At 37.6% G+C, this 72,089-nt stretch overlaps 2 protein-coding genes across 4 annotated transcripts in view; one reads left to right on the top strand and one right to left on the bottom strand.

The window, feature by feature from the left end:
• The first annotated feature begins 249 nt into the window (after positions 1–249).
• On the top strand, positions 250–44,294 carry UBE2K (ubiquitin conjugating enzyme E2 K). Of its 2 annotated transcripts, none has more exons than XM_026846704.1 (7): positions 250–323; positions 17,775–17,868; positions 23,105–23,163; positions 25,689–25,771; positions 35,162–35,261; positions 38,853–38,981; positions 39,332–44,294. In XM_026846704.1, the coding sequence occupies exons 5-7, from the start codon at positions 35,172–35,174 to the stop codon at positions 39,404–39,406; spliced, it is 294 nt and encodes a 97-aa protein (XP_026702505.1). In that variant the 5' UTR covers positions 250–323; positions 17,775–17,868; positions 23,105–23,163; positions 25,689–25,771; positions 35,162–35,171; the 3' UTR covers positions 39,407–44,294. The 2 variants fall into 2 exon arrangements, with proteins under 2 accessions (XP_026702505.1, XP_026702504.1); XM_026846703.1 differs by lacking the exon at positions 250–323 and adding an exon at positions 6,382–6,431.
• Positions 44,295–53,902: 9,608 nt separating this feature from the next.
• Positions 53,903–72,089, bottom strand: part of PDS5A (PDS5 cohesin associated factor A) — an 85,223-nt gene continuing 67,036 nt past the window's right edge. The window contains exons 24-32 of one of the 2 annotated variants that reach the window (XM_026846853.1): positions 71,988–72,089; positions 71,370–71,484; positions 68,187–68,319; positions 67,431–67,550; positions 66,247–66,309; positions 60,869–61,014; positions 59,952–60,057; positions 56,929–57,278; positions 53,903–55,105 (exon numbers count right to left, since the gene is read on the bottom strand). The exon at positions 71,988–72,089 is cut by the window's right edge and continues 103 nt beyond it. In XM_026846853.1, the coding sequence (XP_026702654.1) occupies positions 55,102–55,105; positions 56,929–57,278; positions 59,952–60,057; positions 60,869–61,014; positions 66,247–66,309; positions 67,431–67,550; positions 68,187–68,319; positions 71,370–71,484; positions 71,988–72,089 (1,139 nt within the window). In that variant the 3' untranslated portion in view covers positions 53,903–55,101. Of the gene's footprint in view, positions 55,106–55,125; positions 55,849–56,928; positions 57,279–59,951; positions 60,058–60,868; positions 61,015–66,246; positions 66,310–67,430; positions 67,551–68,186; positions 68,320–71,369; positions 71,485–71,987 lie in introns of those variants that run through there. The other variant, XM_026846854.1, reaches the window with a different exon arrangement.

A 72,089-nucleotide genomic window follows, 5' to 3' on the forward strand; every position in this document is an offset into this window, starting at 1 on the left:
GGGCCCACGCGCCGCTCTGCCGGGGAGAGGCTTGTCCGTGCGGGCCGGGGGTGATGAAGCGGATTGGGGAGGCCGGGGTGGAGGGTACGTGATCTCGCACATCCCCTTCAGCTCACCCCTCTGGCCAGCCGTGCCCGAGGCTGCAGAGTATGGTTTTAATTTATGGTTTTCGAAGCGTTGCAAGTAAATCCCTATTTATTTAGGTTACTTTAATACAGAACTTCCTTTATCCCGCTGCAGGCTTACTCACTTTCAGGTGGATGCTTATAAAGCCTTACTCATTTCAGTCATGTTCCCTCGTTACCTGAACAGTATGTTCAGAGGTATGTGGTCAAGAAGAGAGGCTGACTACTTACAGGGGGACATTAAAGTTCTGATCAGTTTGGGGAAATATATAGCAGCATTTGCATCAACACAGCTTTTGCTGTATCTGTATCTGAGTTGGTGGACGTCAGCCCACTTAGGTTTTAATAGTTGTGTCGTCATTGTCCTACTTGGGATGTTGTTGCAGGTTAGATGCTTGTGAAATGTTAATGTGAAAATGTAACTCTTAAAGCTCGTGTTTTAGAAATCTGGACATAATCACAGAGGAAAAATCGAGAGGATAATTTTTGGAAGATACTGATGACTTAAGGAAGACGTGTTTAGGTAGCTGTAGTTGAGGTACTTTGAAGTGTGTGCTAACAGCATTGTTGCTATGCAGCTTGAACTAGCCCCTAGAAAAATGTGGGGACCTTGTATTACAACTGCCTTTAGAGCCTGGGCTGATTTCACCAAGATATTGCACAGTGAATACAGAATTGCATGTAAACTAAGAGAAATTTCTAGGTGGATACCTTTATACTAAAGCTAGAAAATCTAGGCCTTGTACCCCGTATAACCAGCTGATACTATGGGAACAAAGAAGTCTTTATTTGAAAATGTTGTCTGAAGGCTTCAAGACCCTTTTCCTTTATGTAGAAAAAAAGCGCCTTAATTTACATAGGTTTTGGAGGAGATTCATGCTAGATTTTCTTACTGTAAAGGTTGGATCTAGTGAGCACATTTTTCACTATTTCTGTTTGTTTAGTCTAGGCATTGAAAGGCTCAGTACAGAATGTTGGAAAAAGTAGTTTTATGAAATAGCCTTTAAGCTGCCTAAAGCTTCCAAGAAATCAGACCACTGTTCTTAAGAAACTAAAATCATGGTATTTTAAAATTAAAATACATGAGTTTATTTCTTCCTTTTCCTGCCATTAGCAAGCTACATATGGATGTTATACTGATATAGCAGTGTGTATAAAGTTGCTGTTTACAGAATATACTAACTCCCCTGTCTTGAATACAGAATTTCAGCATTATTCAATGGATGTGTAAGTTGCAAGCAAAGTTTTTTGTCAGTGTTTGTACGTTGAAAGGCAGTCAAACTGTGGTGTCAGCACCATTGAGCATGAAAACATATGGAATGACATAGTGAATGGAGGTATAACTAAATACTACAAATTACAGAGCCAAAAAATGGGAGGTTTATGCGAGTTGTGGACTGAAATGATTATTAAACCTTGTTTCTTTAAAAAAAACACCCTCTTTTTCATGAACGGTGATGCTGAATTTGTTATTTAAAAGTTTTAAGTCCCTCTCTGAAGGTAAAGTGGCTCGCATGATCTACACTTAAATTATTCTTGATTTGATGCTTTGAGCTACACCTGAACATGAAGAGCAGCCCCCCTGTTTCCTTACAGATGCTACTGAGCAGAAATGGCTGGGGGAGGGGGCAGGCACACTTGGAACGCCTACGTAGGAAGTTTGTTCTGTTTTCTAGTACTCACTTTTTAGCTGAAATAGAGTGGTGGAACCAGAAATGTTTTTAAAAGGGATCAGCTGAATGGCAATTAATTCCTTCTGTATTTAAAGTATGTATTGGAAGGACCAAATTTAACTTCTGAATATCAGTGAAAAAAGAATTCTGAAAAGTGTGTTCATCCTTGCTATGGATAAGGATCTATGGATTCTTGGACAAGGATGCTATGGATCTTTGCTGTCCATATCACTAAATACAGTCTTTATATTAGCGCTTTCTGTTTCCTTAACTTAATGACATTTCCGTGAAATCACCAAAATGTGAATTTTAGATTGTCTTGCTCTCTGGTTTACAGATAGAGATGGAGGACTTACCATTTTATTTTATTTTTTTAAAGTTCAGTCTGGGTGGCTTATGTATTTTGAAAAAGTGTTTAAAGTATTTTAATACTTTAGCAACAGAAGCGGTTTTGCTCTGCTTGCTTTATTATTTCTAGTTTTATTATAAGTCTATACATTAACTTAAGAAGTGGGATATTGTGTATTTATGAGAGATCCTTGTATCTTTGCATCTCTTTAATATTTGTGTTAAATAGATGAATAAAATAATTTATTTGTCAGGGGTGCGCTCCAAAGTATGATTTAAATAAAACTTCTTACCTTTGTGTGAGGAAAAAGCTTTAAAATTTTAAGGTAGATGAGGTACTTCATCTTTAACAAAGATGAAGCTGTTAAGTTAGTCTAGGTAGTAACTTGACTGGTTAAGTATGTGATAAGGGTACTGTACTATGCTTGTATTAAAACTCTAAAATGAGTAAGCAGTACATGAAATCAGATCATACTCCAAATCCTAGTCAAGGCAAGGCATCAGTTGCTCAACTTTATCTTTTTTCTTGTTCTGTCATTTTCATTAATCTGTTATCTTGTTGGTTTTATGGGCTGAAATTCTAAAGTGGCAAAACATATTTTGAACAAAAGTATGACGCTGCAGCATGACAGAGAAAACAATAAATAGGTGGAGGGAGAATAGTATCTCACTTCTGATAAGTGGGAGAACGCTTTAGTAAAGGTTAGCTGGTATTATTTTGGAATAGAATTACTAGAATGCTGCTGTGGGCAGCCAGATCCTTACCTGCTCTCTGTTTATAAGCAGCTATGTTATAACAGAATCTGTCTGGCCTTTAACAATTAATAGAAACATGCTGAAAAATCTTGTGGTCGCTTAAAGACTGATGTTGAGAAGTAGTTGTAGTTCATCAGGTTTGTTAAACAATGTGTGACTTGTTTTCATATTTTAATAAAGCATCAGTGTTATGCTTTAAAGAAATTATATTATGCTAGCGTTCAAGGATTCAACATCTAATTGGCCATGCAGTTTATGTCATTATGTAGAAGTGTAAGGTGTTTTTTGGCCATCTCTTAAATCAGAGGCTAGTAGAGACCTTACAATGAAACCACTACTCTGGTACTGAAGGTAACACACTGGGAAACATAGCTTCCTCCTAGCAAGAAGAGAAGGTATCTCTATCACAAAATGTTCTTCTCTTACAAATACCAAGAAGCAGGGGCTTATCTGTTTGGAAGGTAAACTCAGATAGAGCTGAGAATAAATTAAATTTAACTGCAGTTATGGATTATGAATATCTGCATGAGCAGATATCTGAAGTAGCAGTTAAAATTTGTAACTTGCTTGAATCCAAAATTGTGTTCAGGCAGAGACAGTAGGTTAATGGCAAAATTTGAAATAGTTGATTTCCAAGAAGGAATCGGGTGTTTCTTTTGGAGTCTGTGTGTGTTTGTGATGTACAGGAGAAAGGAAAGATAATGGTAGTCTGCCATACCATGTTCGTTCTTAGGCTTTTAGAGTTCTAGTGGGTAGCTCTGTTGAGTAGCTCTGGTATTTTTATCATTGCCTGTAGTAGTCTTGTGATTTGGGTCAGTTCATAGTAAGATGCTAAGTGGCATCTCTGAAATTTTCTTGCTATTTGGAAAAGCCATAAGCATTTAATCTTCAGGCTCAGAAAAGCTTAATTGGTTTGTTTATATTTGGGCAGTGTTGGGTGCTAGAAGTTGAATTCAGCAAGATGGAAATTTCTAGTAGTAATTGTGCTTTAGTGTTACTAGAAGGGTCTGTTGGAAATTGTGGAATGCTTGTTTTTCTTCCCATTCACCATGTAGAGCCAGTGTAGATATATAAGAATGAGATGTCTTCTATTATGGCTCCTGACTAATCAGCAGATTTTTTTTAAACGGTGTCCATTTTCTGCTAATACATATGTTTAATTTTTGATTTGTAAGAATAATTTCGTTGAAGTCAGTAGAGGTTTAGTGAGTGCAGTGGGACTGTGTGTGTGAATAAAGCTAGAGCATGCCTAGTTAATTAAAAGGCATAAAATTAAAAAAGGCGTAAAGATGAGCACTTTTAAACTGATGTACTGGTACCAGTCTCTTTAAGCTTCTGAAGCCTGTCAGAAAGCTTGCATATGATAAAAAAAGTGGTGGTGGTGGGATGTCTGTGCATTGAAGTACAGGGCTGCTATGCAAAGGGGTCTTAGTAGCCTGGAGAAATGAATGGGCTGACAGGAACCTTTTGAATTTCAAGAGAGGTAGGTAGGAGTCCTACATCTGGGCGGAAGTAATGTCATACATCAGTACATACCGACTGGAAACAAAGTGGGCTGGCAGAAAAAGACCTGCATGACCTAGTGGAGAGCAAGTTGAACATGATTCAGCAGTGCTCTTGTGTCACAGAAGCCCAACCACATACTGGGTTGCATTATCAAGAATGTAGTCAGTGGGTTGTGAGAAATGATTCTTCACCCCTGTTCCATCCTTATGAGACCATACCTGGTGTACTGTGTCCAGCTTGGGCCTTTCCAACGTAGGACACAGACTGGAGTGAGCCCAGCAGAACACCATCAGTGTGGTTAAGGGGCTGGAGCACATGATCTGTGAGGAGAGGGTGAGAGAACTGATGTTGTTGAGAGAATTGTTTAAAGGGACATCTTTGTCATCCACAAGTGTCTAATGAGAGGCTCTGGAGAAGAGCCAGACTTGTCTCCGAAGTACATGGAGATAGGATGAAAGGCAACAGACACAAGCTGGAATGTGGGATATTCTGACTAGACACTGGGGAAAAAAATACTGTGATAGTAGTCAAACAGTTTGACCAGCAAGTTCGTAGAATCTCTATCCTTGGAGATGTTTAAAACTCAAGTTCTTGAGCAACCTGCTCTCATTGGACTTGCTTTGAGCAGGAGGTAGGACTAGAGGCCACCCAGGTGTCTCTTTCTGTGTAATTCTGTATTACTAGTATAAGTTTGTTTTTCAATTACTGTGCTTTTTCTGTTTGAAAGAAAACATACAGACAGAGACTTCAGCTCTGTTGCCACACCTGGTAAAACGTTCCCCTGTGAACAAATTGAAAAATTTTAAAGTAGACTTTTTAGTTCTGAAGTTCCTATTACTGTAAGACAATAATGAATCCTTGAATCCTTTTCAAATCAGAGGCCGAGTTTTTCTGGTAGATAAAATGCTGTTAGGGTTTTTACTTTGAACAAGTTCTGGGTTGGAACCCTGAACATAGAACAGATATGAGATCCATAATGCTTCTTGAAGCTGCTTCTCCAAAATGTGAAGATAATTTTCAGTTTAAAATAGTTGTTTGTGAGATCCTTTGTACGTTCCCAAAAAATAATTTTGTCTATGATGTATTTCAAGACATGCCTCTGATTTTCAGCAGGACAAGGTTTAGACCTGTTTCCTATAGTTATATAAAAAAGATAACTGAAATGCCATTACTGTGCATCTTTGGTTTTCTTAATTCTGTCTATGGTATATTTTTTAACATCTTCCAATTTGCCTTCAAATGAGTTTGTCCACAAGTCACTTTTTGGTAACTAAAAAATAGTTGGCTCAACATTTACTAGGAAGTTTTAAGAAAACTGTTTATTAATCTCACTTCTAAAGTGATCTTTCTGAATTACTAGCTTACTTACAGTTTTACGCCTGTTTATCTGAACCATGTGGCTGTTTTTCAAGTTCTACAAATATAATTACCGTTGCATTTTTAAGATCAGTATTACATAGATACTAATAAGCACTAGAATTATGAATATTACTTAAATCTGAGTTTCAAAATACTTAACATATGATGTTAGTGATGGTTTGACCAGACCTACGAGTTGGCCAAATATTTGTAGTGGGAATATTTATGCAGGGAAGGCAAGAAAGGTCTGTTGCTCATTCCTGTGTTCAGTTAGTGGTATTTTTTCATGTTAACATGTATCCAGTTGAGTCCAGATTTCTTGTGAATGGTCAGCATAGAAGTTGGCAGAATCCTAAAGATTTTGGGACTAAGTGGAAAACCAAAAAATACTTGGTCTCTGTTGAAGTCAGGCTCATTTGATTGTTTTTGGTAATCTCTTAAAAACCTGAGGAAAGAGAGCAGTCACTGGTTACAGGACTAGATCAGTTTAGGATTAGGGGTTAGGCCACAGCTACCAGATGGGACCCTTTGACCACAACTGTTGGTAGACCTAAGGGGTAGTAGGAATTAGCCAATCCTTTAACCTTCCCAGTATACCATTGATTCTTCTGTGCTTGTTTCCAGGAGTTTGGCTTTAATAGGAAGGAAGTGTACGAATCCTATGGTTAGTTCATTTTACTCAGTATGAAATGTAAATAAGTTAATGTTTTATCATAGTAAATTTGCGTAACTATAAACTGCAAGAAAGTGCTGGTTAGTAGCCCAATCCTGAGTTGTCTAATGGTTGCATTAAACTTGTTAAACTAGTGCAGGTACTTAGTGTAGTTATGTTTTTCACCTGTTAAACGATTTAATGGTTGGACTAGATGATCTTTAAGGTTTTTTCTGATCTAGATGGTTCTGTGACTTCTAGCTTGTTTCATAATCCTAGTAAGGATTGTTGTCATTACTATAGTTCATCACTTCTACACCAATAATTGCTACTGGTATGAAATTGAGAAAATGTTGAGTTTGAGTTAAACTTTGTAATTAATATGCAGACTTATCTTTTTGTCTCTGACAAACTAGGTAAAACTTTGCTGCAATTTAGATAAAGAAAATAAGCAATTTAGTTCTTCTGTGGCAAAGAGTGTGAATTTTGATAAACAGTATTCTGTAAGACACTCTAGGGATGTAGTCTGCTTTTGCACTTCTGACTTATCTTGCATTTTCCCTTCAGATTGTATCAGTGTTAATACTCGTAATATTTGAATTGGGAGCACTTAAATATGCTTGCCATGAGTCTTTCATAAAATAGTATCTGCATAATAAGTAAAGTACCTCTGTGAGCATCAAAAGTAACCTTGTTTGAGGACCAGCTCTGCATCTGTTAATCTACTGTGTTATAACAGAATTGTACTAAGGCGATGGATTGCTCCTTTCTAGTCTGAGATGTCTGCACAGGAAAGCAACGTGAATATCCCTGGCTACAGAAGAAGCTTCATTCAGCACTTTTGCTTTATTGGACACCGTAAAACTCAGTTGTGCTGTACAACTCCCAATTTGGCTATGCTCACGTCTAAGAGAGCTGAGCTCATACTGTGTATCATTCTTCTGTTGGATTGCTAATAGGGGCTATCCTGTCTACCTTTGTTGTCACAAGACGTGTAGGAAACTAATTTTGTTGATTATTTTATCATTCTATTCATTATTAGCCAGTAAGATCAACAGTTCATCACAAAAGGGAAGACTCATGATTGTGTAAGTCTAATTACTTTAGAAAGTCAAGGTTTAAGGTGATATGCCTTCAGATTCTAAAATAGGTTTCTACAGTGTTTTATGAAGGGGAAGGGAAAAACCTAATTTCACAGATGCATTAGTCCATATTTTACTTAAGTAGTTCAAGCCAAATATGTATTGTTTTTTATTTTTATCTGAAAGTGAACGATGAGAAAGTCTTTTTAAGTTTTTGCTATGTTAGGATGTTTTTAAGTACAGGAAGCTATTGTGAAATAAGGTAACATATACAAATGGAAATCATGGTAGCTGTGTTGTATTTGCTCCCTTTTTGGATACTCTTAGAGCCTTCATGGTGTTTAGGTAAACCCTTCCACTTTGGAATAACAGTGCCCATATGGAAGAACTGTCCTGAGCTATTTCCACAAGTCTTCAAACTCTGGGATTGTGAGTGAATTAGCATAATTGATTTAAAATTGTCTGAATCCTGTGATTGCTTTATATGTAGAATTACTAGCAACCCAGGTAGGATAGACTTTTGGGATTGACTACAGAATCTGCAGCAAATGGTTTTGTGTGTTTATAGAATGACTAATTGAAACTATGGCTCAAACTGATTATTAAAGTGTACGTTATCTGCAGGATTTTTCAGTTGTTTTGCATGAAGGACAGAACTGTGCATAAAAAAGTAAGGAAAAAGCATCTTGCATTCCTGTAAAATTGCTTGTTCATTTAGGCTTTCCTGAATGGGGCTATCCAGAACAGGATTCCCTTGCACTGTGACCATTCTGAGGCTGAGTATTTCAGTTAGGTTCAGGCAGCTCCTGCCCATGACATGTACCTACTTGAGCAGATTCTCCCCTTGTGCTCTGCTTTCATGAGACCCCACCTGCAGCACTGTGTCCAGCTCTGAGCCCCCCAATGTAAGAAGGACATGGACCTGCTTGAGTGGGTCCAGAGGAGGCCACAAAGATGTTGAGAGGGCTGGAGCACCTCTCTGATGAGAACAGGGTGAGAGAGTTGGGATTGTTCAGCCTGGAGAAGAGAAAGCTCTGAGGAGACCTTGTAACGGCCTTCCAGTACTTAAAGAGGGCCTACAGGAAAGACGGGGAGTGGACACTTTATCAGGGAATAAAGCGATCGGATGGGGGGTAATGGTTTTAAAGTGAAAGAGGGTAGATTTAGATGAGATATAAGGAAGAAATTCTTTACTGTGAGGGTGGTGACACACTGGCACAGGTTGCCCAGAGAATCTGTGGCTGCCCCCTCCCTGGCAGTGTTCAAGGCCAGGTTGGATGGAGCTTTGAGCAGCCTGGTCTAGTGAAAGGTGTCCCTCCTCGTGGCAGGGGGGTTGGAACTAGACAATCTTGAAGGTCCCTTCCAACCCCAGCCATTCTGTGATTAAAACTCCTCGGTACTGTAAATATCTTGTGTAGTTAAATGTAGACTATGACTGTGTAGGGGCCCTTACACCAGTAGGGATGGGAGTGTAAATAGGCTGTTATGTACACTGGTTTCATGGCATAGCTTTATCAGTTTAACCATACTATCCCTGAGCAGGACAAGCAATGATTGTGTAACTGCACTTAGGGCTTATGCCAGCACAGCTGTGTCAGTTACACCTCTGCGTGTCCATGATTGATGCAGAGATTTTGTTAGAAATAGTTTAGAAGGATGCTAGAGCTGAAGTTTCAAAATTCTTCGAAGTTGTCCTAAGGCAGTGCCAAGAAGCAGTGTCACATTCCTGCAGCCTGGTCTCCTTTTCCCACTTTTATGATCCTTCTCTTACTTGCAGTGTTTGTGTTGAATCAAATCAGGGAGTTGCGTTAAAATGGAGGAACTTTCTTACTAAGTTTTAATTAGGATGCTTCCTGCACCATTGTACAAACACTTGCACAAAATCCTGCCCCCTCTTTTACATTAGTTTTACCAGGACCGGGAGGAAAGTGGGACCTTGTCAGCTGTTAGACTGGCCTAAGCTGCTGTACAATCTCTTATGTTTTTTGGTGAAGTGATATTTTAGCAGCTGAATATTAGCAAAAATAGGTATTTAGATATTAAATAAAGTTTTACTGGAACTTGGTGATGTTCCAGGTCTAACTCCTTGTAAAATGAAGACTTTAAGATTTGAGTTGTTTTGTGTTCTGACAGGAAAAAACAAACAATCTCTTGGTATTGTTCTTGTATGTAAACATATGTAATAATGCAGAATTGTAAGGTTGGCACAGGTTTAGTCACTTCTTAAGAAATTTTATTAAAGAATCTTAAGATGCATTTAATAAGTAAAACCATGATAAATATATCAAAAATCTAGTCTGAATCTCTTACTGGCACTACAGAATTCACACAGTATTCATATCTTTAGCTTCTTGGATGTATTAAAATGCAAGTTATTTATTAGTAACATATTGATCAGTAAGTGGAAAAAATAGCATGTAAAACTCACATTTTTATGAAAACAGACATAATTAGGAAACACATGTCAATGCAGTGAGATGAAATAAAATGTGAAATGCGGAAGAACTTCAAGACTGAAATTGGTAGTAGGGTCAAAGAATGTTGGAGTGTTTTAAGAAAATGCATTTCTTTGTATTGACCTTTTCTTATCTAGGAAAACTGCTCTTCAGTGTGCTTTAGACAGACTTCTTTCTTCTTGCCCTGCCCCAAACATTTGCTTGTTTCACAGATGAGCGTTGCTCTGTGCTTTGAAGGTCAGCAAGAGCACTCTCTGAGAATGCAAATGTGATCTGCTGATCTCAACTAATAGTGCAGTGTGTGTACTTCATAGCAGTGACTGTGGTAATTATGTGACATTTCTGCTTCTCTTTTTAATAATAACAAGCTCAGACTCTGGAGATGCACTTGATTCCAGCTTTTAAGCTGGAATGAATGAAGGAATACTTCCAAAGTGTTGAACTATTTCTTCTTGCTTTGGTAGCCCTTTGTAACTGGGGGGGAAATAAAATCAACAATTTTACACACCTCAATATTTTTGAAGTTGAATTTGCCATTTTACTGCAGGACAGTGTCCTGCACGTTGCTTCTCAGTAGCGATATATCCTGCTTCTTTGCTCTTTTTCCATTTCTTACAAAAGCATGAGCTAAAGCAGGTACAATGTACTTATCCTGAACTACTCTGGGGCAGCAAAGGGTTAGGAAGGTAGAGTGTTCGTTTGAAAAGAAGTGAGGCCAGGGAGATGAGAGTAGAGGCTAGTGATTGACTACTTAAGACAGCAGCCTAAGAGGTGAGTTTTTGTTAGGATCCTCCCTTTCTAGCATACCAGGGAAGTGGAGAGAGATGAAACATTTCGACTAAGTTGAGAGAGTTAATGGTATCGTAGCAAAAGAGTGTAAGAAAATAACGTGGCAGTTATAGCAAAACAAAATTACTTTTGAATATTTATCCACGAATTTGCAAAGTGTTGGTAAATAGGATAAGAATGAACTTGCTTTTGCTTTTCAAGTTATTAATTTAAATAATTGTTTAATGATGTAAACGGCTGCTGAAAGGTTGGATTTTTCTGCTCAACAGTTATGCTGATTCAGAGTATTCATGGCCTTTTGCAAAAATAGTGTTATATAGATTTCATTATGATAGTCATTCAGATGATCTTTTCCTATAACACTCTTGAGAGATACTTTCATGCCGGATTTTGGTGTAGACTGTTGTGATAGACTGTAAAATGGGGGGGAGAGTAAGAAGGGTTTTATGAGACACCAGTAACTTTTTAATAGCATAGATTAATTTTGCTAGCATGGCTTCAGACTAGGGTGAAATATTTCTTATTTAATTTAGCTCATTAAATATTGATCCCTGTAGAGTCAGTATAAAATGTTTGGATGTTCAAAAGTACCTACTTTGCATTTCTAAATCATAGTTGTATTAAGGAAGTAACTAAATTTTGATTAAATTTTAGGTAGGTTAAAAATTGTTTATTGCCAGTTTACCTCATAGAGGCATAAAAAAATATTTTAAATTGTCTGAAAGATATATAATTTTTTTGTTGCTGTGATTGAGAAATAATTAGTGATAGAAAACATTTTGTTTTAAATGCACGCCCTCCCTTGCAAGTGAGTGGAATTTGTCCTTGGTTGAGAAAATTCCGGATAAATTTTTCAAATTTATTCCTTAGTATTTGCCAAAATCTTGACATGTACATTCTTTAACATTTTTGTCACTTCTTGGAACTTTTCCTTAATGTCTAAGTTTCTAGTCATAAAGCACTAAATGGTTACAGTGTTTTAATACTTAGCTGCTTTTATTACAACTCGATTTGTTTATTTATACACATCATTTATCACTTACGTGTGCCTTTTCAGGTTAAGGTTTTTCTGTTGTTTTTTGGGGGGAGGGTTATATACAATGTTTGTAGAGTTTTCTATGGGTTATTTTCTGTAAAAACAAAGTAAATGAACAGAAAATAGTAGTACTTTATCAGGTATAGAGTATGTTCCCTTTAAGATGGAGGAAAATCAAGCTACAGGACCTATAAAATCAGACTGCAGGTAGTGAATTGCTGTATAGAATAGTGGGATTTTGGAAGCAACCATTGTGTTTTAAATTCCAAATGTAATTCTTTCTAAAGTAGGTTGGGTTTTTTTGTTTGTGTGTTTGGTTTTTGTTTTTATAAATCCTTATTTACCATCTCAGCATTTATACCCAATGATACTTGATACGAATTTTGCACATAGTATCTGAATATGTAAGGTGAGACAGATACACTTAGAACATACAAGTAATAATTCATTTTGACACTACTTTATTATTTTTACTAATATAATGTGCTGAATTGAAGCTGTTAGTATTGCTAATAAACTTTTTTTTTTCCCTTCTTTTGTTCTAGCCTCAACAGTTTAAACGATAGTCTGTATGCTGGCAGATGTGTAGTGGAGAATTTGGCTGGTTAAGTTTCTTTAGAGTAATTTTATTATGCAGGGATCAAAGGTCTAATGTTAAGATAATGTCATGGGGTGAGTAGGTAGAGCTGGTTCATTTTAGAATAATCTCACTCAGATTTTCTTTTTTATATGCCATCATTATCTGGTATTAAGTTTAGAATGTGTTTTGTAGCCATGACTGACATGGAAGTGTGAGGGAAATATTTAAAAACGTGTTATTCCTGCAGTTATGGTTAAACCTACCAGTATCTATCCATACATTGCCAGCTCTAATAATTGGCATTTTTGTGCTGGTTACTTGAGGTTAACTTTTTTCTGATAGCCTATGTATCAAAATAACTGTAGAATTTTGAAGCTTTTTAGAAAGTATAAAAAATTCTGATGCACTTGGAATTCCTGCTTCTAAAACCCAAAAATTTAATCTACCTTGAGTCTTCAGGAAGTTGACTTATCTTAAGATCAAACTTGAAATGTTTGAGGTTTTTTTCCTAAGTAAGTAGTATTTTTTATGTGGGAAAGAAATGTTTAGAACAACAGTGCAATTTTTATCATCTTGTTTTAATGTTCTCTTGTGATACTGAGATGTTCCAGTTTTGTCTTGGCTCTCTTTGGTTTTTATCTTTTTTATCATTTTTATAATTTTAATTAATGGAGAAAAAATTTTATTTTTAAGAGTGGAGGTATGGGACTAGTGAAGAGGGTAGTAGGCCCTGAATAACACATAAATAAAAGTTTGTTTTAAAGGCAGATTGGAAAAGAGAGAAGGAGATGGCATGGAAGGCTCAGAAGAAATGGTGGATTAACTGCCTAAAGAAGGCAGGCCCTTCTGAGGGACTCCTTCTTAAGGCCTGAACACTAAGATGATTAAAAAGAACAGAAAGGCTTGTTGTGTGCTTAGAGTAATATTACAAAGTCCAGGGCTGCTCTCTACAAGGATTTTAAAGACATGTGTGATAAAGTCCTCACAGTGGCAGAACTTCCTCTTCAAAGTTTCTGCTGTAGTGGATTGTGTGTTCTATACAAGGAAGATATTCAGATATAAAACTAGACAGTATAATTCTAGTTTTTGTTGGTTTTTTTTTAAGATGAGGCAGTCAAAGACAAGTTAAAATATTACCAATCAATAGCTACTGTGATAAATGTGCTTGAGTGTTCAGTCTTTGGAAGATACTCACAGAATGACTCTTCATGTAGGATGAATTGCTTTGGGTTTCTTTTTCGAGATAAGACTTTTGTAATGGATGAAAGTGCCTTACATGAATCTTCCCCAACTTTTCTGCCTAACGCCTTTAGTTTAATCTCCATGCTTGGGTTTAATCTTCACAAGGCAAAATAAAATTGGGTAAGCATGGCTATAGCAATGCATAAAGAGTCTCAGCAGCTGGAATGGTCTCAAAAGAAATGAATCTTTTGACTAGAACCCTACTGTGAAGCAGAGGATGCGTTGAAAAAAGGTTATGCATAATCCAACTAGAATATGAAGGAAAAAAGGTGAGGGAATGGCATAATGCATAGTGTAGTATGTTGCATTAACACTCCTTTGTCTCTCTTTGGTTTTGGTCAGTGTTGATCAAAATTATTTTCAGGTGTGATGATGGGAAGTTCTGCTCATGTAGTATTGGACTTGTAGATTCCTTAGAAAAAGATTCTGATGTTGGTGGAGTGTTTTCATGTTAACAAGAAATGCTAGTGGGAACTGCATTGTTACAGAATTTAAATTCTTTGAGATTATGGAAGTAAATGCTGCTGGTGATGGCATGGCACATATTTCAGGAGTTGCTCACCCAGTAATTTAGTCACCAAACTTACTGAATCAACAGGAGGTGATGCTATTTTAGATTTGGTATAGAAGTGTAATGAGGTCTTTGCAGAAGAGCTGCTACCGGAGAATCAACTGTGTTGTGAGATCACAAGCTGATTCATAAATTCTGTGCTAAGATCATTGGTGTCAGAGGCATGCTTTTGGAGAACTCTGCTGTTGGTAACGTTTTAGAGACAGCTCAGATGATTATGGTGGAGGCCAGGGATTTATTCTGTTAAAGCTGTTAAAATTAAGTAATTTTATGTGATCCTCATTAAGGAGAAATATTGTAGGAAAACACTCCAGATTTAATTGGATGAATAATCACTTCACTATAGTTATTGCTCCAGGGTTGAAGGAAAAAGCAGGAATTGCATCTTGAAAAAGCTGTGTTGCACCATGAAAGTCTTACCAGAAGAGGATGAAAAAAATTCTTCAGCTATGTGAATTTGAAAAAGCTTTTTTTTTTTTTTTTTTTTCTTTTTTTTTTTTTTTTTTTTTGTTTTGAGGACATGGTAGAATTTAAGCATGAACCCCAAATTAAATTAATCCTCACACTGGAACAGTGTAATACAGCCAGCCATTTTTCTTCAAGGTTCTGTACAAACGAAGTAAGGGTATGGGGATAGCTACAGCTGTAGTAATAAAAGCAGTCATCTCAGGTGCGGAGCAAAGAGGACTCTTGAAAGAAACTGAGTTCAGCAATGGGGGTGAGTGTTTTACCAAATTTGTGGAGTCAGTAAGGATTTGTTGTGAATAGAGCTATTGTGGTACTAATTGAAATTGAATATCGAGGCTGCTACAACAGTGTGCAGGGCACTGGAGAAAAGTAAAATGCTAAGTAGAAAATTAAACAAGCTGCAGCATGGGTTAACCATAGATTGGATCATTGGAATTCATTCCTTTTGCTATTGTTTCAGTCCCCCACACGGAAAGTTCTGGGTTCACTTGCAAAGAACAAGAACTCCTTGCTGTCAGCTTGGGATTTACCAGTTGAAGTTGACTGAGGGAGAGCAGGAGAACCTGAGTAAACCTTAGAATGACTGCATTACCTGAGCAGGTAGTTTTGGTGATTTAACAACTGTATTGGCTATTTAAACCTATGTGGTACTTTGTGAATTAAGAAGTAATACACAGGGGCAATGTCTCTGAGAAAGCACTGTGCAGTCACTGAAGAGGACACAAACTTCCATAGGAAGCCTTGCTGGTACTCTGACATTTGATCTAAGCATCATGTCATGCTGCCACAGAAGAAGGGAAATTTCATGTTAGGTTTTACTGGTTGTAATGTATTTTCAGTGAATGCATCAGAGTGTTTGTGGCACTGATTCAGAGACTTCATCTAAATTCCTTTATGTAGGGTTGGTTAGGTGATGAAGGGATGTGGGGTGAGGAATTTTAAAAAGAATCAGTATAGTGAGATTAAAGTTTCAGCTTGTTTAAAGCAAAATTAAGCCTGAAAAAGGAAATGAGTATAAATACCCTATATTTTGCAGGGGAATAAATACTAGAGATACAAAGAAACTTGTTGAAGCTGGGAAACAATGCTGTCACAAGTGGGTGTAAATAGATTATAACTACCTAAATTGTGGTTTAGAAAGCTTTTAACAATTGTAAGGTGGTGGAATGAGCTGCCAGTTGGAATAGTGAGAGCAACAAACTTAAAAGGAGGCTTGGAAAGCTTGCCAGAGGAATGTTTTGCCTATGATTGAGTTTGGATTCAGAGAGGGAGTTTCTTACAGTGTCTGGCTGTTGGAGAGGGCTGTCTCTCTGGGACAGCAGTCTGTCCTTCTGCTGCTCAGTATTATGAAAACAAAGCTTTGAAGAAAACTGTTTCAGTTGCTCTCTGGTAGGGCAACTTATGAACAGTAGCAGGAAAGAAAATAAATCCAAATTATGTTTAAAAACATAATTTCATCAGTTCTGCTAATAACTTTTTTCTCTGATGTCTGTCTTAGGTAATGAAAGCCAATGTGAGATCTGGTGCTGATCTTAAAACAAAAATTTGATAAATATAAATTAGTAAAACAGAACCATTATATTTAGTATTTAACTGGGTTTTGAGCATGGCACATTCTTAATTCATACTGTGGTCGAATCTTTGCTTTTTGAAGTGCAGTACTTGGCCTCAACTATGCAGTTGCAGGTGTTGTCTTGTTTGTGTGGGCTGAAAGGTTCTTACCCAAGTTTTAAAGACAAATATGTGTAACTATAGATGTAAAAAGCTCGCAAATCACTATTGGATAATTTAATGGAACTTTTAATTAGGGACTTATGTAGTGAAACTTTTGCTTTGTTGTTTCTTTATATCTGTGAGCATCTCTGGTCCAAAGATCACCTTCTTTGGTGGGGGGGCTCTGAATCTATAAAACATTTACAGGAAGGAAATAGAGGTAATCTCCCAGCTGTTGTTCAGTCAATTCTGCATCTTTAACGTCATTGGTAGCTTCAGTAACCAGTTAATAGCAACCATTGGCTTTATCTGACTTAACTCTTCTGTAATGGCTGTCAGCAATCAGGTTTACTATGAGGGAGAAGAGAAGCGGAGCTGCACAGAGCTTCTTGGTGTAAACTAGTTGGAACAATTTTAAAGGATCTGGGAACATGATTTTTTTTTTTGGGGGGGGGGGGAAAAACCACAAAAAAACCAAACCAAAACCAAACGACCAAAAAAAACCCCAAAGGATTCAGGAAATCTGTACTGCAGTCAGTGAGCATGGTATACAGAAGTAGCAGAACGGATAAACCTGTAATTTATTACCTTCAAAAACTTTATGATATATTTTTCGAAAAGGAGATTCTGCCTTCCATCCCCCCTCCCCCAATTTTACTGGCTGGAAGATTTGTGTGAATTTCACTAATGCTGCTCTCTGGACTTGGAAAGCAAATTTAATGGAATGAGGAGCTCTGGCTAAACGCTTCTGAGAATCAGTTTCTGGAAAACATATGTTTTTTGCAGTGTCAAAATACAGTGTTTTTATTTTGTAGGCAAGTTGATATGGGGTGTGAAAATGTTGAGGAGGTGACAATGAAATTCAAGTGTATAAATAAATTGTACCTTATGCCTAAATATTAAAGATAAACATAATCTTAAGCAAGACTACAGTATTCTGTTTCGATCATCATATTGTTTTAAAATAGTGAGCACTTCATTTGGGGAAGTCTTTCTGTATTCCAGTGAAAGTGACAATCGTTTCTACTATTAAATTGCTCTAAAAAAGAAAAAAAACAATGTGTAACATGGTCAATTTAATTTCATAGTTTAAGATATGTAGAACTAACATCTGATTTGAAAGATCATGGTCTTTTTAAAATGTAATCAACTTAAAATTTAACTTTAGATATTATATTGCTCGGTTGTTTTGCTTATTTTAGTGATATTATAAAATTATTGGAATTTCTAATGCATCACAAATAGTTCATTTTTAATGAAAATTCCAAATGGAAAATAGCTATTCACTATATTCTAAAATTTTTATTTATATATTTTTTTACAAGCTGCTACTCTAAAAATTCAAAATACCATATCTGGGGGAAATCTGTATGTCAAATGCTTACTTATGATTCTTTGTTTCTCTGTTTATTTTTAAGACGAGCAAAAACCAAATTAAAGTAGATCTTGTAGATGAGAATTTTACAGAATTAAGAGGAGAAATAGCAGGACCTCCGGACACACCGTATGAAGGCAAGTAATGTTTTTCTATATGCAATCATTGTACACTTCAAATTATGTGTCTTGAGATGCTTTGTTTGTAAAATTAATTTAAAGCATAAAAATGTAGAACTATATGCTTTAAAATAGTCTGATTTATTAAAAAAAAAAAATACAAATTTTAAGCTTGAAAATTATTTCAGTTCAAATTGTGTTGTCTGAAGACAGATCTGTTCCACAGTAGGATAGACTATCCCATATCAAAGGTTAATTTACAGATATAAACTGTGCAGGGTAATTGGTGTAATTCTGACTTTTAGTTGTTTACAGTCTTGACAGTTTAGCCATGAAACATCAAGAAACTGAACTTCAGAATCTAATGTAACTGTACATGTTTTTGTGATCTGATGTGGTGGTCATTCAAGAACATGTTGCATTTTTCTGTCTCAAGGAGAGATGCCATTGCAGATTAAATTTGGGATTAATCTCAGGCATCTGTGGGGCCCAGTACTTAATTTATACTGGAGTGGAGGACTCTGTAATAGAACTTCATGTCTATAGCTTTCTTCAAAAATTACACCTTATTGACTTTTTTGTTTGTTAAAGCTGATATCAGTAATTATGCATCTCTTCAGTCTGGAAAAAGCGAGATAACTTATTACATACAGAAGTTTTAACAGCAGCTAATATAGTGTACTTCAGAGATACCAGATTATTCAGTAGTGCTTGTATTTATAAAGGTTCTGTTTGTATATAATATATATGGATCTAGCAGACACATTTTCTAATAAAGTTCCTTGATAAGTGGGGATTTTTGTTTCAAAATTCTATTTTAAAAAAAATTTTGGTTACTTTATAATGAAATTTTATTCAACTTTTCCATGCTAGGTATCTACTTTGATTGGAATTTGAAATTCCAGTTAAAAAGAAAGTCTCAAGGAATGTTACAGGCAAATAAATTGTTTTGTTGGAAATTAAAACAATTTTCCAAGTTTTCAGTTGCTCTAGTTGCTCCATGCCATAGGAGTTGGACTTGAGTGTTGTCCAGAGACGTGATGCATGCCATTTGTCATTATTTTGAGAAATAAATTCTCAAGTGGGGAAAATATCTGAAAATTGTTGTGTAGGTATAGGTGTATATGCGCTCAAAAGCGTTATTGGCTACTGATGAAAAATCTGGTGGTTGCAATCTTCGCTAAGGAGGACATCCATTGTGATTCCTTCTCTGGGCTAGGAGCTGCTGGTGCAGCAGCATTAGACTTGAGAGCCAGGGAGAGTCTCCCCAGTGTTGTGGGGAGGAGTGTGTGTGTGTGTGTGTGTGAGGAAACAGCTTAACAGAGATTCACATTGGAGAATATTGTACAGGGGCAGAAGGTATCAGAAGCTGAGGAGAAAGGATATGAGCCTGGAAGGGAGAGAGTAGAAAAGTAGAAGGCATCTGTAATGGTAAGGATGCCCCTCCACCCCCAACTGAGTCCCAGAGTTCCTCTGCTGTCGCCCACCCTTCCCTCCCACATGTGTCTCTATCCTCATCAGCCACTAGTGTTTAGTTGACACAAGATCGTGTCTGGGAAGAAGATAATTTCTTCTGGTTATAACATGTGCCTTTAATTTAAAAGGAGAACTATGCTGTGGACCTAAAATACATAGTTATGCTGGTGACCTATTTGGAAGTGGATCATTCTATTTAGTGTAATAGTTTTTTTGCAGATACAGTTGATCTTGTATACAGATGTTAAGACATTGCAAAATTAAGTAATTGGATACTAGGAAACATCTGAGTGGTGGGGGAAGGGTGGTGTTTTGAGGTTGGGTTTTTTTTTTGTGTTGTTTTTCCATTCAGACAGAATTAATCCTCCTAGGGTGAGTTGGTTTGTCACAGCTTGCCATTGTTTTTTCCCTCCAGGTCAGCATTACCTCAGCTTTCAAAGTGGACCTTTTTTCGAGAATGCATTGAGAGTTATTTGAAATGAAAGATGTATTCATGTGTCACAAGTTAAAAACTGCATAGCAGTTCATGAGGAGGGTAAAAAAAGATTTGAATGCCTGTCTGCAGAACCGGGTTCTGTGTGATGCTGGATAATTCAGCAAGACCAAAATTTCAAAAGCTGGGCACTGTGTATTCACATATTCAGCATAGCCTGCTAATGAAAATCAGCAATTTGTGTTGAGTGTGGAATTTGTTGATGTGAAATGCATGCATGCGTACTTCCATACATATGAATACATTTAATGATGAGGATATAGTAAATAGCGCTTTTGGGGGGCTAAAAACTATAATGTATTCTGACTGTGGCAGGGATCTCATGGAAAAGTAATGTGATCGTATGCTTACTTTAATCTAGAAGGCATATGCACCAAAGAGCAAAATGAAAGTTACCGGCAGCCCAGTTTCTGGTGTTCTCTGACGCTGGAGTAATTTACTTTGGAACGTTAATATTTGTGTAACATAGGCTTATGCATTTATTTCCTTATGTAATTATGAAGGGCTTGCCAGTGTGTATAGTTTACATTTTATGACTAGCGCAGTAATGCGTGCTGCATAATTACTGACTGATCTCCTGTCATCTGTAGTCTGAACAATGACACAGCAAGAAGTGCTTTATGAAGAAAAGCTAATTATTGCAGTAGTTCAGGTCAGACAGTTCTGTGATACAGGAGGGAATTCTAGGTCCATTGTGAAGTGAAAGAACAGTAGTATTTATTGTTGACCACAGTTGGTGAGGTATCCAAAAACAAACTGCTGCTGCACAATTCTTTTATAGGTGATGTCAGGACATTGGTTTAAGTGTGACTGAGAGGAAGAATGCCATCTATTGTTGACAAATTTTACAGCTTTTATTTTTCTGTCAGTAGTGTCAACTCACACTGATCAGTTACCAGAATACTGCAAGACACGACTTCAATTGAAACATGTTTGCATCCCCCATTAAAACATGTATGTTTGAAGAGAGGACCTTTTCAAGTGTAAATTAATGGCTGCTGGATTTTATTTGATTCAAGAGTTTTTCAAAAATAGGTTGTGTTTGGGGTTTTTTTTAAAACCCTCTGCAACTATAGTATTAATTTCAAGCCAAGTTCACGTTAGCCACAGTAATTGCAAAATTTATAATAGAGTATTTCTTCAAGTTAAAACTTGAAGACAAACTCTGAGAGACATAGACTCCCATAGGAGTATAGAAGTATTCTGCTGTTACTGTTTAATCTCAAATATTAAATAGCTGTGAAAAAGCCATACATATGCTTACTCCTTTTAAAAAATATTCTTCAGAAATATTGATGTGCAGAAGTTAGTATGTTAGTCACATTTTAAAGGTAGTATTAAGGAAATTAATACCCAGATTCATTCAGTTTAAATCTTCAAGCCTGTATTTTTAATTGTAAACTTCTGTGCACAACAGTACTGTATAAATAATATTACTAATTCATTAGTCCCTGCAGTTTTAAAATTTTTTGGACTTGTACATTCCAGGTGGAAAAAAAAGGTGGCTGAACAGCCTGTTACACAGAAGGCTGTAATAGTGTGTGTTTTAAGGGCAAGTTTTAATGGTAAACAGAAGAAATGGTAGTAACTAAGGAGAAGTTTTAATTAACTTACAAAATGGTGTGGCAGTAAAATCGTACAGGGACTGATGAATTTTTGCAGTCCAGGAACAGTGTAATTGTTCTGCTTCTTAAGAAAAATTGCTCCTGAGTTATGCTTCAATTCAGACAAAAGACAAACTTGGTTAAGGTCTGTTGTTGATGTATGTGTCTTCAACTATATTTTGCCTGTCCTGTCCTGTAAGCAGACAGGTGATCAACTTAGGTGGTATTATAATTTTGGATTTATTGACCTTTCTTATGTTGTATTTTCTGTAAATCTTCTCAATTTACTGTAGTATTAAATGAGAAAAAACAGCTGTAGAAAGTAGTGTGAAATGCCAAACTGATATTAACCTATTTCAGGTGTAGTGTATTAGACGGAATTACATTTCAAAAGTGAGGGGCGTTAGTAGCTGCTAACCTGTATTTTGGCATAGATGATAAAAAGCTGCAATAGACTATAACTCTTCAGAATATTCCTTTGACATACTGTTCTTGCATGTGAATCTTGCTGCCTATATTAAGACTACTTGAGAGCTGTTTCTGTATAGAGTGATTTGCAACAGAGCAAACAAATCACTCTTGAAATCCCAAAGGAAATAGATTGTGGATACCTCAGCTTTAATTCAAGGAAATTTATATACTGTAACAAAGTATATTGAGGGAGGGAAAAGGTTTCTCTTTGAAAGAATAGTGGTAGGATGAGGAAACAAATTGCAAGTGAGGAGAAACACTTTTGGATTCTATAAAAACTGTCTACATTGCTGTGTGTTTTGTTATACTCTGTTCTTTTTATCATTAAACTGCTGCCTGGCAAGTAGTCTTCTGTGGGAAGGCAGAGGTAGTTTGAGCTTGCTACAGAAGACATAAGTATTGATAGTAAACTTGAATGTTAACAAAACTATGGTTGGAATAGACATGGGTAATGGTAATGTAACAGGGAGAGAAAAATGAGAAATGTTTAGAAAGGGGCAGTAGAAGGTCATTGTGTCCACCAAGCTCATACTATCCTTTACTGCATTCTGTAATCCTACAAACTATATTAATAGTACTAGTGTGTCAAAGTGTTTGCAGAATTGGAATAGAAGTAATTACTTCAGACAGTAATATAGAACATAGTGGAAGTAACATTGGAGCCTCCTGTTAATTTTTTCTTTTTTCCAAAGCGTGGGAGCTTTTCTTAAATGCCTTAGTCTAATGTTCTTCAGTTCCAGAAAGCTTAAAATGAAATACAGTTAATCTCAATTGTGTAAATTGAAGAAAATTTATTGGCATTAGGTATCAGAAAAGAATCAGAATAATGTTGTATCCCATGTTCAGCCTGAAATTCCTGTGGCCTATTGTTTCATCTGTTGGGGGGATATTTGGTTCATATTTTAGTATATTTTACTAAAATAGAGCATGGGAATTGCAGCGTTGAAAATGAGAAACTACAGGAGAATGTACACATTAAATATACTTATGAAATACAGATTCTTATTTGCATAAGCAAATAACTATTACGTTGTCTTTATAGGCATTAATTTATAAAACATAAAATGTGGAAGTATCTTCTAGTAAATTGAGTAAATTTTAATTTCTTGAAAACCTGTCCATTTAGAAACATAAGCTTTATTGTCATGAAAGACTAAGCTTGAGTAATATTCTTTTGTTTTAATTTGTAACTCGTTCTTGTCTATTGCAGGTGGAAGGTATCAACTAGAGATAAAAATTCCAGAAACATATCCATTTAATCCTCCTAAGGTACTGTAAATGCTTTTTTAGATAAAATATTTTAGCTAACAAGTTGCTTTTGAGTATTCTTATTTATTTGCTTGTGTGTGTAGTCTTTTAGTAGTATGCATCTTCCTTTTTTTTTTTTTTTTTTTCTTCCTCTGAACAGGCATTGGAGCTACCATCCTTAGGTAGAAATAATGCAGAATGCATAGCTGTATCCAACCAGACACAGAATCTGATTATTCCTTAAAGTATAAACTGGCAAATTCTGGGGAGGAGCTTGTGCTTTATTATTGACCCTCATGTAATTTCTTTTTGGCAAGACAAGTATAGTTTTGAGATCGCCATACTCTCTCTGTCAAGTAAAACTACATTAATTCTTCTCCATATTATTGAAGAAATGCTGTAATGTATAATTATTGATTCTCTTAATTTCTTGGGCTCTGTAAGATAACGTTTAGTAGTCTTGGGTCTAACCTACCAAGTTTCTAGTAATAATTAAATTGTGAGGTGTACAGCTGTATTGACAGACTTGAAGAACCTATAAATATAATAGTCTTACTGCAACTCTATTGAAGGAAACATACATATGGATGGGAGACAAGAGAAATGGATGCAGTGAAGTCACATACACATTTTTTGCAACTTCTTGCCCTTTCAACTTTATCTTTCTAGCACTTTGAATTTGTGATTCCATTTCCTTCCTAAATGGATAAATCTAAAGAGTCTTCTCCCCAGCCATGTGCAGCTGCAACTATATATTCCTTTGCCCTGATTTAGTCCCTTCTTCTGTAACTTCTGATGAATCAGCAGACTTCTGAGTTCTCTGACTCAGCTTTTTGATTGGTTTTCTGTTTGTCTGAAAGATGTCTTTGAGCTAAAAATGTGTTCTAGGTCCTGATTATTTTCACGCTGGTACGTAATACTGAGAAAGAACTGGGGGAGAGGAAGAAGGGAGAGATGCCAGTAGCTCATAACTCTTTGGCTTTTGTCCTTTGAATAACTTCCTTGAGGCTGGAGTGAAAGACACAGAAAGTCCTAATGAAATGTCTGTTGGTTTCAGTTCTTTCATCTGCATGTGTTCTGGTGGGAGCTAAACTAAGGAGAGCTGAAATAGTTCAGAGAGACACTGAAAGATGGGTCTATTGACCATGGTTTAATTGCTGCTTTCGAGCTTGGTGGTTTCCATTTCCAAAGCTCACAGACAGCTGTTAGAAGCTTGGTGCACTGTAGCATAGTACTGCTTATTCTGGAGTCTGTAGTGTGGAAGAATTGGAGGCCTTTTTTGCTTGTGTCTAGCCCTGCCTTTCATGTGAAAGATTTCTTTATCTTGTTCAGCATGTGCTTTGACAGCCATTGTTAGCTGTCATGCACTGTGAGAAATTACCTAGTATTTACACAGTTTTTTACACTTTCAAAGTGATTTAGAGAGTTGAGCTAGTTAACAAGTGGCTCATCTGACATGATCTCCTTTTTTTTTTTTGTCCTGGAAAGCAGAACTGTTATGGTATTGCCTGTTTATACACTATGATAGTACTGATTTTTGTTATAGCCCTGAATGTACAGTCTTCTGCTGCGGTGCCTGACAAATAATGTGTTCTCTGCACTGTTTTGCTTGCAGATCAGGGGTAAAAGTTGAAAGATCTGTGCTATATGTAAAATGTTTGTCAGGCATTTGGGATGCGAAGGTAGAGATGAGAAACAGACAGGTCAAAGTCACTAAGGCAGTTAAAGTGCAACCTAAAATAAAGGGCTTGAAGAAGATGGAGACATTTCTAAAGGCGAGTATATATTCCTTTCAGAGAAAAACTTTGGGTTTTGAGATGTTTAAAAGAAAATTCTGCTTTTAACTTTGTCAGTGTCTTAAAAAACCCAAACAATTATTTTATTAATGCTTTGTGAGCAGGAATGCAACGGATATGATCAATGAGTGAATGCTGGGACTAAATCCTTTCAACAGCAAAGACAAATAATTGTAACCTAGTTAGGTTTTGGTTTGTTGAAGAGCTTTCTGCATGTGGGTAATGAGACTGGATGGTTGTAGAAGTAGTAGCATCTATCAGGGAAATTTTTATAACACTTCTGTAGCTATGAACAGTTTAGCTGAACAGTGAGATCCAGTACCTATGTTAAGAGTTCAGTGGCTTGTTTCACATCCTGAGTGGACTCAGTAGCTTTTACAATGCTGGTAGCTTCAAGTCAGTATTTGACCATCTGCTTGTGTTGAAATACTGGTACTATTGAAGTATATTTCTAAATGTTATGTGGGGATGTGCACACATGACAGTGTACAGGAAAGCAGTTAGGGATGAATTTGCTGTCCTCAAACAGGCGGGAGTCTGGTTTTTGAGTAAAGCAAGGCTTTGTCTAACAAATGGCCTTGCAGACTTGAAGCCTCCTGAAATAAGTGGTATTGGATGTCATGGTTCTTTAGCTTGATATTTTCTAGATTAATATTGTCTTTGTAATATTACTAGAAATTGTGCATTTTAAATGTTTATTTAATATACTGCATTTAATAACCATTTTTGTTTTTAAAAATTATCTTCTAGGTGCGGTTTATCACCAAAATATGGCATCCTAATATTAGCTCAGTCACTGGGGCCATTTGTTTGGATATTCTGAAAGACCAATGGTAAGACTCCATATGGATTTAAATGTGTAAAATCAAATATACCAGTGTCCTGGATAGGAGAAAACAACTCGTGTTGCTTTTCACTTTGCATTTGTAATTTGAGATGTCTTTAAAGCTTACATTATTTTAGTGTAGTATTTCAGGTTGATACATATGCAATGATTGGTTGGTAATTTTGGAAAGTACTAAGCAGATATTATAAGCATAGAGAGCTTTTCCAAAAAATTTTGCACTACGTTTAGGGTGACTATTTCCTTGTTGATGTTTTGAGTGTTTTTGTAGGAGTTAATTTTTTTATTAGTTCTTTCCATTAACAAATGCTATCTGTTGCCTCTTAAATTATGTCCTTTCAGCATGCTGAGGTGTAAGCAGAAGATAAATGAAGTGCTTATCTTCATTCTGATTCTTGACTTCTTTCAAATAAAAATTAGTTCTGATAGAGCTAAAACAATGTATGAAGTGAGTCTGGAATATTAAACAGGTCAGCAATAGGAAAGGAAGGAGAGACTGTGCTAACTATCTATCTCATTTAACACTGATAATATTTGATTTGCACCTTTGTAAACCATTTACCTTTTCATTGCTGACTTTTGATCACTTCATGTTACTGAAAAAGTTTTAATAGCCAAAATCTGTGGAATAGACCTGTAAGTGTCCAGACTGTAACAGCTGAACTCATTGTTCATTTGTTTTTCCCAAGTGATACATTTCATGTGGTTTGAAGATTGTACGCACCAACAGTATGATAGATATGGTATCTAACACAAATGGAATTCATCTTTGTTATTTTCCTCCATGTGTGCCCCGGAAGAATAGGACTGTAATTCTCCAGCAGATAGTACCAATATGTAATCCATAAAAGCTTCAAACACTTGTAAATTCAGCATCAAAACTGTTGGTCAAGCACACACACATCAGTTGGGTTGGAAAGAGAAACTCTAGAATGGAAAGCTTGAGTTGAGGTCTTGCGGGTGACACATCAAGTGTATTCATTGCATACAGAGTGAGAAAACTATGCAAATCATGTGGCACAAGTAAATTAGTAAAATGAAACAATAATAATAGTCACAATAATCATAACCTGTTGTCTTTTTCATTTCTGGAACTGCATGTTTTTTTCTTACAGTCTGGGAGCCTCTTTCAGGCAGTGGATTCTTTCAACATACACACCATGGTACATGGTGTAATTTTTCTATCAGTAAAGCCAGTGCACTTTTGTACTTTCATCTATTTATTCATACCACCTTACAATTATACCGGAGATTAATGACTCTAACTGTGCAAATACAGTTTCCTGAGAGATCATACTCTAAACCAGTTTAGTGAATGAGCAGGAGGTTGGATTTTTTTTTTTTTTTTTTTTTTTTTTTTTTTTTTGGGTTGTCTGGGGGTTTTCTGCAAAACAACTTTTGAGGGGTGTTTTTAACAGGGATCACTTCACTGATTTGAACTAGAGCACATAAACCTGCACTCCCAGCTAGGCTTGTTTCACTCCAGACAAGGTTTAATTAGTGAGGATATGGGAGGGCAAAAATTCTTCATTTTGAGCAGGGAAGGTGCTAAACTGCATCCCAGCATAACCTGGAAAGAATTTATCCAAAGTTTTTAAGCTCAGGGTTTGTTTTTTTCTTCCATCTTTTCGTACTTCTTTCTGCACTGTCTAGTTGCTTTACTCATAGTATCAAGGTTTGGGACTTTTAACAAGTATCTTCAAGGCTAATCTTTACATACGGAAGCCCCAAAATATGTTTCTCAGAAATGACACTTATCTAGTATTTTCCCCTAGAAATTTTGAGGAAAAATAGCCCCTAGCAGAAGTAATGCCTATTTATCACATTTTTGAATTAAAACCAAGGGAATTCAACAACTCTTTTTTTTAACATTTTCTTGATATCATCCTATTACTTTAATATATTCCCTAATTAGCATTTTCTGTGGAGAAGGGTGGATGATCTTGCATCTCTAGCAGTGTACTAGGATTCAAGAGACCACATTTTGGTTTCTAGCTCTGGAATAGTTCTTCTGTTGTCTTTCAGCATTGCCAAATGTTGTGACTTGAAACAGTCTCATAAAATTCAGTCTTATCCCAAAACTGTGGCTTTAAGAGTGAAGCAGTTAATAGCTTTGAAGTTTCTGGCCTTTCCAGTGGCTAATCAAGCTAAAAAATCTAAAATACCAGAAGGCAACAAAGACCTAAAGAAATCATGAGCTTCAACTTCTTTTTTCTTTTTTTCTTTTTTTTTTTTTTTTTAATTTTAGTCAAAACCAGTGAGATTTGGAAGAGAAGAATGGGAGATAGTTGATTTGTGTTCTTGTAATCTTTGAAAGTTAGGTCTTGCACAGATAACTTAATCTGTGTTTTAGTTCTGCCTGACAAAAAAAAAAAACCCAAAACATTAATATCTTCCTTCACCAAGATGTATATAAAATAGGAGTATTGGAACAAGAACTTGCCTTCTGTGTATTTACACTGGCTGGCACAGGGAACACCAGTATTATGCCACTTACACTGTTAAACTCTTCCTTTGAAACCCTGTCTTCATTTGGAAGCACTAAGGAAAGAATTTCACAGAACTTGGTGGTGGCAGGGGGAGGCATCCTAGATACGTAATCCCTTTTCAAATTATTGTTAATGTTGTGATCCCTTCATTTTCTAGTGGAGCTCTTTAAGTTTTGTTTGTTTTTTAAATCACAGAATAGTAAATGAAAATCGCTTGAGTATTTCTGAAATGCTTGTCAAAAGCCTTTGGTCCTTTGGAGAGAAAGAAACTGTTGTGGCTATCTCCATACTTTCTTGTTTGAAGAATTTCAGTGATGTAATAAGACTTTGAGTAGCTTCCTAAAACTTTTTAAGCCATATGAATGGTTAATACTGTTTAAATAAGTTGTTTATAGCTGTTCTGGCTGTTTAAGCAGAAAAATGCTCACATCACCATGTGTAAGTTTTCTGCATGTGTACAATGGTTTGAATAAAATGCTAGCTTCATTAGAAAGCAAACAAACAAAAAAGCCCAAGCAACACCCCCCCCCTTGATAATTTTGTATTTAATGGATTTCACCAGGTATTCAAAGGTAAATGGGACAAATGTAATTCTGAAATATTCTAAAGGCTCTGTTCCAGCAAATATATTTAGTTCCACAGTCTTTCTTGTCAAAACTTTTAGTAACAAGCTCTGTTTCTGAAGTGCCACTTCATTGACTTGTAATGTTCTTAACTGAATAATGCTGCTCTTGTTGCCGTGTTTAAATGTAAGTCTCAAATTCCAATGCATATCTGTTTTTCAGTGAGGTCAGTGGGAGTTGAAGCTTTGACAGAATTTGGACCTATGGGACTTAGTAGGGTTTCTTAAAGAGTTAATAAACTGATAAAATACTCATATATGGTGAATGCAAATACAAAAAACTTAATGTGTTTGTATAGTTTTAAAAAAGTCTCTTCCCTACTATCCCATCCCATGATAATGATTTTCTATTCTATTAAGCATAGTTGAGCTATTGTTCTGCATATTGGCAGGTGGTTTTATCAGTTTGCAAAGTAATGTCTTAAAATGACTTTTTAATGAGTTTAATGAAATTCTTTTTCCACAGTATATGTTAGATGCTGAAATTTGCAGCTGTGGATTTTCATCATGTTTTGATTTGTAAATACCTGTTATGCCAGTTTGTTTGCAAAACAGCTACTGTTTGCTGGTAGAATTAAAATAGGGATATGATTTTGTAGAAGTAATACTGTTTATGTTGATCTGATCTGACTTTTGTAATGTGGTTTCACTTACTGTAGCCTATATTTATCTTCCAGGCTAGTATTCTGTCTCAAAATTTTATTCTTAAACATAAAATGTATCTAATACTTTTCATTGAAACCTGAGAACTAAGTTCCTTGAAAGCTGTTCTGCATAAACCCCTTGAGCAGTGATTATCAAACAAATGTGTTGTGGCTATGTGTATGGCTACAAAAAACTCGGCTGTTGTGGTTTTGATAGTTGAAATAAAAATGAATAATAGTATTTTTTTCATAGTGGCTGTACTGGAGGATTCATGCTTCTTACTTGAGATGCAGAAATCATTATTGTAAGAGATAATACAATTTTAATAGATACATAAGCAAATGTCAGCTTGTAGTAATCATTTTCTTGGGCATATAAAACTGCTGGGTGTTAGAGGAGCACTGAACCTCTTCAAAGCATTGAGAAAAATGCAGAGAATATTAACCTTGTTTGAGGCAACTCTTCAGCAAGCAGGCTGTCTTTCTCCCCCTGCACTATGTCAAAGCTATTCTATTATTCTCTTTCTCTTTCCCTAATGGGTGCCCAGTCTTGTATTTCTCCTGTAAATAGTGGCTATACAACAGGCTTCCACTCAAAGGCCTTATTCATTTCTTTTCTCCTTCCAGATTCCATAAGCTCTTGGTACAAGTTCCCAGAGCTTTTGTCTTGGATTAACAAGATGTTATTTCACAAATGGAATAAATATTGCAGATTGTTTTAAAAAATAAAAATAAAATTTAAAAATTGCTCCCAGTAGCCATGTTTGGTTGACAGAGTGGAGCAGCAATCTGCTGGCCGCAGCTGTTGCAGTTGTTCTGCTTGGTTACCTCTCAGAGTAGCTAGAGAGGAATGCACAGAACATAAGTAAAAACTTCCTAAATGGAAAATTACTTATCCTTTAAAAATGAAGAAGAAAAAGAAAAACTGGTAGTGTTTCATAATCCTCTTAGGACTCTTTCAGCTCATCAAAAGGTAAAAGATTTCTTACCTCAGGCATGGTGGGCACAGCTAGCTTGCTGTGCTTTTTAGTATTGTCACTATATTCACCCAAACTAGGGGGTTGGAATTGCTCCAAGATATTATCTAAAAGCAAAAAATGTAAGTGAATAAAATATATATCGGCTTTCTTTATGCTGATTCGCTCCAGGTTTCCCTTGCTGTTTAACAGATGCGTTGCCAATAGGAAGCCATTTTTTTGGTTAGGATGTCCAAAGTGAGAGCTTTTAGTTTGAAGTTCACTGGCCTTTCCTCCCATTTTGTAGATGTCAAACTTGCAAGCCTGCACAGTGACTGAGTAGCATTTTGGGATGGGGGTGGGAATCCAGAGTTTAAAATAAACTTTAGGAGAAAAGAGCCAGTAATGCCATGTGCAAGGCGAATAGGGTGCTGGGATGTAGGAAGCTTTACCTGCAGAACTGATACATGCTGCCTGCTTTTTATTTATGATTGGTCAGGCTTCTGTTGGAGTACTGCACCCACTTTTAGCGTTGTATTCCAAGAAAGATGGGACCCATAGGAAAAATTCAGAGTAAGTTAAAGAATGATTGGCTGAACAGATACAGCCTACAATGAAAGATTGGAAAGTCATTTTAGCATGCAGAACATCAAGCACGGTGAAGCATTCAAATAAATTTTCTAAGAAACTTGTGAGGCTTCAGTTAAGAACAGATTAGACAGAAGTCTGTCAGGAGTGATACAAAATTTTGCCTTTGGCAAGGAGGAGGGAAAAAAACCTAAACCCCAAGCATGCAGATAGTTCAAGTTCCCAAAGGGAATTGTGTGAACTCAATGAGATGATGTGCATAAATCCACACCTAGAAATAAACTTCAAATATAAGAAGAGTTGGAAATATTTTTTTTTCAGGATTCTATTCTGGAGAAATAAACCCTTGAGGAACACTAGAAAATGCAGAAGACATGTATCTTTCCACTGAAAGTTCATTTTAAGGAAAATACAACTATTTTTGCAGCACATTCTTCTATAGCTTATGGGCATGTTGAGAGGGAAGAGGTGTTGGGTTTTTTTAGTTTTGTGCTGCTATCAGCAAAATAGCAGATCTGATGATAATTGTTTTTGCTCTTTGCTGATGAGGAACAGGTCCTGCCTTACTAGTAGTGTCTGTAAATGTAGTTCTGAGCAGTCATCTCCAATTTATTCTCTCAAAAGAAGGTAATAAGAAGGAAGAAGAGCTTTGGAAATGAGACTCTATATTTAGTTGTCCCTCCACTTTCTTCTGTGAATCTTAATTTATTTCTGAAAAATTAAGACTAAGCTACATGGAAAATAACAAGACTTCTTTTACTCTCTTTGAACAGGAAAGCTAATTGGCATCCTAAAGGTACATGTTACATGTGTATACAATAGTTATGTGAAATATGTCAGATTTCCTTTACTGTTAAGCACAAACTTTAGTTACCCTGTTTTAATACAAACAGCAGCTGAAGCTGTAACAGGTTTTTGTTTTATGATTTAAGGATACTTCCTCAAACATTTGTGTCCAAGGAAGATTTTCTCTTATTATGTATGAGATGTGAAAGCCATTTTGAGATATGAGACTTGAAAATAAGTTGTAAACTACATTTAAAAATCTTTTCACATATGTAGCTAAACCAGTCTTGTCTATAAACTTATTATTTTAGAGTTTGAGTTCTCAGAGCATATAGCCATCTGTATATCCAAATGGATGAGGTGTTTATTTTTATTACTCATTGTGAAACTGGAATGTCAGAACAGAAGTTCAAGTCCCAGTATGCTTTATATAAAAATCTACAAACATAACAGATGAACAGGGACTGAAAGGGCCTAGCAGTCTTGAAAGCCAGAAATGGCTGCAGCCAGCACAGAACTTTGTTCTAGGTGTCCATGGCACCTTTGGTCTTGAGTAATGCCCCCTGCTCCCCAAGGTGTATTTTCCACTCCTAGATGTGTAAATGGAAATAAATTGCATTTAAAAGTAGCACAAGTGGCTGCGACCCCTTTCATGTCATCTTCTCTGCCTTAAATAATGGCAGTATTTTCAGATGTCTCTAAAGTAGAAGGATTTCTGTAAAGCAAAGTGCAGAACAGCTTTTTATTTCATGAAAGTAACTACAGTATGAGTTACAGTTGATAGATATTTCAAGTTAAGTCTTATCTTTTAAAACTACACTAAATAGCGTAATAAAATTTCTTAACTGAGAAAAAAAGACATCAGATTTAATAGTGTATGTGGTAGGTGTGGTAGTTTGTGAAGGACTTAGCATTCTGTAACACCTGAATGCCGGAATAGTAAACGCGTCGCATGACACTCATTTAATACTATCAGATACCACTGTGAATTATGTCATCAGTGCATACATTAAACAGATTAATTTCAAGACAGTATAAACAAGTAGAGATTGCAGAGAACAGGAAATGAGAAGCTTAAAGTAGCATAGGTACATGTAAAGCAAAAATATTTCTATGTTATTTCACTGCAGGTTTTGTGTTTGTGATTTAGGTGTGGAAAAACATGATGTTTTGTACTCTTGAGCTTACTATGTTAGGCTCTCATCGTGCAGTTGAGGATATGTTTCAGTATCTAAGTGTTCTTTATCTGATTAAATATTATATTACTAGTTAATTCTCTAGCTTTGTAATTTAAAGAAACATTCTTTGTCTTGAAGCATTCAGTTTGGAACCTGAAATACTTAAATTTAACTGAAAGAGTCTGAAATTCTGAAAAAGAAATGTTTAGTTACTAAGGAATAGGTTTGGAAAAGGAGAATTATATGTTGTGAAGGTTTTGTGATTTGTTTTCAGATCTAAAAGCATGAGGGTTTTTTGTAGATGTAAGTTTGCAAAGTTCAGCTTGAGGGACTTTAAGCTGATGTGGCAGTTGGAATGAGACAATATGTGCTAATTAAATCTCTGTCACTTTGGATGTTTTTCACTTGTGTTTTGATGTAGAACACTGCACTGTGAAAGCTCAGTGATGATGTATCAAGCTAAAAAAAAAAAAAAGTAAGTTTCTAGGAAAAATCTTCTAGAATTAGAAACAATTAGGGAAGAATGCCATACTTGAATGGCTAGTGACATAGAAGGAAAGTTGTAAATGTGAGCATCTAGGAATATAATGCTTGGGCGTCAGAAATGTACTTCTGATGTTTTACCAGGATCTATTCTCTGTTCATTGGTATATTCTCTGCTAGAATGCCTCGGTACTGGAAAACACATAAATTTCTGAAATTTGAGACTGGAAATAGACTTGCAAGCTGTTTCCTTTGTATCTGGACCATCAGGTCAAACTCTTACCCCACCCACTCTAACAGACTCTCTGTATTTACTTTCAGTCTTCTGAAAAGAAGAAATGATTTTTCTGTTGATTGAAAATTGGAACAGTTTGCCTGTGAGAAACTGGATGCCTGCATTTCACAACTTTCCTCTGACATTTCATGTGCCATAACCATTTTGCTCAAATCTAAGATGTTACATTTTCCCCACTTACCTTTCTACTAGTACTTAAGCAGAGTAAGCAGTTTTGTGTATTGGCTTGAATATCTGTCTGTGCCTTTGCCAGAACAATTAAGAGTCTACTTATTCAAGTCAGCTGAAATACTGAACTTTCTTAGATTCTGTGGGGTCCTTATTTGGTTCCCAGTGTGTGCCAGCTGAAATGGTAGATCAGAGATGGCATTGATGATCAAAATCTAATTAAACTGTATATTTAAAGTGTTACAACTTTCCAGATTTAGTGTGCAACAATTTCATGCTTTTACTTTTCTGAGTGTTTATTGGCTTTTATGAACATACTTGTCTTTCCCTCACTAAATTATTGAAGTCTCTTATTCTAAATATACTTTGAGATAAAGGTAGATGAGAACATAGAACCTTAGAAGTTCCAACTCTAGAACTATGTGACCTTCAACAGGGTTCTTTCCTAGGGGCAAAAGAGTGACTTATAATAGCACTGTCATGACCACAGAATGTTTTCCTGCTTCCAACAGTCATGTTGTATGTTGAAATGAGAAGAAGCCGAGATATTTCCAACTGCACATTCTGTAATAGCCAAACCTTTTCTATTATTACAGTCATAATTCACTATGTAAATTGTTACATTTTATTGGAAAATGTAATATTAAAACTGATACAATGCAAAAGATACCTAAGGTATAAAATTCCGTGTCTGTTACAGATATTTAAAATACAGGTCACTATTTCTGTACATGCTGTTTCGCTCTGAAGAGTGCCAGCAGAGGGAGCACACATGGGCTACCAGTTCAGTACCTAGAGCTTCCACAAGGTGCTGTTAATGGTAGTAAGGAAGGACTATACAAACTTCAAACTGGCTTTTTTTTTTTTCCAGATTAAATGAATTCTCTTAAGTGGGCATGTGTAGATCAAGGACAAATGTGTAGATCAAGGACTGTGTTTTCCAAAAGCTTAAGAAAGCATTGTTAATAAGAAAGTCCACATTTAAAACCCTCTTTAAATACGTATGTCGAATGGTATTCTAATACCTATAAGCTATAGCAGTTTAAAATAATGATTCTTAGACTTACAGTCTGTACAGGTACTCATATATCTTCTATGATACTAGTACAGCAGCAAAGGTGAGTACAGGCATGGGATTTGGTAAAGTCATTTTCAAATTTTTAATTCTAGGGCAGCAGCAATGACTCTAAGAACAGTGTTGTTATCGCTGCAAGCATTGTTGGCAGCTGCAGAACCAGATGATCCACAAGATGCGGTAGTGGCAAACCAGGTAAGGTACTTGGTTGAACGAATTTGAAACAAATAATCTTTAATAACTCATATTAGGCCCTAAACCTTGGGGGAGATAAAAGATTTTAAAGAATTCATTAGAAAATTGCCTTACAGTAACTGTGAGTTACTGCAGTGTTCTGTGCTCTTTAGTCTTTGGATTCCAGACTAAAGAGCAGTTATTCTACAGTGTTGGGAGGTTTATTTTGTTAATTTGATTCCTTATTTAGCTTGTCAAAAACGTCAGGAGACAAGAGCATATTTAAAATGAATTCCAGGGTAACTTGCCTTTTAAAATCTAAGGTTTCTAGTATAAGAAAAACAATGTTGTATTAGTTTGAGTTTTAACTTGATGGTTCAGCTTGGCATGTAGCTTCTTGTCCGGATTAATACAAATATTATTGAGCATTGTATTTGCTTAAATGTCATAATGTTATTAATTGTGACTTTAGAATAATTTTCCATTTAATCCTGAGGAGCAGTTTATCTGAATGAAGCATCCTGTGTATTATACCTTTGCAAGTACTTAGGGTAACTATTTTAGTCACAGGCTTAATTGTTATCAGTAGAATTCTATAATCAACAGGGTTTGTTACTTTTCAGACAGTAGCAATAACTTATAAAAAGTAACAATAAAATGTCAGTTGGATTTTATGCCATACCAGGGCTAACATAGTTCAGTTTAAAGTGTTGATGAAAGATAGGGACAGTCATTCTGTATCTTAATAGTCTGACAATTTTCAACAAAGTCCCAGGTATGTGTGTGTTGTTTTTCCTTTTTATTCTGAAGAGAGAGGGAGAGAGAGAAGGCCTGGCTTCCCTACTGACTGCTTATAAGGGTATATTTCAGTAACAAAAGAACCAAGCAAGTAGAAGGTTCTGTCAGTGTCAGTCTCATCTGTATGTCCTGCAAGTCAGGATCCTCCAGGATAGGGTGACAAATTTTTAGCCTTCCCTCTAAAAATTTGTATAGGGTGAGAGATCCACAGTTTATCAAACCTGTCAGGATTTGGAGGGAAACCCGGAGATCACAGGTAGCCCGTTGCAGCACTGGGTGGGTTAGAGCTGTTTTGCTACTCAGTAGTAAATACAAAAAGCTTGCTTGCTTGTGGGATTCTGCAGTACTTTAAGGCTGCTGTGAACAAATGTCCCTGAAGGGTTCTGTCAGACTGGATTGCTGTACACAGGGAGAGTTGTTGCAGAGGCCAGTGAGGCCACCAGGTCTGTCTCTGCACTGGTCTGTCTTGCTGGATGCATGCCCTTGCTGTCACACTCTCTCTTCATTAAACAAAACCAATTTTTCCTTTTTAACAAAGAACAAGAATAGAGTTTCCTATTCTGGTCCTGATGGTAGAATTTTGTGTGGGAATCATAACAGTCTCGTAGAAACACTTGAGCTGGAAAGAGTGTTTTCTCAGGCAAAAAACTTCATGAAAGCTTCCTAGATTTTGAAGAGCAATGTTCCAGGCTGCCTGTCAGGTGCGTGTGGGGATGTGTCCAATGGGACTGTGGCATGGCTGATGCAGGGAGGATTCAGTTTCTTCTGTTCCCTGCAAAAACCTGCATGAAAATGGTGCTGGGTTTTGGCCTTGAGTTAGAAGCATGTGTATGTAAGTAGCAAGTTATTACCACCACATCTCTCAAAAACACTATAAACACCCAGTTCCTTCAAATGAAACACATTTATTTGGTGGTGGGATCTTTTTTTAGTTTGTTTGGGTGTTGTTTCTTTTCCAGAACAAAAATTCACAAGGAATTAGTTACCCTCCACACTCATTTTTCATTATGTTAATTTACTAAACTATGTGTTAGACTACTAAGCTGTCCAGGTAAGTGGCAATGTCCTCCAGACTCTTGAGCTGAATCCCAGTGAGAACACAGGGTGAACTCCTGTTCGAATAATGGCAGTATTTTCAGACACCAGCTGTCTGGTGTCAAAACTACTTCAACTAGTTGCTGTTTTTTTAAGTACAGCAACATTAACTGCCTGAGATTCCTGATATAGAGACATCAGTAAAAGGTGCTTTTAGGCTTTTCTCAATTCAGTGAGAAGCTAGATTATTTACGGATACCTAAATAAGGGAATTTTATTTATAGATCGCTGAAAGCTAGTTCTGAATAAAATGCAGTTCTGGCTAATCCTTTGCACTTAAGTTTAGGTGTTTTTTAGGCTTGGCAGTATTCTCAAATGTTTTTAAAAATTACTGGGGAAAGATCTCCTATGAGCAGAAGACTATAGGACTTTGGGGTACTACGGATGCTTAATTTAATCCTTTCTCTTTTCTAGTCATTACAACCAAAGAAATTTATTACAGACCACTGTATTTATAACACAGTGAGTTATTTCCAACAATAGATTGTCTCCCATGTCTATTTTAATGCCATTAATAATCAGATAGTAAATATACAAATAACTTCATGTGGAGCAGAATTAGTGGGAGGTGTACGAAGCACACAGTGCAGTGTAGTTGGTGTGTGTTGCTGTTGGAGAGGTAAAATGAAATGTACAGAAGTAAAGAGTATTAGCTTTGACAGTGCTTTATAGATATAATTATTGTTTTCATGTATGAATAAAATGCTTAGAATGAAAATCAGCAGTGTTCCTGTCCTTAAAATGAATCTAAATATTCAAATAATGTATTTCCCAGTATCTTGTCTTATTATTCAGTGCTATAACTTACTATAGATGTAAAGGTGGGAATACCTGCTTTTTTTCAAAGCATAGTAATTAAGGGAAAGAGTCTGTCTTTTTTTTTTTTTTCTCCCCCAAAATGCAGATCACTTAAACTTGATATTACATAGAAAAGTTGCCAAAATAGGAAACTCATCTTGCTTTTCTGAGTATGATTTATGACAGATGACCCAATTTCTTGGCTTTTGAGTTCTTTGTGCAGGCTGAAAACTCTCTTAAGGTCTGCTCTGTTGTTTATTAGAAAACTCATTAGTGGTGAGACTGGTGCAAAATAGTATTTACGTACCCTGCATGATTTTGGTTTTTTTTCTGGTAAATAATAGCTTTCATGAAAACAGTTGTAGCTTCCTAGCTTTTTGCTGCATACACTCACCCATTTTTATCCCTTCTTTTGTCACATACACTATCAATATCCTTGTTCTCAGGAAGAAGCCTGGTAGTAAAATGTCAGCCCTGACTGGAAAACTGCAGACCTACAGTGTATAAAATGAGGCATATTTTTAAGTGATTAGAGAAATACATTGGAGCAGTATGCAGTATGTACATTCAGGAGATATGTGCTCTGCCACACTGAACATAAATTTTCAGTAGGTGTGCTAAATATAGCTCCTTTACTTTTGATCAGTGTAATTGAGAGCGGTACCTGATTGTATACATAGAATACCTATAGTGTGTAATTTAACCTAAAGGCAAATGTATTAAATCAAATGCTTACATAGGTTTACTCTGTGTGTAATCCTCACTTCCAAATTTAACTTCAAAAATAGCAGTATGATCAGTGTGAAACACCGTTGAAGATATTGTTGAAAGAGTGATGGAGTCTGCCATATCATCTTGCTTTTTGGTTGGATTGCTGAGATAATTTAACTTTCTCCTTCTCCCCTTCTCTCTTTTGTGTAGTACAAACAAAATCCAGAAATGTTTAAACAGACAGCTCGACTTTGGGCACATGTGTATGCTGGAGCACCAGTTTCTAGTCCAGAATACACCAAAAAAATAGAAAACCTTTGTGCTATGGGCTTTGATAGGGTAAGTATATATAACTTAAATGTTTTTCAGTAGGGGCAGGGCAAGTACATGTATATAAATACAGCGAGTCATTAGTATACCAAAGTAGACTTGCTACTTGACTTCTTGTAGGTCTAATCATTCTGCTTTGCTAATTATTTTTAAGAACCAGAGTTTTAGAATACTACGTTATTAGTAAAACTTGTGACTACCCCTGCTTTCATTGAAACAATTTTTCTATAAATTATCAGTTAGGATTTAACAAATGGTAAACTAATATGTTCTGATTAATCTGTGAACTTTTCATTCTGTTTCTCAGAGCTGCAGGTTCACACACTGAAAATATGATTACTTTTGTTTTCTCATTGCAGAATGCAGTAATAGTGGCCTTGTCTTCAAAATCATGGGATGTAGAGACTGCAACAGAATTACTCCTGAGTAACTGAGCCATGTAGAGAGAGCTGCTTCAGTAGTCCAGCTTGCCCCTTCTGGAGGAGCATCACCATCTGTTATTTTTAGGATTCTATATAGATTCTCTTTTAAAACTGGCACTCTTGCCTGATGATGCTATCTAGGCACTATTGGAGACTGAAAAAAACCGCTCTGTAAATAAAGCTAATTAAACGTCTGTGTAAATTTAAAAAGGGGAAATACTTTAATTTTTTTTCTTACTAAATATTGTAAAAATTCTTTGAGCTCAGCTAAAATAATGGGGGAAAAACATGCCTACTTTAGTGTTTAGCAGTGTGACGAAGACTAGCAGGAACTTGCTTCAGGATTTTGATTTAGTATTTCAGAAAGCAACATTTTTGAGTGTTAGTCATCAAAATTGTTGGTGCCACTCATCACAGCTATCTTACTGTTTTTAACATGGATCCTATGTGCCTGTGGATTGACCTATATTTGCATGCTTGTACTTAATAGACATATTAGATAGGGTCGCTGAAGAGAGCACCATTGAAATACTCAAGTGTTCTTGTAACTTTTTCCTGAAAGACTTTCAAGAGTTATCCAAAGTTCCAAATGGTGACCTATTCAGAACCGGTTTCTTTTTAGCTTATTAATTGGGAAACCTGATTCTCTTCTCCCTTACATCATACAGCTAAAAAAACCTCACTAGATTATGTTTCATCATCTGTGGGTATTATGTGTGCCATTTACAGTAGTCTAGGCTCCCCTTTAAAAAACATATTTTGAATTATTAGTAATGATTTTCATCCATCATATTTTCTCGTAAGGAGTATGCCTTGATATAGCACAAAAAGATGGAGCTAGTTTTCTTTCCTTTTTGTTTTGTCTTAAATAGATGCAAAATGTTCTTCAGTACATTCTGGATAATAATGATTTCACTGGGTTTGAAGGAGGAAAAAGCTGATTCTCTAGTGTACTGAGAATTAGAAAGATTTTTCTTTGAGTACTTGATATGATGCAATCAGCTGTTTTTTGCAGCAGTTTTCTAGCTTTATTTTGGGCTTCAATTTAAGGATTGCTTACCAGGTACTTTAAAATTCATCCTTGCTTGCATTTTTCTCTAGTTGACACATGGAGGCTGTGTTGGTGTTTTTACTGTACATACTTCAAATGCACATAGACGTAGAAGTGTGTTCTCAATTTAGCTTTTTTTGGATTGATGTTTCTGATAAACGAGAACTGAAATCTTATCTTGGCTTGTACATACAGTCAGTCTTTTTATTCGTATTAAAATGACATTTCATCCTGAGTGCAAAAGCTTGAAAATTATTAGTTTTGCAACTTCAAACACTAGTACATCTATTTAAAGAGAGTTGTAATGTCTTTGTGAATATGGTGATAACTTTTGAGAATATAACTGACAAGTTCAGAGAAATCCTGAGACTAGAGAGTGGGGATTGTGGATAAGGGAGTACTGTATAAGTCATCTTTTCCATGACTGTTTTGTCCTAAACTGTGGATTAATGGGGTGGGGAAATATGTCTGTCTGGGGTTTTTCTGGAGCTGTGAAGTACAAGTTGAAATAGTTTCACACTTCATAGAGAGTCTGTTTATAAATCATACTAGAGGAAATCAGGAACATTATTGTATCTGTTAAATATCTGGAGTGTAGTGGTAGGGGAACAGAACCAGAAAATAGAGCTCTAGAGACATAGCTAGTTCAGGGATGTTCCCTATACTGCTCTGTCTGATGTGCCCAAACTTAAAATATTTCAGGGCACAGACAGGGAATACTTTGAACTCATATCAGTGCAATACTAAATACATTTGCTTAGTCTTTATATGTACTGCTTTTTAAGGTGTAGTCAGTGATCAGTTTTCTTGAGTTAATGTAAATCATTTGCAATGATGCCAAAGGAAATTAGTTGGTTTGTCTTTCCTTATATTTATTTATTTTTTTAACAAGAAGCTGCTACTGTTCAGCTGGTTTGTTAGGTGAAAACCAGGGACAGTAGGACACTATGGCAAAATGCCACTTGTGTTAATCTCAAGTTGCTGTCTTTTCTGTTATACAGGCTAAGAACTTCTTGATTACATGAACATCTTTTTTTTTTTACCCTGGTGGTAATTATAAATGGCTGACTACTTTCCCTTGTTCTTCGCTATTTATCAAAAGAAAGACCTTGAAAATCATTGTTGGGGACATAAAATTTTTCAGTTATGGGCTTCTGAACATGTCTTTTGATAAGATTAGTCTCCTAAGAACAGCAGGTTTTTCCAACGATATGTAAAGGGATAAATGAAGCCAGGGAAGGGGGGAGGCAGAGAAAAGAGGGAATGGTTCTTAAGTGAGTGTGGTCACCTCTGAAACAACGTCCTGTTAAGTTTGACTTCTTTCCTGAAGTTACCTCACTTTCTTTTCTACTGAAAAACACTTGTCTTCCCCTTTCCCCTTATGTACAGATGTTGGATACTGGTTTTTGCCCTCCATCCATGTGCTTGTTAGCAATGATTTCTTGATGCTAGCTCAGGTGCTGGCAGGAGGGAAACTTCTCAAGTGAGCTGGGAAGGAAACGTGACCCAGCATTAAGGAGACATCCATGGTCTGAAGTCCCTCTGAATTTTGACATGCAAGTCCTTTATAAGGAATGTTTTTGTATTCTTGGTAATTATCAGAGTTGAATATAGGGATAATATTGTACAAGGTTAGTTTAACTGCAGCTGGGGCTGAGCCCTAGGAATTTTGCTGTTAGTGTTCAGTTTATCATTGTGAGTTTGTACATACAAAATGGTAGTTCTGTTTTCTGTATGACTGAACATTGCTATATTCAGGGCCCTGTGCATTCACAGACGTGGAGTTGCCATGCAGTCCACGCCAGCTGCGGACTCAGGCTGCACATTTACCACTTTCTTACAACAAGGACATAAAACATAAGTACAGTTGCTTTCTAAAGTACAAATAAGTCCTGTGTTGTCTTCCTCCATCGTGTAAGAAGACGGCTTGAAATAGTAATTTTGATGTCTAAATGGCCGTATTTGTCTAAACAAGGTATTGGTAATGATGCTTACTGATTGCCAGAGCATCAGTCAGATTTCACTGCTGAATGTTTTAACATGCATGCAGCAAAGTGGTTTATCCCTTGTTTATTTTGGGGGGGGGGAACGACAAGAAACTCCTATCTCATTCAGTACCTTAAAGAGTAAAGTACAGCTTTGTTCAAAGGTAGAGAAATGCCCTTTCCTGTTGCCAAAAGCCTCTGTTTTCCTCTGAGTGCCAAAAGCCCTGACTGTATCCCACCTCCACTCGCCAAATTCACAGCTTCCTCCCGTTGCTTCTGCGAACAAGCTGTGTTCTCAGTGTGACAAACTGGTACATCTTGGAGACAAAAACTTAGGAACATATCCTTCTGAAAAGATGTGGCATTTAGTGCTATTTATCCTGCATATTCCAAAATTTAATATTTTTGTTTAAAAAAGCTTGTCACAGAGTACATGGGGCCTTGACTATAATTGGTTTGGTAGTATTTATCTGAGCAATTAGGTACAAATGGTGTAGGAATATGTCTTGGGGCTTTTTTAATTATCATTGTATTTAATTGTTTTCCAAGTAAATTAGTACAGGAAGACCGACATAAGGAATATAGGATCTTTTGTTGTTGTCTGAAAGGAGGAATTAAATAGCCAGAAAGAAGCTTACCTTGTAATGCCAAATCTGCATTATATGGTGTGGGTAACAGCAACATTTAAACTATGCAAATTTAAGCTTAACAGCTGTGAATCAGACTAGGCACTGCAGAGCATATGGATTGCTTATTTAATTGGGGAAGGGAGAAAGGGAGGGGGGGAAAAAAACACAGTTTCAAACAAGTTCTGGTTTACTGCATTGGTCATACACTGTGAAGGTAAAGTGTTCCCTCTTCAGTGCAGGGAGAAAACCTGTGTGCATGTCCCTCCTTTCCTTCCTCAATACCAACAGGAGCTAGCTTAGACTTGGAGGCTTGCCCAAAGGGGGAAATGTTAAATAATTTAGCAGTGAAAGTCAGTTTTACTTAATGTCTGCTGGTGAGCAGATGCAATGAAATGATGAGGTGTCCTCTCCTGCTATGTTTTGTTGGTAGAGTTGATGAGAAGCATATTGATGAGTGTGGCCACTGATTGTGATCAGGTGGTTGGTTCTGTTTGGTTTTGATGAGCAATTGGCTCAACAATAGATAGCGAAAGCACATTTCATCATACTGTCTGTTGCGTCACAGAACTAAAGCATGAAAGCAAAGATGCTCAGTGGGTGCCTAAAGCTTTTTCTGGGAAGACCATATAGATGTTTTCACTGTTACCATCCTCATTTTCCAGGCACAGCTTTCTCCTATGGCTAGGCAAAGGGGCAGTCACTTCTTTCTCAATAGTTCTCTGATCTATTCCAAACCCATCAGCAAGCCATGTAGCTTGCTCTTCCTGTCTGTGGTGTTAGTGTCACCAGCTGATTCATCACTGGACTCCCAAGACCAGCTGTCTTTAACGCATTCTGCTTCTTGCTTGGTTATTCCAGCTGCAGTGCTCCGTAGGTAGCAACTCAACTTCAGATTGGTTCTCTCTGGACAAACTCTTGTGAATCATTTGCACTGTACTGTGATGTGATGTTCCTTCTCTGCTGTTACCTGCTTTGTAGGCATCAAAATAGCAAGCCGATTGCTTATGGTGCTGAGCCATTCATCAGTAATGTAAGTTAAGATACATGACTCAACAGACGAGGAAATGTACTGTGACAATGCTGTACTTGTCCATTTTACAATTTACAGCAACTGCTGGTGCTCTGTTGTGGTGTCTGACGGAGGCTACCATCATACGAATGCTGATGTCAACTGTTGAAGAACCCTGCTTTTCACTTTTCCATCCTAAATTCTGACTTTTCTAATTAAAAAAAAATATTAAAATTTACAAATAAAAAATATTGCAGGAGGTTGGTTCCTGAGCATCAGCCTTCCTGTACAGGAGGAGTGGGTGGGCTGGAATGCAGCATCAGTGTTTTTTTGTCTTGAAAATTAAAAACTACACAAACACTTTTGTACACAAATGATTTTTTAAATAAACACACATTTTAAAAGATGTTGATTTTCACTGGGAATGCTTAACAATAAATGCATGTTTCCCTGAAAACAGTTTTCATTTTATTTCTGCTAATTCCAAGTTGTTCTGAGATTACAGGGTATACTGCCTCCGTGTCAGTAACGAGAGAGAAAGGGATGATCGTTTTCATGAGGCACATTAAAAATTTTTGAAGAAAACTGTGTAAATCTAAGCTGTGTAATGAAAGTGTGTAATTTCAACTAGGACTACCTTGTGTTGCTAGCCTAGGAAGATGTGTATGTATACAACACCTCCTGTCTCCTTTCAAAGTCTCTGTCTGAAGAAAGTCGGTAACACACAGAGGAAGGGTTTTCTTTGGATTTTCCAGTACCGCTCATGTTCATCTCATTCTTTGTGCATTTTAAACTGTGTAATTCATATAAACTATACTTGGCTCTCAGATATGGAGGTGACAACCTGTTAGGCAATAACACTGCCCTGGTTTTCAGCTGCAGAAGAATAGTAGAGATGATGACTAGGAATTTGTTTGCCACCAATACATGCTATTTACTTTTTTTTTTTTTTTGTCATTTGTCAACATTTGTTAAATATGGAGTAAAGCGGTTTGAAAGATAGTGTCTGCCTGGCTGAAGCTAGCAGTGAGTTAGTGCTGAAGGTGGTTGTAGTGCCAGCTACAACCTGTCTGCAGGTGTGTGTTTGTCCCTGGGTGGGTTGTGCAGGTTTCCAGGCAGGCTCTACCAGATGTGGTAGTGCTGCACAGTTTTATGGTGTTAAAACAGCAGTGTAAGGGGTGTTGGTGTTTTTTTTTTCTGTTTAGATTGACTGTCATCAGGAGCAATGTTGTATGGTGGTACCTCATTCATTAAGAGGGGCAGGGGGCAGGGGAGAGGGAGCACTCCCCAGCCCTTCTGCTGGGGGTGGGGGCTGCTTCTCTTAGCCTGCTCATTAATTTAGAAAAAATTAAAAAACCCGTATTCCCTTACTCTTGTAGTTTGACACTACTATGACATGACTGAGAGCTGCTTTATACTGACATACTTGCAAAGTTTTCCAACAGCCTTGTCCTTTTTTCCGGAACCCCAAAACTGGAAGTGAGTTCATGGAATGGACTTTAGTGCTTACCAGCTTGACAACTCCTGTACTTAATTTTCTGTTGCAATAGATATAACATGGCTACGTTTAGCTCTCAAGCAGGTAACTGATACTGCCAATACAGCAAATCCAGGATTTTAAATTGTTTTAAGGTCAAATCTGGGTCTGGATCTGGAGCACCCGTGTCTGGTTTAATGTCAAATAAATTACATTGCTTCACTTAGTGGCTGCTTTGTGTTGAAATATATGAAGTCTTTAGGTGGGTCTGTGACAGCCTGGTGTAAAATAAAGGGTAATTGACTAGGATGGTGAGGAAAAAATGAGTCTGGTGTTGCTGGGGGAAAGGTGGAGAGAAGCTGTTTTGTGCTGATGTTATGTGAGCCACCCGACCCTTCAGCAGGCTGAATCCTTGGTGTACAGCTGCCTTTGCTTGCAAGTGTGGCGGGGCAAGGGCTCATGGCCCCCTGCTCTCAAGGCAGGTGTGAAAAGGGACTGTGCACAGCGAGCACCTTGCCTTCCCTCTTCCCTTCCTCTGTCTTTCCCAAAATGACTCTTCTCCCAGCTGGCAGTAGTCAAGGCTCCTGCTGATCCTGTTGGAGAGGTTTGGGAAATTCCCTGCAGCTGAGCCATGTTACTAGGTTGTGGTAGCTGCCCTTGCCTGGTTCAGGGCAAAGCCAGTTGTCCCCATTTTAAACATCCACCCACTGCCTGGGTGCAGAGTTGGGTGTGAAGGTGGCTTCCTTGAAGCAGGAACATCTTGCTGGTCACAGCCCAAAAAAAGATGAGCCAGTTATACTCCAAGGTGGATTTTGGTTCAAAAAGCATGCCTCAAGTCTTGCTGGTCCCATTTCACACTGCAGTCAGGGATAGCCTGACAGATAAGCATCTTTTTTTAACAAAGTGCAAGCACTCAAAATAATGTAATTGCCACAGGTTTAAATTTCCCTGAACACAAGGCTGAAGAACAACCACCAGACACAGAGTGGGTCCCAGGTGTTCCTGGAAGTGGTGGCCAGCACATCTTCATGTTGTTGCGAGCAGCTGTGATGGGTGTGAGGTGGTTTATCACTTTAGAAGGTGGTTTAAATAATCCAAAGATGTTGGTTCAAATGGAGTGAAAACCCCTCACATTTGTGGCTTTTACTGTTAACGAGGAAACTGTTCTGAGTCCTGTGTATGAAATTCCCAGAAGCAAATGACCTGCTGGGCTGGGGGCAAGGAGTAAGGATGGTCTCCCTCTTTTGCTTGGCATGCACATTCTCCATTCTGGCATCTTCCACATTAAAGTCCTTCAATGGTCTGAACCACATCAAAAATGCCAGGAGGCTCTAGTCCATACTTGTCAGAAGAGAGACCTAGTTGGAAGTAGACATGTATGAACAAAGTAGTTACCAAAAGTTCACTGAGTCAGATGATGCCAGTGTGTGTGTGTGTGTGTGTAGTGGTGGGAAACCCAACCCAAATTGATCTTGACAACAGTGAGGAAGAGTTGTTCTATATATTCTTTATGTGCTGTTCTCCTCACCTGTGAATGGTCCTCATCTGTGAGGAATTCGGCAAGGGCAAGTGCAGAGTCCCACACCTGGAGAGGAACAACCCCAGGCACCAGCACCTGCTGGGGCAGCTGGAAAGCAGCTTGGCAGAAAAGGAGTTGGGGTGTGGGGACCTGGACCAAGTTGAACATGAGCCACCAACCTGCCCTTGTGGCAAAGGCAGCAAGTGGTATCCAGGGCTGCATTAGGCAAAGTGCTGCCAGCAGGTCCAGGCAGGTGGCCCTGCCCCTCCGCTTGGCACTGGGGCAGCCACGCACAGCCGGAGGGCTGGGTCCAGCGCCCGCGGGCTGGGGGGGAGCTTGCTGCTCACCTAGGCAGTCCTGGGATCGGAGGCACCTGTGTTTGTTGCTGTCTCTGCAATAGAGAGACAAAATAGGCATAGACACGGGCCACATCCCGTAGATGTGAAAGGACAAAGCCCTCTTGATAGCAAAAAGGTTTTAAAAAACACCCAAAACATTTTGTCTGGAAGGAAAGCAGGTGCCCTCAAAATGGTCAAACAGTATCTAATGCCCAGTGGTTACATGGGAAAGGGTTGCTTGCAGAAAGCATGTAAGGAGATGGAGCACAGCAGTAGGGACAAAGAGGTGCCACTGCATTGGTGGTAGCCATCCCCCTCCCCACAGGCATGCAAAAAGCCTCAGGGAGCAGCAGCCTACAGCCAGCCTGGGGGGTGAGGAGTCTAGTGAGCGGATGCAGCGATGTGTGTTCCTCTGTGGCCAGGTCACCTACAAGGGACGTGATCTCAGGTTGGTATTAATTGGTCAGGCATAAATTTGGCCTGGAAAGAGGAAAATTTTCCCGGGTCCCATTTCAGCCCCCTGCTCCCCCCAAAAGAGGCACCTCTGCGTTTCTGCTGCAGGTCAGGACAGGCTTGTGGCCCCCAGCACCAGGTGGAAGTTCAGGAGCAGGGTCTCAAGCAGGTGCCCCACCCTTCAGATGGCCGATGCCGAGCATGTGCTAAGAGGACCTGTGGCTCAAGGAATAAGCACCCGCCCCTTTAGCCCTTTGAAAACACAAGGAGGTGCATGGTGGGGGCTGGGTGCTTCTGTGCCCCGAGTCACTTGCAAAGGTGGCACAGGGCTCTTCCTCTGTGGAAGGTGACAAAGCAGGGCACAGCTCCCGGCCTGCCCCACATCAGGTGCTGTGTCGGGCAGTGCAGGACCAGACAAGCCCTGAGCCCCCGGCAGCCAGGACAGGGTGTGAGTGCTGCCAAGATGCAGCTGTGGGCAAGCCGAGCCTGGCACCTACGCACTAGACATCTCTGCGGTGCCGCTCCTGGCAGTCCACAGCAGAGTCCCACTATCACAGCTCTGCTACTCCCAAAAACTTCTGCCACATGTGGAATCACTTGGACGTTAAGGAAGATACTGCCAGCCTGAACTGTAATAAATATACTGTTTTAATTATTTTTTGTAAGTAGGTCAAAGTTCCCTCCATTATCCTACTGAGAAGGATTTGGTAACACCTGCTATGTCAGTACGTTGGTAGGGTCAGGGCCTGAAGGTTGCAGATTATACAAAAAAGCCCTTGCGTGTGCCATCCTTTCCGGATCCAGGCATCACCGACATGTTGAACTTGGTGTTAGGAAACCCTGCCGTGGAAAAACAAAGCCCAAGGAAGAGAAAATGAGAGGAAAAAGCTCCTGCTGCAACTTTGTATACAGAAGACCAAGCTCAAGCAATGCTTGATGGAAACGATCTATCATCATTGTTTTAGAGGACTCAGAGCCAAATAACTCAAACAAAATCAACCACCCGTTTCTCTAGAGATGTACCTCCAAGCACAACTTTAGGTGTCTTAATTGAGAAGAGCCTGGCTCCATTTGTTTATGCTCTCCCATTTGGCTATTTATACACATTGATACGCTCTCATGGATGATCTTACCAGGAAGATGTCTTTGAAACTTGGAAAGCCAGAGAGATGACCATGTCTACCTCATGGTCAACACATCAGGACTGTAAATGCTACCACAGTCTGATATGTATAGTCTGTGAGGGTTTGGTGTCTCACACACCTGTGGAAACCACAAAGGATTAAAAAGGCAGACTACTTTTGGGTGAGGGAATACTGGATCTCCTGAGATAGCTTGTAATAGTCCAGATGAAATTCCCCTAAAGCATTTAGACATTTAGCCATTCAGTGCATGCTGACAGACTCTCAGGCAGCTCCCGAGATGACTGTGTGTGGGTCACAGACCAGGTGACATTACGCTAACATACAGGTTACCAGAGTCAGAATCTGCACAATAGGTGCACTGTGAGAAACAACTCCCCGCTTGACGAAGAGAGCAAGTGCTGTATTAGGGAGGACATCTACTCAGAACATGGAGAGTTCTTGTGGGAAATGCAGGGTTTAAGATGTTACTAAAGCTGAGCCTGGTAAACTGTGAATGCACCCCCCCAGAAACATTAGAAATTAATCATGGCATGGAGTCCTTTTTCCCCAAATCCTTTTATGCTAGAGGCCAGATTCTGGCTGTTGCAACTATGCCATGCCAAGGTAAGAAATCAGATTATTGTCTATGAAGTTTCTAGAGCACACAGTGATAACTCACCCACTTTACAGCAATCAGACCCAACACCAAAACAACTCAGCCATAATCACCCGCCATCTCTTGCTTCAGAAGCTTTGGTGTATGAGGGTCAACATCAATCTCCACTTCCAGGGCAATGACAGGAGAATTCAACACCTGAGTTTAAGGAGCAAAACGTGTATTTCTTGTTCTGAAGCGTGCCCGCCCTGCAGCGTTATAAACACACAACTGAGCTCTTGTGGCTGTTGAAATAACAGTCGTCTTGTGGGAGGAGGACGCTCGGTGTACGCAAAGGTGTTTGGTCATGCTTCTTGCCTCAGCTGACATACTGCTGAGACTACACTGCTGCCAGCATGACTTCAGTGAGTGAGTTACAAATTAGGTTGGATAACCTCTGTGCTCCCACTGAAAAGCAGACATGGCTCCTGATGGCTGTCCCTCCTCATCAAGTAACACAGGACACTGCTGTGCTGCCCATCCATATTGCCCATGGATATGTCAGCTCTGACCATAGATCTAACTGCACAGCTGGTGATGAATCCACCAGGTTCAAAGTTGAATGTCTTCTTAGAATCATAGAATAATTTTTTGCCAAAGCTAAAGGGATCACCACAAGTCCTGACTCTTCCTCCTGTTGGCTCACAGCACCCAGCCATTGCGCAGTCAGACAGTTCCCCGATAAAAGCTTGTCATGAGTTTTGCTAAGCAGAAACAGAGAGAAGGTGGTCAGAAAGGCCTTTCCATCAGGTTAGCAGGACTTTTTCCAGGGCAATGGTACAATGACTGCATGCTGCCTGCTGCAGGCAGTAATTCCATTAATTCTTCAAGGGCAGTTTGTGTCAAAACACCTGTGAGTGACACCAGGGCTCCGAGGAACACGCTCACATCCTCCTTAGGCACGTGCGATGCCAGCTGAGCTCAGGTGCAGTGCTGCTCCTACCAATTACTGGAGTAAGCGTGGCTGCTGCTTCAGCTTCCATAGCCCAAGGGAGGGGGAGGTCATCTGAACAGGAACAAATCTGAACCAGCATTCTGCTGTGGTCTCACTCATTTATTTACAAGCAACTGCAAATGCCAAAAACTTGCTTGTTTCCTTTCAGACTATAAAAAATGAGGCTGGGAACTTGTCTTGAGTGACAGATGTTCCTACTCTGAATTTGAAGTATTCTAGTGAGGCAGATATATGAAAGTAGTCATCCTGTGGGTCACCACAGTGACTTGGTGCTAAGGCATCTTGGATGGGAGCCATGGCACTGGCTGCCTTCAGTTTGAAACAGAAGATCACAGAGTGAGACTGAAGGGAGAAACTGAGTCGTTCATCTCCTTTTCTCTCCGATATAGTAGAACTGCAGGAGTAAGAAGTTTTGGATCCACTCTCCTAACCCAGGCTGGGCAGCAGGGAAGGGAAAGGGTCAGCCACCATCTCCTTCTGTACCAGGACCTCAGAGTTCTGCTTCTGAGGGAGTCCAGTTGTTTGCTGCCTTCCCAGAACCAAGGCAAATAGATCCAGGGAATGAAGATGCTGTTGGTCTTTGAAGTTTAGAAGTGTTTTATCTTACTACTTGAGCTTCCCTCTGACCGTTTGAGTACCTGCAGTACTCATTGGCAGGATGATTCCCTCCTTGTCAGAAATTTAAGCAGGGCAAGGCTTCAAGGGACATATCAAGTGCTGCTGCACAGAAGGCCTTTGCTAATTGCTGTTTAACACCTTGCTATTCCCTATGCAAACCTGTTCCTGCAACCAAGACACAATTCCTTGGGCTGAGAGCTGCTCTGTGACTAATGCTTGGTTATCAGCTACGCACACCTGCAGCCTGGATGTCAAGTAGACTTCATAGTCCAGCTTTAGTTTGGGCTGTTTCCTTGGGCACTGATTTGGGACTTGATTTCTGTGCACAAACCAACCTGTTACTGCTGATAAATATAATATAGAGCACTCATGCAAGTGAACTAGGATGCATGTGGATGATTTCTTAAAGAAGCAAATTTTCTCTGTATTGCACAGAAATGGTTTGGTTATCCCAAATCTTTTTGCATCTTTAGAGAGAGATAGTTCAGCTGTGACAGCCCTATCAGTTAACATGAAACTCAAGAGCAAGTCTGATGTTGAGCTTGGCCCAACAATGTGTGCTGAGTATCTAATGGCTTGAAGTACATTTTAGATAAATATTTGTTATTTAGCAGTTCTAAAACTTAAAGGCTTGTCAGCGTGTGCAGAAAAGATTCGTAATGCATATTATTTTTCCTGTTTAAGATTGCTCTAGAAAACATTATTGTCTAAAACAACTATTCAGATTTAATTTTATTGAGTGGTAGAGGTTTAATTTAGTATGTTATGAAGTATGTTCTGAGAACAGCCTTCCTGTCTTACTGTTATGAAAGCTGTGCAGTCCAGGCATCAGAGGACACAAAGAAACAAATAAATGTATGTCCGCTAAGAAACAAAGCCACACTTTTATGAAGATGGGAACTTAAAGATGATGATAACTTTGCTCTAACTATGTAACAATGTGAAACCTCAGCACCTTTAAAGCCTACATGGGATAAAAGCCATGAAGACCGGGTTGTATCGGGCTTCCTTTTATTTTTTATCATACATTAACATCTGAAAAAAATCTGAGCATCAGTTTTCTTATTACAATGAGAGAATCCCCAATCTTATGTAAAATATTAAAACTCATATATGGCTAAGTACAAAACCCCCAACTCCTTCTTTGGAAAAATTTGCCTTCAATTCCATAGTTTTACACTGATTTCTCTTTAACAGATTTTTAAAGTATCAGAAGAAGCAATGCATAAATTATGTACGTGTAAAAATTATGCCTGTACTTCCCTGTATTTGTTATGAAGCTTGACTGTTCCAACTACTTGCTATCACAAGCAACAGTGCTGTAACGACCCCTGGCCCCTGGGGATACTGTTCTTACAGAAAGATGTCCATCTGTACCATTAGTGCTCTCAGGACTCTGCAAGGGAAGAGTGGGGGAGGACAGGCAGAGAAATTCTGTATGTAGACTTGTCTGGGGCAAGTTCTGAAGAGAAACCGGTGGGCAACCAGCAGACCTTTCCTGTAGTTTGTACACTGCTCTTTTGCTCAGCCAATTATGCCCAGCATATTTCACTGCACAACTGTACCTATTTTCTTTGACTATACTGATAATCAACATACAGAAGTAACTCAAATGTCCTCTTAAAGAAAACAGAAGAAAGAAACTACATAACTCTCTACAAAAACAACTGAAAACCCTGCTGAGCATGACACTGAACCCCCAGAAACCCCTTCTAACCTAATTTATCCTATGATGATTTCCTGAGTAACTTGATATTTGAACTGATTAAAAACTGACCAAAAAAGAGAAAACCCCCAACGATTATTCATTTCACAAAAAATCAAAACTTTTTGAAACAATTCTGAATATTTGCAGGATTTCTCAAGTCCAGATTTCAAATCATTGTTAGAGGCACACCACTAGGTACCAGAGCTCATTTCTAAAAGAGATTTTTGGTTTTTAGGTAGCAGCTAAAAACTTCTGAGAAAACCATTTCAAATTGGTTTAAACCAAAATACTGTTAACTTCTGCATGAGGGAACTACTTGACCAGAACAATAAAAAGAAACTGCATTATGATCAGTAAATCCATCTTGTGAAATTATTTCAGTTTTAGAAATCAAACCCCTGATGGATGTGTAATTAAATGCTTTTAAAATCTCCCAGTCTCCCTCTGACAAAAGCATTTCAAATTCTTCAAGTCAAAGCATCGCAGATTGCTTTAGAAAAAGAGTTGCATATACTGCTTTCTGTAGAGAGTTTGATTTTCTCTGTTACAGAGGAAAAATAACTGTAACACCAGTTAAAACACTTGGTAAGAGAGACTTAGTCATTGTTTAACAGCACACGACTGCACCCTACTCATTTTAGGAGATCAAGTGATCCTTAACTAATGTCAACAGCATCCAGCTCTTCTACATTGAATCAGGGGATTTCAAACAATTTGCAGCAGAGAAATAGGGAACTGAGGCATGGGTAAACAAAGTGAACTGGTTCATGGTCACCCTCCAGACCAACCCCCTTCTTCCCATACAACTTTACAAGATAAAGCACTGTAACGTCACCTAAAACTCCCCTATCTTTTAAACTATGTAATCGTCTGCATTACAATTTCTTTGCTCAATACAGTATTTCTATGAACATCCAAGACCATGCACAGATATAGCAAGTAGTTTTCTGTGAAAGAAAATGAAAAAAAATTAAAAAGACTGCCACATGACACCTAGAAGCGTTTATTTTATGCAACAAACTTAAATATGATCATGTGTACATAAAAGTGTACACTGTATCTATGCTGAACAATGCCAGGAAACATAATATTGATGCAACAATCTTCTAAAATAAACATTAAAAAATGAGCCTGGACAGGAAGACAAAATGCAAAACAGACTTACTTCCAATCAGCACAATGCTTAAAATTGAGAGCAATCCTAAACATTTCCAACTTTCCTTACAAAGCTGCCAAAGTCCAACTATTTTTAAAAATTGATTTTTTTTTTCTTTACATCAATAATAAAAATCTGGTGACAAACATTATAAAATCAAATGCTGGACTGTCTTTACTCCTTTAAAATTTAGAATATTCCAACAGAACCGCAGGAGTAAAAACACTTAAAAGTGATATATGTTTTTATAAAACAAACATCAATATGTACATTTATTGCAAATTATATTAAACTAAAATGGAGGGAAAATTAAAAAATGAAATGTCTACTTGCGAATTAATAATAATTTTAAGTGATTACTTTCCCACTCTGATAAAAATCAGAAAGCAACATTTATAAAATTGCCACCACATGACTTTTCATAGCAGGGAACTGAAATCTGTACATCTTATTTTTGCAGAAAAGTAGGCAGGCAGAAAGAATTATACATAAAACAGTCTTCAAAAGTAAAGCAAAAAAATTTTTTTGTGATTTTTTTTTTTCCTATAGTCTTGTTTAAAATCCATTCAGTAGACTTCTACTTTTTCTGTGAAACATGGGAATACCTGGCTCTAGAATCATGAATTTTCAATGTCAGTGTAAGGACCTCCTCTGACTTCCTTTAAAAAAAAATGCAGCATGAAAATTAATGGTGTAAATACACTTTTAAACTCCAGAATGCAGGAACTGGAACCAAGTGTTAAGCAATTTGCTTAATTATTGACTTTTCATAAAAAAAGTCTCTGGGGAAATAAGTACAGATGCTTTTAGCCTCTTTCTCAAGAGTTTCTGCTTTACATTTCCATTGAGAAGGATTAATTTTCATGTGAAAGGGAAGCATAGTTTTCCTTCTGGTTTCAGAGCTGAAAGCTGTGAGTTGAAGTAATTTCAGTTCCTGTACAGGAAATTTCTGAATCCTAGTTTTTGCAGAAGCTTGGAGCATGCCTTTAATTTGGCCTTCATTTCCTCCCTTTTCGAGCAAGTTTTCTTTTTACCTTTTTGAGGGGAGAAAAGGAAATAAAAATTAATCATAAGGACATGGAAATTACAATTGATTCTGAATTAAAATCCTACCTATACTGTTTACATTTTAGCTTTTACACCCTCTATACTGTTTATTCCAACTCCATCTTGTATCTTCTCAATGATTACATAATTAATTAAATAAACTGAATTTCCTTACTGTATAGCACAACTTCTTGATAAACTTGGAAATACACAAGTTGAATAATAATAATTCCATAACTGAGTAATGGGTTTTTTGGCATAAACAGAAATCATTTATCCACAACTTTCACTGGAATCAGAGAGTAAGAACGGTAACTTGTTCTAAATCACTGTATTTAATTACCCAGGTTTATAAAAATAGCCTGTCTTACTTAAGAACAAGCACTACTTCAAATGTTTTTCAAGTACTGTTTTACAGTAACTTGTACATGTCTACTTAAAAGCAAAAAAACCTGTCAGACACAGCTATTTTTACATACATTTTTCTAGAAGACAAATAGCTTTGATTCCTTATGGTATATGCTACAATTAAAAAAGAAAAAAAATCAAGAATTGTCCTATATAAGATGCCTGCTACACCTTAAGGAAGCCTCCCTCTGCTATCTCTGCATCCTCAGTATCTTCCTGGCTGCTCCCACAGGCCTTAAAAAGATCCATTGCATTTTGGGAATATTCTGGACTTGAATCTATCTCCAACAGTGAATCTCCATCACTTCCAAGCACTTGGCTTCTGAAAAACGTTAACAATGTTTTGGTATTTTTTCCAAGAAACACTGAAGTATTACATATTTTAAAGAAGCTGATACAGGTGGCTTATTAAAGACTATGGATAGTGCAAAGAGTTATGAAGACTTAAAGAAATTTGATGTATAAAACAAGCATTGCAAGGCAGTGTGCAAATATTATTCTCTTGAAACACTGAACTATTTGCTAGTGTATGAGCCTTGCTGTGAGAGGAAAGGGTAATTCCTTTTGACTGAGGTTCTCTTGCAGTTTACAAAATCTCTAGAAAGAAACCATTCCAATGATTCCTTCTTCCTTTAGATTCACTTGTGATTTCTTCCAGCACACTGGTTTGCTGACATCATCTTACTGCTCTACAACTTTGGACACTTTTCCATTAAAATTATTATTATTGTATCAGATTCAGCTAAACAAATTTCTCAGTGTTTATGCACATTTGTGGTTTGTTTATATTGGAAATCAAATCAACATTAATCAATTTAAACATTAGAGTATATAAATATGTATTATCATCCGAGAGCTTATTTGTAGTTTATACAGTTCCAAATTTGGCTTTTGATTTACTTAGAACATGTATTAAAACACTGTTAATATTAAATAAGCACAGACCCTAAATATCAGAAAATAATTACAGGTAGAATTACAATCTGTCCTCTTCATTAAAGATGGTTCAAGGCTTTGTTATCAATGAACTGAAGCAGTGCAGAGCACCTGAATTCCTGTGTACCTGGCATTAATGAATGCACTGAAAACCACTCAACTCTTAGTTCTTACACATAGCAATGCTGTAAAGTGGAACCAGAATGCAACAGACAAAAAGTAAAATTTGGTGAAAACAGGTTAGATTATCTTGTTCTGACCAAACAAATTCATGTCTCCAGTTCCAGCTGCCCTGGTACTTTGAAAAACAGAATGCAACACAATGTATGTTGGACCATGGTGTTTACAAATCATTATGGTTTAGCTGTGTCCTTAACTATGCTATATCTGTTGTAATTGTAAATCCAGGGTTTATCTTGAGACAAAAGGCCCACCCCACCCATGTATTTTATTTATTTATTTTTACCTTTGTAGATCAATTTGTCTCTGTGCTGCTGCTGGCTTTTTTGCTGTGTCTTGCTGTTTTGGTGCTTTGGCATTACCTGCCTCTAAACTCCCTGGACTTTCTTGACTGACTGCTGCCCTTTTCCTTCCCCTGACAGGTGGTTTATTTGTCTCCTCATTTTTTGCAGTGGTACCCTGAGGTTCAGGTTTGGCTGGACGCCCTCTCCTGGTTTTTGCTGCGAGTGATGGTCCTGTTTCATCTACATTTTTTTCTTCCGGTTTTTGAATATTCTCAGTTCCAGATGCTGTTGCTGTTCTTTTTTTCCCACGTTCAGTGCTGTTTCCTTGTGTAGCCTGATCAGAATTAATCTCCTAGAAATTAAAAGTCAAGAATGTGAAGGAAAAAAAGATTCTCGAAGGCAAACTCAATTTGCAACCTCCCTCTGACAGAAACATGAGTTTATAAACCAGTAAGTGTTCTTATAAAAACACTTCACATGGTCTTAGACCCAGAAAAATGTTGTACAAAAAGGGATTTCAGACATAAACCTTGCAAAAAGATTTTCTACACTGTGTGCAATGTTAATACCTGCACCTAACATATCTTTTAGTTGCTTGAAAGTGAGATCACAGCAAGAATAATAATCTCAGCCCCTCCCATGACAGTTCTTCTGGACAAGCTCCTTTTACTGCCTCTTCGCCAACTGACAGGAGAGTACTCAGACGCAACAGTAACAATTCTGGTACAGCAAATGATATTTACTTCAATTATGTGCAAATTCTGAGACCAACCTTCAGTAAAGGTGCAGATTAATAAAGCCCTAAATACCAGTAAAAGGAAAGGAAAAAAAAAAAAAACCCAAACAAGGCTTGCAGGGAATAAAGGGAGTAGGACCTAGTCACAAATAAAACTTGCTGTCTTTGTTAATTTTTTGGCTGAATAGGTATGGCCTACACACGCATTTTTCTCAATACACTGAACAAGGTAATAGAAGTGATTAAATTTCATGAAGCAGTGTCTGTCTGTATATGTGAAACAGAAAGAGGGGTGGCAATGCAGGTCTCTACACTGCAAAGTATTCAAATGGAAACAACGAGGAAGCAGCTGGATGCTAGACCTTCATTTGAACATGGCTTCCAAAATGGTTAGGAGGAGGGGCAGAGAAAATGGTACCCAAAAGTATGACTTAGCAATTTCAAGCAAACCAGTTAAGGCCACTCACTACTACAAGTTTTGTGTCTGAACCAATGACTTATTTTGTTAAATATTCTACCATTATTTCTTAAATGTTTAAGGAAGTCAGGCAGTCTCTGTAATCATTACTACTGTTTTAGCAGCTTCCTAGCATTCCTAAGAACTTTACAACTACTAACCACTCTTTAAAAATTTCAACTACAGTGAGTTTCAAGAACCTAGAAAGAATTTTTGAAGATTTCATAAATGCTTTGCCTAACTTATCTAACTTTACAGAATAATCCTATGTTGGGAAAAAATAACCAGAAAAGGAACCATGCGTTGAAATTTGGGAAAGATTTTTTCTTCTTCATTAGCTCACAGGTGTGACTATCATGTCAATGTTATTTTAAAAGATTAAGAAAAAACTAACTTTTCTATGTGATAATACAAATCCAAACCACCTGCTTATTACCCTGATTTCATCTAATCAAAAAAAGACTGAGTAGATACCTAACCTGTTAAAACGCATACAGCATGGACCATCTATGTATCCTACATTATTACAAAAATCTATTTTCATTTTCAAATCACAGAATCATCTAAGTTGGAAGTGACTTCTGGAAATCATCTGTCAAACTTTCTGTTGAAATCATGGCCTCGGGGGTTTATCAAGTCAAGCTGTCAACAGTGACATCCCACCTCTTTTCTGGGCAACCTATTCCAGTGTTTCATTTTCCTCACAATGTAGATTTCAATTTTTTTTGCTTCCATCCAGATGGAATTTTCCTTGAAGCAAGGCTTGTAGCCAGGCTTGTAGCCTTTTGTCCTATCACCACACAGCCTTGAGAAGAGAGAACTTTTATCTACTCCATAAAAACCTTTTAGATACTGAAAGACTGATTAGATCCCCCCAACACTTCTCTTCTGTAGGCTGAACAAACCCAACACTTATAACCTTTCTTCATACAACTTCCCCAAGCCTTCATCATCTTGGTTGCCCTTTGCAAAACTCTTTCTGGTTTTTCAATATCTGTGTTGAACTGGAGAGGACACAGTATTCTGGAAACAGTATTCCAGGTGTGGCCTAATGAATGCCAGATAGGGTGGGACGATCACATCCCTCAGTCTGCTGGCTATACTCTTGCCCTCACTGCTACCAAGGCACACTCCTGACTCATGTTCCAGTGGTTGTCCACTGGGATGGTCCCCCAGGTCCTTCTCAGCCAGTCTACACCCCAGCCAGGCAGTTCCCAGCATGCTGCACTGCTGCTTGAGGCTAATCTATCCAAGGTGCAGAACTTCACACTTACCTTTGTTAAATGTCATGCAACTGTATGCTTTACAAGTTAAAAAAATCATTATGATTTAGGCATGATCATCTCTCTCTAACGAAAGGGGGGGAAAGCACTAAAAAGCCTCAAAGTTTAAATAATATTTTAGCTGTAACATGATCCAGAAGCTAGACGTTTATTTCATGCTAGAGAAGCACTTGACATTTTCCTAGCAGTATCTTCAGTTAAAGCTACACGTGTCAACCTTCACTCTGAATCACAGCCTTACTGTTATTTATACTGGAAAACACAGAATAAAGGTGGGAATCATTGGGAATTTTCAAAAAAAGAAGGAAGTCCTTTCCAATTTGCCTATGATATTTTTGAACACATGAGGTTTATTAATTACTCTAGATAAAATAAATAGCAGTTCTGAAAATAAGGGGTCTTCTATTGGGCTAGGAAAGTGACAGAACTACATGAAATTAAATTCGACGTTACCAGTTCTTCAGAGACTACCTGCAGTGATGTGTACTGAATAAACCCCCCATGCCAAGCCAATTACAGAGATACAGTCCATAAAATCCCCAGACATACCTTGTTTTTCACAGGTTCTGTCTTTGCTGGTGTGACTGAAATAATCCTCACTGGATTTTCATCATTTTCACTGACCCCAGTTTCTGATATATCTGAACTTTGTTCCCTGGTAGCATAATTGAAGACAAAGTAAAATAAAAACATACTTAACAAAAGAACAAAAATGTTAGCAGTTATTAAAAAAAAAAATAAATTAATGCACACAGGCTGAATTACTTTAAAAAGAGATTAATATGAATTTGCCCAAGTCAACACTTACATTTTCTTTCCCAGAACTGGGAAAGGTCTGAAAGGGACTGGCTAGTCACTGAGCCAAATTCCTTATCACAGACACAGTGCCACATAAATCTTTTTGCAATCTTAAGACCAATGCTCTATACGAGGCTCTGCTCTTTTTCCAGATAGAAAATCCTGGTCCTCTTCAGCAAGCTTTTAAAAATTGTTCTAAATCTTAAATAGGTCAGAATATTTCACATACATAAAAAACGTTTCTTGTTACCAACCAGGATTAATCCTAATTTATACATCAAAAATGTGCAAGTTGCAAAGAAAAAGATAGTATTAATTATAGCTGGTCTCTTCAATGAATGTATTTTCTCATGTAAAAATATTATTAATAATAACAACCAAAATTTCAGACAGCATAGAGTCTCTTCTATTGTGTTATATTTAATTACAAGCAGGCCACATCTAAACACTCTACTGAATTTTTGTCTACTAAAAAAAACCCCAAAACAAAAAGTGAAGCTGGAGATTTTACCTATAGACAACTACTGTATTTTTTAAAATTGGAAACAATAAAGACACTCTTCAAACACATAGACACACACACCAGATCATCTCCTGTCCTAAAACATGCAAGTACACTGGAGAACACAAAGTAAAGAGTTGATGAAAGAAGTTTCAAACTCCTGTACCTTGATCTGTTTCCTGCAGAAGAGCTCAGCTCAGAGTTTACACTGATATTGCTTCCAGTCTCTGATCCTGTAGTTCTAATATATGGTCTCCTTCCAGTCGCAGATAATGGTTTGTTTACTGTACCTAATACACCAGTTGGTTTTGGCTAGAAAAAGATGTTTAAATCTTAAAAAATGAAAACTTCAGATACATAATTAATTTTTTTAATATTTTCTTATTTTAAAACACTTTTTCTGTATTAACAGTCTCAATCACAATGCCATCAGTTTGGAGATACAAGACATCATCTTTTCTTAAAAACCACTGTCTATCCTACTTTTATTTCTTACAATTTAACAGCACCTCAGCAACTGCCTTGCTCTCTCTCGTGCTTTGAAGGGATAGGAGCTGGAGAAGTCTCAACAAAAGCTAGAATGTTAGGTAATATTAGAGGACTAAAAGGATGTGGCAATATCCTTTTAGTCTCAACATGGTTGAGAGCCTCTGGATAAGGATGAAAGGGAAAGCAAGTAAAGTGAATGTTGTGGGAATCTACTACTGACCACCTAGCCAGGACAACACTGATGAATTATCCTACAAGGAATTAAGGGAGATCTCTAGATCAACTGCCCTTGTTGTTACAGCTGATTTTAACTTTCCAGACATCAACTGGGAGTATCACACAACAAACAGGTCCAGAAATTGTTGAAATGTGCTGAAGATAACTTCTTGGTTAAGAAGGGAAGTAAGTTCCTAAGGGAACAAACTAGGAAAGGTTCTTGTTTGCAAACAGAGGGACTTGTGGGTGGACTGGTGTTTGCCTTGGTCACAGTAACCACAAAGTAGTTCAGTTTCAAACTGCTTGGCGATAGAAGAAAAACTGCCAGCAAAACTTTGACCCTGGATGTGGAAAGAGCAGACTTCAAGCTGCTGAAGAAGCTAGTTAGTAAGGTCCCCTGGGAATCTGCTTTTGAAGATACTGGGGTCCATGAATGCTGGTCACATTTTAAGACCCATCTCTTAAAAGCAGAGGAGCAGGCAATCCAAAATCAAGCAAGTGGGGCAGAAGACCAGCTTGGCTGAGCAGGGATCTTCTAGAACTTAAGCATAAAATGAATGTGTGTGGACTTTGGAAGGAAAGACAGGAGGCATGGAAGGACTACAGAGGTGCTGTTTGCCCCTGTAGGGAGAAAATTCGTGCAGCCAAAGCTTAATTAGAGTTCAAGCCGGCCAGCACTGTGAAAGACACAAAAAGGGCTTTTAAAAATATGTTAATAGCAAAAGGATAACATTAGGCCATAACTTGGCAAGATCAGTCACCTTACAAATAGCAGGTGACAAAACAGAGACATTTAATGCCTTCTTCACCTCTGTCTTCAACAATCATGATGGGCCCTGGGACCCCAGAGCCCTGTGTTGGAAGACAAAGACTGGGGACATGATAAACTCCCAGTCGACCCTGAACTTGTTTGAGACTTGCTGATCGATTGGATGCTCACAAATCTATGGAGCCCGGCAGGATGCATCCCAGGGTACCAAAACAGCTGGCCAGTGTCACTGCAGGACACCTCTATATTATTTTTCAGTGGTCTTGGGAGTCTGGAGAAGTCCCAGTCAATTGGAAGCTGGAAAATGTCCCAGTTTTCAAGAAGGGTAAGAAGGAAGATCCTGGTAATTACAGTTCTGTCAGTCTCACTTCAGTGCCTGGTAAAATGATGAAGAAGTTTATTCTGGGATTTATTGAAAAACACTGAAAAGACAATGCAGTCACTGGTCATAGGCAGCACTACCTCATGAGGGAAAAGTCCTGTTTAACCACCTTGGCATTTCCTTTTATGACAAGGTGATCCACCTAGTTGACCAAGGGGAGCCAGTAGTTGTGGTGGTTTAGAGTTTTAGCAAAGCTTTTGATACTATCTCTCAAAGATAAGCACACAGCTGAGCAAGTCCATAGTATCTTGGATGAGCAATTGGCTGACAGGTCAGGCTCAAAGGGTTATAGCAAATGGGGTTACATCAGCCTGTCACTCAGTCACCAGTGGTGGTTCCCCAGGGCTCAATTTTAGGGCCAGTGCTCTTTATTGTTTTTATAAATGATCTAGATGCAGGAGTCAAATGTACATTAAATAAGCTTGCCAATGATACTAAATTAGGAGGAGCTGTGGACTACCTTAAGGGCAGAGAAGGCTTACAGAGAGATTTGGATAGACTAGAGAGCTGGACAATCACCAACCATATGAAATTTAACAAGAGCAACTGCCTGATTCTCCATCTGGGATGGGGTGATCCTCATTATACATACAAATTGAGGGATGAGAGGCTGAACAGCAGCCCCATGGAAAGAGATCTGAAGGCTGGGGTCGATAGTAAGTTGAATATGAGTCAACAGTGTGCCCTCACAGCCAAAAGGGCCAACTGTGTCCTGGGGTGCATCAAGGACAGCATAGCCAGCCGGTTGAGGGAGGTCACTGCCCCACTCTACACTGCACTGGTGTGGCCTCTACTCCAAGTATTGTGTGCAGTTCTGGGCATCTCAATGTAAGGATGACAAACTATCAGAGCATTTCCAGAGGAGGGCAACCAAGATGGTGAAAGGCCTTGAGGGCAAGACTTACGAGGAGCAGCTGAGGTCACGTGTTTTTTTCAGCTTGGAGAAGAGACTGAGGAGTGACCTAGTCACAGTCTACAACTTCCTCAAGGGCAGCAATGGAGGGAGAGGTGCTGATCTGCTCTCTCTGGTGACCAGTGACAGGACACAAGGAAATGGTATGAAGCTGTGTCAGGGGAAATTCAGATGGGACATTGGGAAAAAGTTCTTAACTGACAGGGTGGTTGCTTACTGGAACAGCCTTCCAGGTCACAGCACCAAGCCTGTCAGAGTTCAAGGAGCATCTGGAACATGCTCTTAATCATATGGTTTAGTTTTAGGTAGTCCTGTGAGGAGTAGGGAGTTGGACTTGATGACCCTTATGAGTCCCTTTCAACTTGAGATACTCTATGATTCTAACATCCTTCATTTGCAAAGCATTCCTGGGAAAGGCTTTCCAAAACATAATGCAAAATTAAGTTCACTACAGCAGTAGGAAATGTGTATGCTTTTACTACACAGAAAGCTAGTGTGAAAACATTTAACACCATCTATCTACTTTGGGGTTCTCTGATACGGTGATGGTATTTTGGATCTTGCTGTGGCTGGTATCTGTTGACCAGTTTGGTCAGGTTGCGTAGGCAGTAGGAAGTTTTTTATTTTGTCTCTGGAGAGGAGTCAAGGAATTTTTCATAACTGACATGTCACATTCTTCATGTAATTTTACATTTCCTCGGAGACCAAGTTAATTTATTAAGACATGCCCACAAGAAAAAATAATTCCCGTGTGTGGAATTATGAAGGAGCAGCCAGGACAGAGATACCACAAAAGCTGGCAAACACTTGGCTAAGAAAAAAAGCACCATTCTCTGTAGAAATGGCCTGTTACTGAGCACATGTTCAGCAGCCGCATCATCCTAGTGCTAATACTGCACGTTTACTTAAACATATTATTCTTGTAATATTTGCTCAATTTACTGAGTATTTCATAAAAAGTAGGAAGCATCTGGCACAGCTAATAGGACAGAGAGAAAAGAAACTGTTTCTGCACAACCAACAGTTGCAAACTCCTGGCACCTACTGCCATGAGAGTTGCAAAGGTAGAGCATCAGGAGGTTCAAAACCAGAGCAGGCAAATTTGGGAACGAGTAAACAAACAGATATCGAAATCAGCAGGCACAGATGCAGAGTCTAGCATCCTATTATAAAAATAATGAATGCTGGAGTAGTAAGAAGGGGAATGTACTGCAGAAAGTGGCTCGACTTGCACGCTCTCCCTAGTCATGTTCTATCGGTCCTCCTGGAAAAACAATACCAGGCCAAAAAAGACTGCTGGTCTGAGTCAGTGGGGTATCCTTACACATATGTGTTTTCTGAAATGAAGTAGGCAGAAAAAGCAGCATGTGTTTATGTATTCTATTAGAGCACGTAATAAATGTTTGTTTTCCCAGAACGCTGAAAATTACCTAAATAATACTAGCTTGGTACAGGACATTCCTTCCTCACCAAATCTAACTGTTTTAAGAATACAAGAGAGAAGCCTGTCTTATGCCAGTAAGATTTTTTTCAGTTGAGACACAGCTTTAATCTACATTGCTGAATGCCTTATCAAAAGAGAAGTATAGTAAATTTACACATCCAACTAAACTTGCTTCAAATGCTTCATTCATTATTTTATCAAAGGTGAAACAATTACAGCAGTAGACAGATACCTGCTCTTCTGAGGGTATTTGAAGCACCACTAGCTGTTGCTGAAGAGGCTGGTCTCCTGTCTGCCTCCTCCCCTCCTAACTTCACTCCAACCCAGCACACTGAGTAGCATCCGGGTTGGTGTCACAGGGTGAACACAAAGCAAGGAGAGGCAGGATTCTGCCAAATGAGCAAACTTCACCCACATGAACTGCTCTGATAGTGGAAACTTTTTGTATAAATGAAAAATCAGTGTGAGAAGCAGCAATTTAAAATTATATGGCTATTAGTGATCGTCTCTATTCTTACGATTAACAATTACCACAAAGTTCTTCCCTAACAAAAGACTTTAGAAACTAATGCAGTAACAGTTCATGGAACACAGAACATGAAAATTGATAAATGTACATGAAATTTATATTGAAGCCATGATTTATATTGTTCTCAGGATTTTTATATTTTATGGTCAGCCAGCATTCTTTCACTAAGCTCAAGGAAAAAAAAAAACCCACCTGCTAATTTTTTGAGCTAGATTAAAAAGCATTCCAACATATTTAACCACTACCTAGAAAACACAGTTTCAGAATCCCAGAAAAGGAGAGCTGATGGTAAAAGGTATAAAAATAAGGTCTGTTTCTTATATTTTTTTGTGTGTATGCCCCCTTTCTCCCTGCCAAAAGACTTGGTATTTTCTCTCCCCTGTGGAAGGTATCAGCCAAATTATGTCTGAAATAAAATGAGACGTTCAAAAGGGTGCAGACATTTGCAGTTGAATTTAACATTGATAACAGCTATATTAAAAATATTAAGATTGAAAATTTAAGACCTCCAATGCTAGTGATGTCACAACTCAGTATCTGCATCAGAACTTTATGCCACACTTATTTGAAAAATGGAAAAGCCTGTAGTTATGTGAAAAACTGTAGTTAATCAAGAACCTATGCCTCAGTGCACAGGTAACAATCTTTGTTGTGTACTTGCCAGGTAGTATGTTAAAGGAGTTGATTATACCATCAAATAAAAGAATCACAAATTATTGTACACAAACTCTTAAAACTATTTTTAAGCTACAGCAGTCCCAAAGTAATATTCAAAGAATTGTAACTTGTCAAAATACAGTACCTTTCCTGTCAACAGAACAACCCTTGTCTCTTCTGAAATGTAATTCCTGTCATTGCAGAAATCCTGTATTAAAAAAAAAACAAACCCAACAGTTTGTGTTTGATCTCTCCACCTTGCTGTTGATTTTTATATATACATGACTTGACTTCTCAAATGAGATGCTATTATCAAGTGCTACAGATATTTCACATCACGCAACTTGCTGACAAATGAATCAGAGAAGGTCAAGAGAGGTCAAATGAGTATTTTGGAGGAGATTTTTAGCGAGCATTACTAAATGACAGTATGCCATACCTGAAGTTGGGATTAACATTTTTTTCTTCTTGAATGACATGAATTGTTTGAAATGAAACAAAACTGTCCTATTTTTGCACTTGCATCTTTTTAATGAGAAGTGCAAATAGAGGAAAAGAGGTGCTGTTTTCTCTGAACAAGTTGAAAGTTGTTCCATTTGTCACTGTGAGTACAGTTTACACAGACCAAAACACAAATCTGAATATCACAGACAGCAGCTCCCTGTTACCATGGCATCTGCCATTTCACAAGTAAGCAAACTAAGTTTTGCTTAAACAGACAATCTAAGACACTGAAAAATGTGAATAGTATTCTTCAATACAACCAAAACATCAGATCTGGTCTAGAGAACTACTTTGGTTCCACTTACACTTTTCAAAAGCATGCCTCTTAAAGAATAGTGCTGTAGCTGACAGTAGAACTGTACTCACCAAAACTATTACTAGGCAATAAGGGGAACAACTTGTACAGCAAGCAAAATAGTCAAACAGCTACTGACAGATACCAACATACCATGGAAAAACATTTTTAACAGTTCCTTTTTTTGTCTGTTTTGCATTCTAATTCAGATATAATCACAATATACATGTATTTTCATATATTCAGATGTACTTGTAAAACACTTTTAATGAAATGATCTAGCAATATGTGCTAACATATCAATATTTATTCTAATTAGCTCTCACCTAGTTACAAAGATTTCTGGCACACATTCATAAGATAGCGCAGTATACAGCTAATGTTAAAAAAAATTATCTAACTGCTGAGTTAAAAATATATGCATTTTCCCACTCATGGTATTATATTATGGAGATGGACCAGCTCTCGATTGATTATAAAAATCAAAGTATTTCCCCTTATTAAATTGAAAATCAAATTAAAAAAATTACCTTTTCAGGTTGTGTAAAAAATTTTGTTGGCAATACAGGGTCCTTCGGTGAATCTGCATTGCACAAAGCACTTTTGCTGTTGATTACACATAGTGCTACATCACATACTGTATAAAGTTTCTGAAGAAAAAAGAAAAGTATGTCTTAGGAATTACTTACTGTTCTTACAGTACGGAATGTAATTCTTTAAAAAGTTTAATCTCTGTGTTAAAATAATCACCACTAAGGACAGAATTCGAAATTACATTATTAACCATACTGTTGGCTCTTCAAACACATACAGAAGTCCCCATTTTTCATATGATACTATTTCATAAAAAACAGTATACTTCACATGCCTATGCTGTACAATAAAAGCTCTTACTTAATCAAATCACCATAAATGGCTTCTCATCTCTGCTAGAAACTAACAGGTTTAACAGTAACCATATAATACAGTATTTCCTTCCCCAACAGCAGAAGATACTTATGTTGGGAAACTGGGCAGTAGGAGTTACAATAAGGCAGGTAGGCAGTAACAGGAATATTTAACAAATTTGATTAACTTTGTTAGGTATTGTGTGTTGGATAAGGTCAGCAAGTTTCTGAAAGAATGAGATTGGCAACATACAGACAATGCTTGCAATTAACACTCTCTCTAAAAGACCATAAAAAGGTCTGAGCTAGTGCTTTCAGATTTCCTGCAAATCCTGTTCATCAACTGCTTGTGAAACCCTCAGCCTATCACCAAACACTTATCTGAATTACATTTCTTACTTCATTGGCCTTTGGCTCATCAGGAGACTGAGCATCTCGGGTAAGCTTGATGTTTTCTGCCATCTTTTTCATGAAGGCATGGCTATTGTTCTCATTCTTTGTCATTAAAACTTCAAGCATGAACCACAGGCACCTAAAAAGCCATAAAACCACAAGCAATTACATTCCACCTTTTATACTGCAGCTCCCTCATATAGCAATGTCTTAACAATTTTTGCCAGCTGTACTAGCTTTTTTCTTAAGAAACCACAATCAATTTGAAGATATCACAAACAGATAACACCATCCAAAGGCATAAATAGAGACCTTTAACACAGTCTCAATTACACTCTCTGGAACAAATCTGCCAAATTAGCATTCTTATTATTATATATGTAAACACTGCCCAGCCAATCAACTTTTTTCTCTTCCAAATATGAATAAAAGCAAGAATTCTGGTGCTACCATGATCCAGATGAAATTCTGTAATCACTACCTTGGGCTATGTCTATGTTGCTACCAACAACATACCATGACCACACTCAAAACAGGCTTAAACAAATCATACTGCTGCTATACAGTTACCTACATGGTTTAATACTGAAATTTAAATAGGAGAGGAGATCCAAAACTGAGCAGGTCAGATTCTTGCTAATGCTCCATATGGGAGAGGAAAAAAAAAAATCCTTACAGATAGACTTAATGAAATTAGCCTTCCCACTTTTCTTTCTTTAAATCTAGTCTATTTATAAGAAGTCACCATTCTATTTTTACTAAAAGTTTGTTTTGAGGATTTTTCAATTATGATATAAAACACAACTGGTCTGTCCATGCTATAATTTGCTACCAAGCTTCACAGCTGCATGTGGCTAAGGGTCAACAAGAGTCTTAATACAGTAAAATAATACTTAGTTGGGAAAGACATATGGGTGGGTCTGAGAAATGCAGACTTTGCTAGTAGCTAATTTAATTCTGAAGCTCTGGAAGAGATTACCTTGTAGAAAGAGGCTAATAAAAAAACGAGAAAAACAGGATGAATGAACACTGTCTACAAAAAACCCCAATCTTTTTAATTGATACAAATTAAAAATTGTAATGCAACAGATTAAGCCACATTTCTCTCAAAAATTCAAAGTAAAGAAGGTTGTGCTCCATCAAAACACTTGTTATCTGGTGTTCAAGTAAGACAAGATGCCTACATTCTGACTTGCATCCATGAGCTACAAAGGCTATAATAAATCAATCTGTTGGATATCTTTATATCCATCTATTCACTATTCTCAAGAATTTAAATAGTATGAATGCAGGACTGATAACATACTAACAATGACCCAGCTTCTCCAAAACCCTGTGTCAACTGAAGATTACTACTGAATATTAATTTTACTCTGGTAATTCCAGTTAACATGTGTCAACTTCAGTAGCTTTATTTCCTCACTCAGTCAACAAATTAAATAAGTCATTATCAATCTTGAACAAGACCCTTCCAGAACACCAGTATGATTTCATGTAGGCAAAATACGCAGGAAGAGGAACACAGTCACATAAAGTAAGTTCAATCTCTGTATCCATTTTAGTATTTTTGGAATATGAATTTGGAAGAAAAAGACACTGTCTCAAGATAAAAAACAAACCCAAACCCCAAACATACCTCTGTAGCTTAAAAAACTTCATAAGTATCACAGATTATGGTTAAGGAACTTGCTAAGCATGTATTTACTTTACGTGACTGTATTTAGGCCATGTAAAACCAAAGCGAACTAGGGAGACAACTACAAAACACAGCACCAGTCTGCTTTTCCAAGTTTGCAAGCATCTGTATTAACACTTTAAAGTGAACACTATGACTCTAGAACTCTTGAAAGAAACACTGTATTACATTATATGAGAAAAATGTTTTGCATTTATCTCAGGAGACTCTTCAGGGAAGTATTTCTGCCAAAATTCCTGTACAGAGCATTTCCTTGTTTGGAGCAGTCCTCTCTGGCTAGTTCAGCCAGCCTGTGACAAACGTAAGGGAGGAAATTTGACAACAAAGGAAAGCTATACAAGGGCTGTCCAAAAAAGCTCTGTCCTGTAAATCAGAACTTGTTCCATGCATTTTGGATAAAGAAGATGCTGGAGGATGCTCTCAGACGTTGCCAGGAACAGGGAGTCCTGGGACAAAATGTAGACTTGATGACTAGGTAAGAAATCTTCACTGGCTGCAGATTCTGACCAGATGTGAGCCAAGCAACTCAGAAATTAGAACAAATTACGTTTTTCATTTAAAGAAAGAATCAGACTTGAACTCTCACAGGTGAAGGTGCAAAAAGAATTAAGATGTGAATTGGTCTATTTGTGCCAAGAATGAACTGCTTTTCTGATGGCATATATTGTTGTATGTGGATAGACATGCTGTTGTAATACAAAAGCAACACAGCTCACAGTTTCACCAAAAACCATTATAAAAGACCCCCAAAACACTAAAACCAAAGTTGGAGGGGGACACATGCTTTAACATTTTTGTAAAGTGTTAGCATTTAACTATTTTTAACAATTCATTACAAGACACAAAGGAATACAATAATATGAAAGATTATTTAAGGCACACAAGAAGGTCTCAAGGTGGAAACAGTACAGAACAAGCTTCTGTATGACAGGCTTTTGTAAAATAATCCATGCTGAATACATTAAGAAGCATTTAAGCCTGCACTGCAGATACACAGTGCAAATGGTAAGTGAGTAGATAACTTCGTATGAATTCTGGTAGGTTTGCATAGGGGGGAAGAAAAAGAAAATTAAGTGAAGCAGGACTCTGACCCAGCATCAGTGGCATTACGTTTTCAAGTCTTGGAGAAGCTCTGTACTTTATTAAGTTCCAAAATATCTGAACTGACATTACTAGGCATCCCTTAACTGTGTTGGGAAATTCTACAGATATTCCTAGGCACAAATACAAGAATCCAAAATCATTACTTCACTTTAAGAAGCCTAGACAACTCATTAATTTGGTGTACTATGGTGTGACCTACAGGCTACCATCTGGGCTTTCAGAATATACTGCTAAGCAGTTGTTGATGCCTTCTTTCTTCCCTTGGTTAAAGTGTTACACACTTCCAACATTACTGTTTTGCAAAATACTGTTGGTAAGACAAGGAGTTCCTCTTTCTAATCAGTTTTTTCTAAGCACAGAAAAAATTCTCAAAATCATTTGACACTTACTCTTTGACATCACGAAGCTGATCAACATCCTGAGGTTTTGTGAAATCTGGATCATGTGCCAGTAAGTGAATCATATATGGTACCACATATTCAGGCAGCAAGGATAGCAATTTTTCTACAGTAACAAAAAACCCATAAATAACCTCTATATTACACACGCATCACAAGAAACACTTTTCCAAAGTATTACTTTTTCAAATATGGAATGTAAAATTTCAACTTGCATTTTCTTCCTACAGATTTTACTTTTAACGAATCATTAAAAATAAAATGAAGAAGTTTTACTACTACAAAACTAATTGGTCTTACTTCAGGGAGAAGGTCATAAAGCCTAAAATACCAGAAAACAAAATATTTTTTTTTGGAGCAAAATAAACTACCACAATAACAGCACTGTATTTTACATATAATTCTCAGCAATGTACAGAGAAGTGTTTTATGGTTTATGATAATGCTAAATGAAGTAAATTTAGATTTGAATGTGTCTTATATAAAGATGAGGAAGCAAATGAAATTTATTCACTGTTTCTTTACAAAAGCAATTTAAGTTCTAATGATTACTCCTTCCAGCTTAGTAGTTGACTATTACATTCTTAACAATTTTATTGAAATACTAACCGTTAGCCATAGGATTCTGCTTAATATATTCTCTTCGTATACTGATGTTTTTGAGCAAGCACTGTCTGGCGTGTGCTCTTCTCTCTTTCACAGGGTCTTTGG

Source organism: Athene cunicularia (genome assembly GCF_003259725.1).
Source record: "Athene cunicularia isolate RWA chromosome 4 unlocalized genomic scaffold, athCun1 chr4_part1, whole genome shotgun sequence".
NCBI lineage: Eukaryota > Metazoa > Chordata > Aves > Strigiformes > Strigidae > Athene > Athene cunicularia.

Excerpts from the sequence above, each read along its gene's own strand:
- UBE2K (XM_026846703.1), top strand. Across the intron at positions 25,772-35,161 it reads GATATTCTGAAAGACCAATG|GGCAGCAGCAATGACTCTAA; the intron begins GTAAGACTCCAT and ends TTTTAATTCTAG. Across the intron at positions 35,262-38,852 it reads ATGCGGTAGTGGCAAACCAG|TACAAACAAAATCCAGAAAT; the intron begins GTAAGGTACTTG and ends TCTTTTGTGTAG.